This window comes from Nicotiana sylvestris, chromosome 2 (assembly GCF_000393655.2).
Source record: "Nicotiana sylvestris chromosome 2, ASM39365v2, whole genome shotgun sequence".
In the NCBI taxonomy this organism is placed as follows: domain Eukaryota; kingdom Viridiplantae; phylum Streptophyta; class Magnoliopsida; order Solanales; family Solanaceae; genus Nicotiana; species Nicotiana sylvestris.
The window spans coordinates 115,659,784-115,731,872 of NC_091058.1; positions in this window are offsets into that span (position 1 = coordinate 115,659,784).

A 72,089-nucleotide genomic window follows, 5' to 3' on the forward strand; every position below is an offset into this window, starting at 1 on the left:
TGTGGTTTTCTTTATTGAAGGTATTAATTGTTCTGTAGTGTCACTATATTACATTGTTGGTTTAATTTGGTTTATTGGTGCTTCATGGTACACTTTGGTTGGTCTTGCCGTGTAGTATTAACTGTTGAAGTTTCATAACTGTATAGACCTCCCGTTGTTATGATTTGAGGTATAAATGTTGTGAGGGTTTGAGCTAAACTGTGAAATACTTGTCTCTTATTTTGTGATTTATACTGATATGGTGGGATCTGTTGCATGCCACAACAGGAGGAATAAGGGTGAAATGTGATTGTCTGGTAGGATCGGGTTGCGTGCCGCAACAAGGAGTAATAAGGGTGGACAGGTGGGATCGGGTCTCACACCGCAATAGGAGAAATAAGGGTAATATATTGAAGAGTAATAAGGATGGACTGGTGGGATCAGGTTGCACGCTGAAACAAAGAGTAATAAAGGTGAATGTTCATATTGTTATTGATTATATAGTGGGATCGAGATGCCCGCCGCATCATTTGTTGTTTATGTTTTCTTCATCTGCTGAGATTCATTATTGTGGTGTTGAAACTCTCTTAAGGATTGGTTATAGTTGAGTATTGGTAGAACGACTGGGTTCCATATTTATTAAATGCAAGTTATTATCCTATTTCATTCTCTATCTTCTTTTTGGCTTATTATAAACTATTGCAGGTATATATTGTTTATGCCCCCGCTGTAGCCTCGTCACTACTTCGTCAAAATTAGGCTCGACACTTACCAGTACATGGGGTCGCTTGTACTGATAATGCACTATGCACTTTATGTGTAGATTTCGGAACTGGTAGTGGCTAATCGAGAGGTCGGTTGCTGATACTTCATTTAGGAGACCCAAGGTAGTCCTGCAGGCGTTCGTAGGCCCTGACATCCCCTCCTCCATTCTATATCTCTGTTTTATATCTTTCAGACTAGTATTTGTAGTAATTTATAGAATGTTTGTGAGTTATGACACCAGTTTTTGGGTGGTAACAGTTTTAAGTATATGTTAATAGTATAAGGTAATCAGTTAATTATGTACTTCTGCTTTTATTTCCATTGATTTAGTTTTTGTTAAATTTTAATTATAAAAGGTAAAGGAAAAATGTGAATAGAATTCTAACGTTGGCTTGCCTAGCGAGTGCAATGTTAGGCGCCATCACAGTCTCGACAGTGGGAAATTCGGGTTGTGAAAATAGGTGGATCAGATGGACCAGGTGTATAGAAGAAGAAGGAGAAGAAGTAGGATTAGGAGGTGGAGAAGGTGAACTAATAGATGGAGACTGAGTGATGGCATCAGTAGGAGGTGAAAGAATGGCATTAGAAATGAGATTATGGTCAGTTCTAGGAGATGGCAGAAGATCAGAAATGGAAAAAAGGGAGAAGGAGTAGAAGATGAATCAGGGGCAGCAAGGAATTTACCCCTGGGATGTTTGAAGGGATAGGCATTATCTTTAAAGATAACATCCCTGCTAACTATAAATTTGTTAGCTTCAATATCATAGATTATATACCCCTTTTGAGCAGTAGCATAGTCCATAAAGATACTAGGGATAGATTTAGGAGTGAATTTATCATGAAAATCTAGTTTTGTGGCATAGCAAAGAAATCCTAGAGTTTTGATATGAGAAAAGATAGGGGCTTACCATGAAAGATCTCATAAGGTGATTTTCCATGTAGGACAACACTTGGTAGTCTATTAATTATATAGGTGGAAACAAGAATGCAGTCCCCCCAGAACCTCAAAGGTATGTTAGCCTGAAATCTTAAGGCTCTTCCTACCTCTAAGATATATCTGTGTTTCCTCTCTACAACACCATTTTGTTGTGGAGTGTGGGCACAACTACTCTGATGAATGATCCCATTACCTTCGAAAAGAGAAGAACAGAGGGTATTAAAAAAACTCATGACCATTATCTGATCTAAAGGTCTTACAGTGGTTGAGAATTAATTTTTAACAAGGTGTAGGAATTCAGTTAAAACAACATACACATCACTTTTTAACCTCAAAAGAAAAGTTCAAGTCATTCTTGAATAATCATCAACAAGAATAAGAAAGTACTTGAACCCATTGTAAATACAGACTCTATATGGACCCCACACATCCATATGAATAAGTTCAAAGACACAATTAGACTTGGAAGTACTAACAGGAAAATGTAACCTAGTTTGTTTGGCTAGTGGACATACAGGATAATGACAAGTAGAAATACATGAATATTATTTATTTAGAGCAGGAATCTTTTGTAAGACTGAAAGAGGTGCATGACCCAGCCTTTAATTCCATAATGTACTTGAATTTGATTGAACTGAAGTAGATACACAATTAGAAGTGGAAGTAGTAATATGTGTTGAGGGATTTAGGATGTAAAGACCACCATTGAGCTTACCAATCCCCTTCATCATGCCACTGAAGAGGTCCTGAAAGACACAAAAATTAGGATAGAAATGGACTGAGCTATTTAACTCTTTTGAATATCTAGAAACATAGAGTAGATTAAAATAGAATTCAGGGACATAAAGAACATCACAAAGAACTTCTAAATTAGACAAAGTGCATGGTCCAGTATGGGTAACTTTAGTACTATTTCCATTAGGTAAATGCACATAGGGTGATTTAAGTTCAGGTACATGATATACAGATGATAGTAGATGCAAGGCTGGAACAATGTGATAGGAAGCCCCAGTGTCAATAATCCAAGGACTTTAGTTAGTGGTAGAGTTACTTGCGATGCTGACTCAGGCATTAGGAACATTCTCCTTGTTCAGCAGCTTGAGAATCTGTTGGTATTGTTCAATAGTAAAAGGCTGAACAGTTGGAACAACATTCCTATGTGTACCAGGATGAACTTCTTCCCCAACAGTCACATTATATGCCACAGTTGCTAGTTGTTCAAACGTCCCTCTTCTCTTGTTAGTGAACTTGAATCCAGGGGGATATCCAATCAATTTATAGCATTTTCCCTAGTATGACTCTTCATTTTGCAACAGTCATAGTACAACCCAACATTTCTCTTAGGCCTTATGTTGAAGGAACTTGCAGAGGCTAGTGTAGTATGATCAATATCCACAAGAGCACTTCCTAAAATACCACCCTATCTTGCCAAACCACTGTGCTTCCTCTGACTTTCTTCCTGAATAATCATGGAGTAGGCTTGATCGAGTGATGATGTCGGACACATCATGAGAATCTGACTCCTTTGTAGTGCATAAGTATCGTTTAATCCCATTAGAAATTTCATAAGTTTATGTTAGTGTAAAAATTCAACAAATGGTCCAAATTTCTCACAATCATAAGGTTCTGGAATTAGTGACTCAAATTCATCCCACAAGTCATTCAGGTTTGAGAAGTATACTGATACACTAGAAACTCTCTGTACCAATGAGCTAATCTCCATATTCATATGATAGATTTTAGTTGCATTTACCTTATCTAATCTAGTTTTCAACACATTCCAGAACTTTTGTGTGTTTGAGGAGAAGACAATTCCCTTTTTAAGCTCCTTCACCACCGAGCTCATGATCCACAATTGAACAATCGCATTGCACCGGTCCCACTGATATAATAGGAAAACATCATTTTCGTACAAATCTCTGGTGCATGTTCTATCAATAAACTCTAATTTATTCTTTCCAAGGAGTGACATCTTCATAGATCAACTCCATTCCGAATAATTTTCAGTTCTGGTGAGCAATTATGGGACAATTTACAAACTAGGTGTGTCGGAGGGATATACATACAGAGGATCGTTGCAATCGATGTGCTGAATGTTCGCATTTGAGGATCCTGTTGTAGTTTTGACTGTATCGTTTGCCATTACATACGATTTCTAAAGATTTGAGATCAAAAATTAAACTTGAGAGAAGATGAAGAATTGAGAAGGAATTCAACACAAAACTGAGGGAAATCAAAGAAGAGAAGAAGGATATTAGAAGATCGAAACAATCCAAAAGCTCGTCACTCATAATCGTCGAGCATCAAAGCTCTGATACCATGTTAAAACCAACCCTAGATCTGCCATTAGAGAGTTTCGAGCTATACGAGAAGCTCTAGTGAGCAATAGTGAAAAAGGTTCTATGAACACCTAATTTTTTACCACCCCAAATCCTATATTATTGCAGTGTAAATATTTCTTTTAGGTCTAATCTTATATTTAAAACGTTTATCTTACTCTTAATAGGTTTTATTAAAAGAAAAAAAAATACAAAAATACTCATATTCTTAGATTATATATATATATATATGGTTTTTTTTCATCAGAATTTTAATAAGTAATCTATAGTATTTTCTTAGTACAATTTAAACTATAGTGTAAATATTGGATTTTCTTATTTAAACAAAAAAAATTTAAGTCTAAAAATTAAGTTGGTATATATATATATATACTAGTTTCTCTGCATGTGCGTTGCACGTGTATATTATATTAGTTTTTAGTTAATGTTCATACTCAAGGAACATTTAATTTTATTACATATAAATTTAAATACAAATTTGAATATGTCAAAATCTAGCCTTTTAGCGTAACCTTAAGAACTTCCATGAATAAAGCAGAAAAAAATTCTATACAACCAACTTTATCTTCGTTCTTCTAGCCATCATATTTATCAATCCAACTGACGTTGTTGGAAGTGTCATTTTTTGATCAATTATATGTTCTTTATATTCTTCGGTCATAACAATATCAAATTACGTCATGGCATTAATTAAATCTCAAGGTTGTTTGCTCTTTTCTGAAATATTCATACTTCGCTTTCTAATTTTAATGTAGATGTCATGCACAAAAATTTTAGCTTCATCATATACAAACCTATAAGTAATTATTTTTATAAATTAAAAAGTATTAGAGTTTAAACTCATTAGTGAATATGAAATGTTGAATTGCATAATGAATCATATTCATTATATCTACTGGAATAAAATAGGAAATCATGTAAGATAATATTAAAGAAAATGTTCATATATCTCCTGAACTATCAGAATTATTTGATCTTGTTTTACAAACAAAAAAAATCTTAGAGGTTGATATCTACTTTCAATGGTCATGGTTCTTATTTTAAATAACCTTATCGCAGCCAGGAGCTCTCATTTCTCTCCTTATTTAACTAAATGGGATCCAGATAAAGGCACCAAAAACTCGATTAAAAATATTTATTAGATATGAAAATAATAAAATCCATGATTTGGATAAAGAGAAGTATAGAAGAAATTGATACATTTACTAAAAAGATAAATTTTAGTGTTGCTTTATCCCTCTACTTTTCTGAAATGATTCAAGTACCATAATAGAGTTTAATCACTACGTTCATGACGGATTGATGTGGCTAGTAAAAATATATTATCCCAATTTGTAAAAAGCATATTGCTTGTGCAATATTGGGGCTGCAATAAACTAAAATAGTCAGTGGAGACTCAAAGAACAGTTTGAAAATAGGTGTGATTTTATTTTTCTCAAATACATAGAGGATCTTATCAGCAAGAGCAAGGAGTAGATAATAGCAAAGTGATAAGTCATATCAGAATATCTTTCGTCGCACGTCCATAATCTAGAGCTATTTATGTTATGAAAGATTTACTATAAAACTTTTCTATGCTTTATTAGAATTGTCTTGTAATCTAGTTACGTAGGAAAAGGCATGAGATGCATTAGGAGATAGCTAACAATGAAATAGTCAAATATGAATGATCTATCGCCCACGTACTGACACTAAACAATAAATATTTTGCGTAATACTAATTTTTTCAATTATATTTGACTTTTTAGTTTCTGTTTGGATTTATGCTTGAACTGCGTATGAACTAACAATATATGTACTCAACTATAGACATAACAACAATGTTTATGAAATCAAGTAAAACACAAATACTCACATAATTAACGTAATTATGTCTAAGCATATAATGTTCAAGATAAGAAAAAAAAGTATTACCAAAATATGTTGCAAGGTGAAAACTAGAACTCAGAAAATGTATAAAGAATTAGGTGAAAAATCAACAAATGAAATATGGAAGGGGAAAATCAAGAACAACAAACCAATGGAATTGACATTTGAAAACATGAACTTTGCGGCAAAGGACAAAAATTTAAAACATTTTTGATAAGTAATAAGGAATTTTCAAGTTCAACACAACAATGAATGATACTGGTGAAAAAAAATCGGGGATAAAATTCATTTCTTCATAAAAGTACAAGAACTAAACATAAAACTCTTTAACTGAAAGTGCGGAAGAACTAAACATAAAACTCAACTCTTCCCTCTCAAGATCACGATTACTCGGTGTGGAAGTGCGGAAGAAGAAAGAAGTATGGTATACATGCATTTTCAATATTATGACAAGTGGAGGGATCATTCACTTTTCTTTTTAGTCATTTTTCTAGCCACATAAGCAAATCATATCAATTTTCCAGGACACATTCATATTGGAATGGATATCAACCACCTCAGGCAAATCTACGATATGAGGAATTGAACTAAACCCTATACTGATTCTTAGTTTTTCTTGACAAAATCTAAAATAAACTGCCATTATGATTAGATCATATACAGAGTATTAGAGGAAATTAATTACCCGAACACATGACAAAATATTGACAATATCATAATTGTGATGCCTCTTGACACCTACAACCAGAAAAAGATTATGTGAGAACACAGGCACGAAAAAGTGTAGACACTTGTGTTGCTGTAATGATCCGGCTGGCCGTTTTGAATAATACAATCCTTTTTCCCCCATTTACTGCTAAATTCATGCTTTACAGTTGTTATGTGACTTGTGGGGGTAATTGGTTACGGTCTGGTGAGGTTATTGAAATGAATTGAGACACTTAGTCTCCAAGAAGAAAGGTTAAGTTGAATAATTTGACCGGAAGATGAAAAATATGTAAACAACCCCGAAATGAATTTTCCAATAGCTCCGTATGGTGATTTCGGGCTTAGAAATGTGTCCAAATATTTATTTTGAAGTCCGTAGCTAAATTAGGCTTGAAATGGCGAAAATGAGAAATTTAAGTTTGGAAGTTTGACCGGGGAGTTGACTTTTTGTTATCGGGGTCGGAATCCAGTTTTGAAAATTTTTCTAGCTTCGTTATGTCATTTATGACTTGTGTGCAAATTTTGATGTCAATCGGACTTGATTTGATAGGTTCCGACATCGAATATAGAAGTTGAAAGTTCTTATTTTTATTAAGCTTGAATTGGGGTGTTATTCACGATTTTAGCGTTGTTTAATATGATTTGAAGTTTCGACCAAGTGCGTATCATGTTTTAGGACTTGTTGGTATATTTGGTTGGAGTCCCGGGGGATTCGAGTGTGTTTCGGGTATGTTTTGGATCATTTTAGGCTACTTTGGATGTTGATTTTCTGATATCTAGTGTTGTTCTTCGCGTTCGCGTAGAGCATCTCGTGTTCGTGAAGAAGAATATGTCCTCTGGAAGTTTGTTCATCATGTTCGCGAAGAGACTCTCGTGTTCGCGAAGAAGGAAATCTCGGTTGCACAGGTCTGATTGCGGAGGCTCATATCTCACAATCTTTAAGGAATTTGGAGATGATCCAAACATGAAAGTTGTAGCCTTTTGTATCTAGTTTCCAAAAATATAAATTAATTGGCATTTTGATTTGTGTACAAAAAGTTATGATAGTAAGGCTGTCCGGGGAGAATTTGAAAATCTCTGCTGCACAAGGCTGACTTTGGAAGCTTATATCTCGCAATATATAATGAATCGGGATATGAGAAACCTATGAATATATAGCTCTTGGTGTCTAGTTTTCAAAATATTAAACCATTTGTCATTTGAAGTTGTGTGCAAAAGGTTATGAGAATTATATTAAAGGCTGTCTAGAATGAATTTGGAAATCGTTGATGAGGAATTTGCTCATCGCGAACGCGAGGGAAGGGTCGCGAACGCGAAGAACAAACCCCTGGGCAGCAGAATAAAGTCCAAATTCGTTCCATTCTTCCATTTTTGGACCAAGGAAGCTCGGGCGGGGCGATTTTTTGAGGGATTTTCAGAGAAAACAACAGGGTAAGTGTTCTTAACAAAAAATTTTATTAGATTACTCGAATCCATCGTTGTTTTTAACATTTAATTGGTGATTTTAAGTTGGAAAAATTTGAAAACCCACTTGGATAGATTTGAGAATTTGAGGGTCGAAATGTTATCGGAATTTAGTAATTTTGGTATGGTTAGACTCGTGGTTGAATGGGTTGTCGGATTTTGTGAGTTTTGTCGGATTTCGAGACGTGGGCCCCATGGGTGATTTTGAGTTAAATTTCGGATTTTGTTGGAAAATTAGTATTTTCATATGGAATTAATTCCTATAATTAGTATTGACTGAATTGAATTAACTATGGCTAGATTCGGGTCGATTGGAGGCCGATTCAAGGGGCAAAGGCATTTCGGAGTAGGATTTTGCTCGGATTGAGGTGAGTAATGATTGTAAATGTCATCCTGAGAGTATGAAAACCCGAATTGCATATCGTTGTGATATATTGAGGTGACGCATGCGCTAGAAGATGAGTGTGGGGTCGTGCACTATTGGGGTTTGTGACTTAGTCCATCCCGAATGATTTTTTTACCACGTATTTGACTAAAAACTGTTTGCTATCATCATGTTTTGGGCTGAATGCCATATTTGGGCCTCGTGCCAACTATTTGAACCCTTAGGGGACATTTAATGTTTTAACACATTAAATGATATTTTGGGCTGAGCATCATGTTTTACTATTGCCCTAGTGGCTTATGAGATTCTGACTGAGTAAGGCCGAGGGCCTCTGTTATGAGGATACTTTTTGGTCGGGCTGCACGCCGCGGTAGTGATGCACTGATTATGATTATGAGGCCGAGGGCCTGAGATTGTATGCCACGAGGTAGCTTGTTGATATGAGGCCGAGAGCCTATGTGATTATGCCACGAGATAGCTTGATATTGCACTTGGGCTGTAAGGGGCCCCTCCAGGAGTCTACACACCCCCAGTGAGTGCGGGTACCCATTGTGATGTGAGATATAGCCCGAGGGGCTGGTGTTGTTCCATGATATTGTCCGAGGGGCGAATTTGGTTTATATTGTGCCCGAGGGGCGATTCTTTATGTGTTTATCTTTCCTAGTTGCCTGTCATTTACTTGCTTGTTAAAAAGGCATTTCAAAGAGTGACTTTACATATTTTCCCTATTTCATTATTTTTACTGGCTTTTACTACTTCTTTATAGCCTGTGATGTGCCTTTACGTGATTTCTTATTGCTCAGTCTGTATTTATTATTATTACTCACTGAGTTGGAGTACTCACTTTACTTCCTGCACCCCGTGTGCAGATTCAGGCGCTTCAGGTCCTGCTTGCGAGGGTTGAGAGCTTCCAACAGTCTTCGGGGATTCACTAGGTAGCTGGTCGGCATTCGCAGCCCAATGCTTCTCCCTCTATCTTATTTTCTCATGTTTAGTTATTTAATAGTTGTATAGACTCTCTCATACGTGGAGTTTTATGATAGATGCTCATGAATGGTGACACCCCGATGTCAGGCTATGCCTATTCCGCAACTATAGTATTCACCTTATTTAGGGATTTTTATTATGTTAAAGACTTAATCCGTATTATTTTAATTGCTTAAAATGAATTGGGAGTGTGTAGGCTTGTGATGACCCAAAAGGTCATCCCTTGTGTTGCAAGTACATTCAGTGTTTCGAGGCCTAAAAACCTCCCTTTTTACCCAACCTTGATTTATGTGCGTGGTCCGGACCTATATTCGGAAAGCCTTCTATGTGAAAATATGAGAAACAGAAATTTTAGAGTTAAAACTTTGATTATGGTTGACTTTGGTCAACATTCTTAGCACACGGACCCGAATCTGTGTTCCGACGATCCTTGAAGGTCCGCAGTAAAATATGGGACTTGGGCGTATGCCCGGAAATGAAATCCGAGGTCCCAAGCCTTAGAAATCAATTTTTGAAAGAAATTGTTTTACTGAATTATCTAAGGAATAAAGAAAAGAATTAATGTTTGAAACCATTGTTATCGGGCTCGTATTTTGGTTCCGGAGCCCGGTACAAACTTGTTATAGTATTTGAAAGATAACTGTGAAATTTGGTGAAAATCGGATGCCATATGACGTGATTCGGACTTAAATTGCAAAATTTATGTTTAAAGAAGTTTTGAGAAAGTTTTATTGATCTCGAGATTTAATTTGATGTTAATGATGTTATTTTGATGAATTGATTACACGAGTAGGTCCATATGATGTTTTTGAGTTAGTATGACATTTGGTTTGGAACCCCGAGGGTCGAGTGAGTTTAAAGATGTTTTTACACTTAGGAAAAAGTTGCAGATTCAGAGAAGTTGCAGGTCTCTAAAGCCAGGTCTCGCGGTCCGCGGTGGAAGCTTCGCGGCCGAGTGGTCGCAACCACGGTGGGATTTGTGCGGTCCGCGGTGAGCAAGGCCAAACCTTGGCGGCCGCGCTCGATTTCTTGCGGTCCGCGGTCACAGTTTTTTTTATGCGGTCCGCGGAGAGGGTCTGAGAGGAGTATATTTAAACGGACTTTTCAGTTATTTTTCATTTTTCAAAACCCCAAAAATATAAGAGGCAATTTTTCAAACAACCTTTCTTCTCCAAATCAATTGTAAGCCGTTTTTAACAAGTTTCCTTCAATCATTAACATCTTTTAATATTATTTCAACTTAAAATCAAAGATTTTCATGGGGGAAATTGGGTGTTTTGGGTAGAACCTAGATTTTTCAAAAATTGGGGATTTGGACCTGGATTTGAGGTCCGATTTAAAAACAATTCATATATTTGGGTTCGTGGGGGAATGGGTAAACGGGTTTTTGTTCGAACCTTGGTTTTGACCATGTGAGCCCGTTGGCGATTTTTGACTTTTTAGGTAAAACTTTGGAAAACTCATTTTCATGCATTGGGGTAGATTCATTTAGCGTTTATTGATATAATTAAGTAATTTGTGACTAGATACGAGCGAATTAGTGGTGGAATTAAGGGGTAAAGCTATAATTGAACCTTGAGTTGTGTTTGTGGTATCGAGGTAAGTGTTTGGTCTAACCTTAGCTTGAAGGATTACGAGTTGTGTCCTATTTGCTATTTGTTTCTTGTCGAGTACAACGTATAGGTATGGTGACGAATATCTATGTTTTGGTGTCAAGCATGACCGTTAGTCTTATCTTGTGATTTTCATGATCTCGTCGTATTATTCATGCCTTGGTGAAGATTTCTATTTGTTGTGTAAAGTTGTGGAAAGAATTGTGACCTAAGAACATTGAGGAGCGTTGGCTCCAGTTGTATAACGAATTGTGAAAGTATAAGTGATAATCGAAACTCTAGAGCATTGGCTTGAGTTGTGAAGTGAATTGTGAAGTAAAAGTGAGAAAGAGAAGAGATCACTATGTTGCCCCCTTGCCGGGCTATTGTTGAGTTGAGGTTCCCTTGCATTGTGTTCTTAATTGATATTACGGACGCTTAAGTTGATGATTCTTCGTGTTAGGTGTTGTAACAAGTTTAGTTATAGCTGAGATAGTTAGATGTTGAAACTAGTTGAGTTATAGTTGAGATAGTTAGATGTTGGAACAAGTTTGGTTATGGTTGTTTCTCCCTTGCCGAGACGTATATACTTGTACTGTTGAGTTCCCTTGCCGGGATAGTGTAGTCTATTGTTGATCCCTTACCGAGATGGTAAATTATGATTATTGTTGACTGTATATTTGGAACGGGTTGCATGCTGCAACAGATATTATATTGGATCGGGCTGTACGCCGCAACAGATATTATATTGGATCGGGTTGCACGCCGCAACAGTTATATATATATGGATCGGGTTGCACGCCGCAACAATGTTAAATGATAAGGGATCGGGTTGCGCGCCGCAACAGTATTGTCATTGTATTGATTGTAGACATTGAGTGTTCTTTCATACTTTACTAAGTTTCTGATAGAATTGATATGTTTCCCCGAAGCATGTTTCCCCTTCCCTTTTAAACTATTATTACCCGTTTATATTTCCGCTGTATATTATATAACTGCACAGGTTTATCTGGAGTCTAGTCCTAGCCTCGTCACTACCTCGCCGGGGTTAGGCCAGACACTTACCAGCACATGGGGTCGGTTGTGCTGATGCTACACTCTGCACTTATGTGCAGATACAGGAGCAACGCTTAGTCAGCAGCATTAGGGGAGCCAACCTTCAGTCCACCGAGATACCAAGGTAGCCTTGCAGGCATCTGCAGGCCCGACGTCTTCTCTATCTTTTATTATGTTCTGTTATCTCTTGTATCCGAAACAGATAGTGTTTCTTTCTTTCAAACAGTTGTATGTAGTGATCTTAGTTGTCCGTGGATATTGTGACACCAGTTTCTGGGTAGAGGCATGTGTTGACTTTCGAAACATTTTGGTTTTATATTTATTTAAGACTTCCGCTTAAATCTCATATTCTGCTACCATTTAGATGTTCATCACTTGTTAATATAAGCTATAAAAAAGATTAAAACAGAAGAGTTAAAGATTTCTAAGTTCGTGGCTTGCCTAGCTTCTACGAGTAGGCGCCATTAGGACTCCCGAGGGTGGGAATTCTGGGTCGTGACAAATTGGTATCAGAGTTCTAGGTTACATAGGTCTCACAATTCACGGACAAGGTCAGTAGAGTTTGAGGGATCGGTACGGAGACGTCTGTATTTATCCTCCCGAGACTACAGAGTTAGGAAAAACTTCACATTTGTTCTTTCTCGACGTGCGATTTTGTTTCTCAATGCTAATTGAACTTCTACTATATTCTTTCGTAGATACCGAGAACACGCGCTTCCTCATCTACCGCTTAGCAGCCCGAGCCCCCAGCAGTAGCTCCCATGAGGGGCAGAGCACAAGGCATAGGCCGTGCCAGAGGCCGAGGTAGGGGTAGAGCTCAGCCCCGAGCAGCAGCCCCAGTAGCGGAGCCTCAGGTTGACTTTGACGATGAGATTCCGGCCCCGGCAGCTCCGGTGGGCCCAGCTCAGGTCCTAGAGGGGTTTATTGCTACCCTAGTCCTTCAGGATACTTGTAAGCACGTGATTTTTGCCCTATGAAAGAATTACTCCCAAAAATTCAAAATAAAACGATTTCCCTTTGTGTGCAATTTTTGTTATTTTGTGGTATTTTTGTATAATTATTTGTATTTTTATGAGTGCATGTTTATTTGTTTTAATTAATAAAAATATAAAATATATCACATTTTTATTTAGTATTTAATTAAGTTTGTTTTACAAAAAAATGAAAGTCACAAAAATAGGAATATTTTGCATTGTTAGCATTTAATGTCCAATTATGCAATTTTGTTTTAATTGGTGTTTAATTGTGTATGATAATTTTTGTTAGGAGTTTAATTAGTATTTTTGGAGTTAATTTAGTGTGTAGCTCAATTTAGAATTTTAGTTTTATCAAAAATATAAAAAAAATAAAAAAGAAAAAAGAGGGCTACAAAACGTTAATATTTGAATTGAGTCTAATATAGCTATTTTGACTATTTTACCTTATTTCGTCGCAAAAGAAAAATTACAAAAAAATATATATGTAAATTTTAGCTTATGTATTTCTCATAAACTTGAAAAAATACAAAAAGTAGTACCTTATTTTTTATACTTTATATAATTTCGAAAATTATAAAAAATGTAGTTTTATTAATATTTTGTAATCATTTTTAAACTTAAAAAATATAAAAATAGTACTTTATATTTTATCTTTATATAAAAACGAAAATGACAAAAATAGTTTTATTTATGCTTTGTAGCTATTTTAATCTTGAAAAATACTAAAAAAAAAAAGTTTTGTTTTAAAAGTTAGTCTTATTTTTGTAGTTATTTTGCTTGCATAGGATTAATTAAATAACATCGTGTTTTTATTCTCGGGTCTGGACAAAGAATAATATTTGGGTTTAAACTACCTATTTTTAGGCCTAATTTTCGGACCTGGCCCATAATAATCCGAGCCCTCCACACACGGGGAACCCATCGCGCATGGGGACACATGTCTTAGATCCCTACACACGTGGAGTCCATGTCCTTTGAACAAGGACAAAACACATGGGATTGGAAATTTTAAAAGGTTGAAAAGTTTGAAAAAAGGGGGGGACAACACGTGAAAGAGGGGAAGGAATTTCAAAAAGCAAAATTTTTGGAAAAAGAAAAAAACAGAACGTGAAAGAAAGAAACGGGCAGGGGGATTGGATAAAAAACAAAAAGGAACGTGAGAAAAGAGAGGGGTTTGGAAGAATTTTCAAAGCAAAAGGTTTTTAAAAAGGGAAAGGGGGACAAAAACGTGAAAAAGGATTGGAGAGGAAAAAGAAGAAAAAAAAAGGCACTGTTCATCTTCTTCTTCATTTTTGAAGAAGAAGAAAACTGAAGAAAACCTCTCCATAACCAGCCCGAACTCCCACAGTCGAACCACCATTGCTGCTTCACCATCCTCACGTCAAACGACCCCGCCACACAACACCCACCAGCCCGTCGCCTGCTTCACGTCGACCAAAACCCACTGCCGGTCGTCGCCTCACCACCAAAACCCCGCTGCCCAGGTGCTCCTCACGTCGACCATGGCAGCAGCGAACCCAGCTACTGCCGCTGCTGCTCCTCGATGCCTCACGACCACCCTCGTCCCTCCATGCTAATCCACCACAGTCCGTTCGACCTCCAATAGTTCAAATCCGAGTTTCGACTTGGGTTCGTTCAAGTGTCAGATTTTTTTTTAAGATTATTTAGTTCATTTGATCTACTTTTCTGTTATGGTTTTTGGTTCTAAGTGATGTTTGTAATTTTGTTTTGTTCATTTTATTTTTTGGATTATTGATTCTTTGTTTAAAGTGTTATTTTGTAATCTTGTTTTGTTCATTAGTTCTCCTTCTTCTTCAAGACCTTTTTATTTGGTCAAGATTTTTCTTCTGTTTGTTTGAGTGTGCGTTATAAGCTACATTCGATTTGAACAACTTCATCGAATAGTTAGTTTATGACTATTTTATTTGGATGAATACAACATGAATCACTTCGTTGGTCTGTTTTGATGCTTGAATCATTTGTGTGAATTTGACTTAAGGATTGGTTGTAGCTGTGTAGTGATTTGGTGTAGTTGTAAATCAGAGAGGTTTAAATACATATTGCTAAGAGTGAGGGCAACACAATAATAATAGGGGATTTTCAGGTGTATTTTTGGGTGTTAAAAGATTTAAAATAATTAGTGTTAGTAGTCTGCCAGTTAATATTCAGTGTATAATTAATGAATTATTTAATGAAAAAGGAATTAGTAGTGCAGAATACACCCTGTCTGGTATCTTTAAGGGTGGAAAATCAGAAAATAAGCATGGGATTAATGATAAAAGTGTATAGATGCACATGGGAGGGAATATACAGGCTGAAGGTGGAAAATTTTGAATAAATAATGTTTAGTTCTAGCCCATAAATAGGAGGGTTTGGGACTGGAAAAAAAAAGTGTGGAAAATTTAGAGAAGAAATTTTTTTCAGAACTTCAAAGTGAGAAATAGGCTAATTTTTCAGAATTAAAAGTCAGTCTTTGAGAGCTAAAAATTGAAAGTGAGGTCCTTTTCTTTACTACTGAAATCAGAACTTTGTTACTGCTTCTGTGGATTGCGTTTAGTGATACTGAATTTTCAGTCAGGCTTTCCGGGGTTTTTCAGTTTGGTTCTGACCATTGTTACACTGGTTATTGCTGGTTTTTGTTGCTGTTATTTGCTGTGGGATTCTGTTGATGTGCTACCGCTGTACATTGTTGCTCCTGACCTCTTTTCTCTATTTGTAATTCGAATTCCAGGTACACATTTGTACACTCTCGGCTTGAAGCGAAATGAAATATTAATCAGGCTTTGTTCCTGTTGAATCCCTCCTGTTTAGATTTGTGTTTGAATATAATTTTCCTTTATTTGTATAAAAATGTAGTCGATTAATTAATGAGTAATGGGGTTGCATATGTATAACTTCTTCATCTAATAATGTTAGTTTAAATTAATCAAATACTAGTTAATTTGTGTTGATATTATGGTGTGTCAATCTCATGATTTAGTATTATTGAATAATAGAATATAGAATGAAAGCAGTTTTTCTTTGTACAAACTCGATCGCAATTTTCCATTCACATTAGCCGTAAACTAATAACTAATAAGTTATGTTTTTCAGCATGTAATTAATTGAGAAATTTTCTTTTATTTTTAGAGACAAACTTAATAGAAGAAATGTAGTTACTGTAGGTTTATCCTTAAAAAATAAGAATTAGATGAGCCTCGCCAAATAAAAATACAAAATTGTGGGGCCCTCAGTAAATATTTGCTTTAAAATTGCTTAGACTTCGGGATGGACCGTTTAGCAAAATTCCACGGCCCTACCCAAAGTAGATGATACGCTAGTCGCTTTAGGCGCGCCTTTAATAATTTAATTTTCTTAAACTCGGGTGCACATTGATGTGACCCAAATCCAAATCTCAACGGAGTCAAAGTGTGTCGACGACCACGGGTACATTGATTGTAACGCGGTTCGAGATACATTTTCACAACGTTGCAATTTCTTGTAAAAAATAATAATAATAATTATGAAAGTGGTAAAAAGATAAAAGTTGCACATAAGTTCATATTTGTATAAAATCAGATAATCAAGCTGAATATAACAGTTGAGCGACCGTGCTAGAACCACGGAATTCGGGAATGCCTAACACTTTCTCCCGGGTTAACAGAATTCCTTATCCGGATTTCTGGTACGCAGACTGTAATATGGAGTCATTCTTTTCCTCGATTCGGGATTAAAATTGGTGACTTGGGACACCCTAAATCTCCCAAGTTGCGACTCTGAAATAAATAAATAAATCCCGTTTCGATTGTGCTTTAATTGGATAAAACTCTTTCACCCCTCGCGGGGGCGGAAAAAGGAGGTGTGACAATACTCTTGTTCGATTAGTAGGCCTCATGGAGAGTGTCACCCGAGCGGGCTTGCTTCTTATAGCACCGGCCGTCTCTCAGGATGGAGGAGGGGCCCAAACTCCTGCTACTCGCACTCCAGAGCAGGTAGCTCCTCAAATTCAGAGTCCAGTGGTTCAGCCAATTGGAGCAGTTTAGCCGGGTGTGGTAGCTCAGACCGGTGATGGAGTGACTATGTCTGCCGATGCTTTGTGGAGGCTGGATAGGTTCACCAAGCTCTTCACTTCTACTTTCAGCGGTGCATCTACTGAGGATCCCCAGGATTATCTAGACAGCTGCCACGAGGTTCTCAGGAACATGGGTATTGTTGAGAACAATGGGGTTTATTTTGCTACATTTCGCTTGTCTGGATCCACCAAGACTTGGTGGAGGGATTATTATTTAGCTAGACCTGCTGGATCGCCAGCCTTAACTTGGGAGCAGTTCACACAACTATTTTTGGAGAAGTTGCTCCCCATTACTCAGCGAGACACTTATTGGAGGCAGTTTGATCGCCTCCAGCAGGCTTCCATGACGGTTACCTAGCATAAGACCAGGTTCATCGACATAGCTCGCCATGCTCTTGTCATACTTCCTACCGAGAGAGAGAGGGTGAGGAGGTTTATTGATGGTCTTATTCAGCCGATTCGCCTTCAGATGGATAGGGAGGCTGGGAGTGAGATCACTTTTCAGGCGGCAGCCAATGTGGCCCATAGAGTGGAGATGGTCATGTCGTAGGGGGGTGGTCATGGGTCGGATAAGAGGCCCCGTCATTCAGGTAGATTTAGTGGCGCCTCGTCTGGAGGCAGAGATTCATATGGTAGAGGCCATCCTCCTAAGCCTTTTCAATCAGCTCTTCAGGTCTCTCACGGCACTTCAGGTAGCTGTGGTCCGCAGATGCAGTATTCCGACCAGCAGTTCTATAGTGTACCACCAATTCATATCAGTGCACCGCCGCTCCAAAGTTTTCGGGGTGGTCATTCGGGTCACTAGGGTCAGTCTCAGTTTCCTTAGCCTCAACACTCAGGTAGATGTTTTGAGTGTGGTGAGTATGGTCATATCAGGAGGACTTGTCCGAGGTTGGTAGGTACTCAGTCGCAGCAGCAGGGTTCCCGTGCTATGGTCCAGGCACTAGGTGTTCCATAGACCGCCCAGCCAGCTAGAGGTGGGAGTAGAGGTGCTAGAGGTGGAGGTAGAGGATTTAGAGGTAGAGCTCAGGCCACTAGAAGTGGAGGCCAGCCAGCTGCAGTCCGTCCCAGAGATGGAGCCCAGGGTAGTGGGGCCCAGTCCCAATGTTATGCTTTTCTAGCCAGGCCCGAGGCTGAGGCTTCAGATGCGGTTATCAAAGGTACTATTCTGGTTTTTAATAGAGATGCTTTAGTGTTATTTGATCCAGGGTCCACCTACTCTTATGTGTTATCTTATTTTGCACCGTATCTGGTTATGCCTAGTGATTCATTGAGTGTTCTCGTTTATGTGTCTACACCGGTAGTTGATTCTATTGTAGTTGATCGAGTCCATCATTCTTGTATTATGGTGATTAGGGGTCTTGAGACTCGTGTAGATTTGTTGTTTTTAGATATGGTCGATTTCGATGTTATATTGGGGATGGACTGGTTATCATCTTACCACGCTATCTTGGACTGTCATGCCAAGACTATGACCTTAGCTTTACCGAGTATGCCTCGTTTAAAGTAGAGAGGGACTCCTGGTCATTCTACCCATAGTGTTATATCTTATGTGAAGGCTCGGTGCATGGTCAAGAAGGGGTGTTTGGCTTATTTGCCATATGTTCGTGATTCTAGTGTTGAGGTTCCTTCTATTGATTCTGTGCCCGTTGTTCGTGAGTTTCCTGAGGTATTCCCTTCAGACTTGCAGGGTATGCCACCCGACAGGGATATTGATTTTTGCATTGATTTGGCTCCGGACACTCAACCCATTTCTATCCCACCGTATCGTATGGCCCCGAATGAGTTGAAAGAGTTAAAGGAGCAGTTGCAAGACTTGCTTGAGAAGAGTTTCATTAGGCCGAGTATTTTACCTTAGGGTGCACCGGTGTTGTTTGTTAAGAAGAAGGACGGATCAATGAGAATGTGTATTGATTACTGGCAGTTGAACAAGGCTACAATCAAGAATAAGTATCCATTGCCGAGGATTGATGATTTGTTTGATCATCTTCAGGGTGCCATAGTATTTTCGAAGATTGACTTGAGATCTGGCTACCATCAGTTGAGGATTAGGGCATCTGATGTCCCTAAGACAGCTTTCCGCACTCGGTATGGGCATTATGAGTTCTTGGTTATGTCATTTGGGTTGACAAATGCCCCAACAGCTTTTATGGATTTGATGAATCGAGTGTTCAGGCCTTATTTGGATTCGTTCGTGATTGTCTTCATTGATGATATTTTAATATATTCCCGCAGTCGGGAGGAGCGCGAGCAGCATCTTAGAGTGGTTTTTCAGACCTTGAGGGATAGTCAGTTATATGCTAAATTCTCGAAGTGTGAGTTCTGGTTGAGTTCAGTTGCATTCTTGGGTCATGTTGCGTCAGCATGTGATATTCAGGTTGATCCGGAGAAGATTGAGGCAGTTAAGAACTGGCCTAGACCAGCATCAGCTATAGATATTCAGAGTTTCTTAGGATTGGTAGCTACTATCATCGGTTCATGGAGGGGTTTTCATCTATCGCAGCCCCGATGACCAGGTTGACCCAGAAGGGTGCCCAGTTCAGATGGTTAAAAGAGTGTGAGGCGAGCTTTCAGAAGCTCAAGACCGCTCTGACTACGGCACCGGTGTTGGTTTTGCCCACAGGTTCAGGGCCCTATACAGTTTTGTGATGCTTCCCGCATTGGTCTTGGTGTAGTGTTGATGTAGGATGGCAAGGTCATTGCCTATGCTTCATGGCAGTTGAAGATTTATGAGAAGAACTATCCAGTTCATGATTTAGAGTTGGCAGCCATAGTTCACGCATTGAAGATTTGGAGGCATTATCTGTATAGCGTGGCATGTGAGGTGTTCACGGATCACAAAAGTCTTTAGTATTTGTTCAAGCAAAAGGAGCTGAATTTGAGGCAGAGGAGGTGGTTAGAGTTGTTGAAGGATTATGATATCACTATATTATATCACCCGGGAAAGGCCAATGTGGTGGCCGATGCCTTGAGTAGGAAGTCAGCCAGTATTGGCAATCTTGCTTATATTCCGGTCAGTGAGAGACCGCTTGCTTTGGATGTTCAGGCTTTGGTCAATCGGTTTGTGAGGTGTGATATTTCTGAGCCTAATCGTGTATTGGCCTGCCCGTTCTCTCGTTCTTTTTTATTGGAGCGTATCCGTGATCGGCAGTATAATGATCCCCATTTGTGTGTCCTTAGAGACACGGTGCAGCGGGGAGGTGCCAAGCAGGTTACCTTAGATGATGATGGAGTTTTGAGATTGCAGGGTCGAGTTTGTGTGCCTAATGTAGATGGGCTCCAAGAGTTGATTTTAGAGGAGGCCCATAGCTCCCGGTACTCTATTCATCCGGGTGCCACGAAGATGTATCAGGATTTGCAGCAACATATTGGTGGCGAAGAATGAAGAAGGATATCGTTGCATATGTAGCTCGATGTTTGAATTGTCAGCAGGTTAAGTACAGGCATCAAAGGCCTGGTAGTTTATTTTAGAGAATTGAGCTTCCCGAGTGGAAGTAGGAGCGGATCACTATGGATTTCGTTGTTGGACTCCCGCAGACTCGGAGGAAGTTCAACATAGTATGGGTCATTGTTGATAGGATGACCAAGTCAGCGCATTTCGTTCCTGTGGCAGTCTCATATTCATCCGAGAGGTTAGCTGAGATCTATATCCGGGAGATTGTTCGTCTTTATGGTGTGCCTGTATCTATCATTTCGGACCAAGGTACGCATTTTACCTCGCATTTCTGGAGAGCAGATCAGCGAGAGTTGGGCACCCAGGTTGAGTTGAGTATAGCATTTCATCCTCAAACGGACGGGCAGTCCGAGCGGACAATTCAGATTTTGGAGGATATGCTCCGAGCTTGTGTCACTGACTTTGGAGGCTCGTGGGATCAGTTTTTGCCTTTAGCAAAGTTTGCCTATAATAACAGTTACCAATCGAGTATCCAGATGGCTCCTTATGAGGCTTTATATGGTAAGCGATGTCGATCTCCGGTTTGATGGTTTGAGCCGGGAGAGGCTCGATTGTTGGGTACGGATCTGGTTCAGGAGGCTTTGGATAAGGTCAGGATTATTCAGGATAGGCTTCATACAGTTCAGTCCAGGCAAAAGAGTTATGCAGACCGCAAGGTTCGAGATGTGGATTTTATGGTCGGTGAGCGGGTATTGCTCCGAGTGTTACCTATGAAGGGTGTGATGAAATTTGGGAAGAAGGGCAAGCTTAGCCCTAGATTCATTGGCCCGTTTGAGATTCTTGATCGAGTGGGAGAGGTGGCTTATAGACTTGCATTTGCCGCCGAGCTTATTAGCCATGCATCCAGTGTTTCATGTGTCCATGCTCCGGAAATATCACGGCGATCCATACCACGTGTTAGATATCAGCACTGTCCAATTGGACAAGGACTTGTCTTATGAGGAGGAGCCTGTAGCTATTCTAGACCAGTAGGTTCGTCAGTTGAGGTCGAAGATTTTTCCTTCTGTTCGTGTTCAGTGGAGAGGTCAGCCTCCTAAGGCATCGACCTAGGAGTCCGAGTCCGATATGCCGAGCCGTTATCCCCATTTTTTTCCCGACTCAGGTACTTCCTTCTTATGTCTGTTCGAGGATGAACGATTGTTTTAGAGGTGGAGAATGTGATGACCCAAAAGGTCATCACTTGTGTTGCAAGTGCATTCACTGTTCTGAGGCCTAAAAACCTCCCTTTTTACCCCACCTAGATTTACGTGCGTGGTCCGGACCTATATTCGGAAAGCCTTCTATGTGAAAATATGAGAAATAGAAATTTTAGAGTTAAAACTTTGATTATGGTTGACTTTGGTCAACATTCTTTGCACACGGAACCAGATCCGTGTTCCGACGATCCCGGGAAGTCCGCAGTAAAAAATGGGACTAGGGTGTATGCCCGGAAATGAATTCCGAGGTTCCAAGCCTTAGATATCAATTTTTAAAAGAAATTGTTTTACTGAACTATCTAAGGAATAAAGAAAAGAATTAATGTTTGAAACAATTGTTATCGGGCCTATATTTTGGTTTCGGAGCCCGGTACAAACTTGTTATAGTATTTGAAAGATAACTATGATATTTGGTGAAAACAGATGTCATATGACGTGATTCGGACTTAAATTGCAAAATTTATGTTTAAAGAAGTTTTGAGAAAGTTTCATTGATCTCGAGATTTAATTTGATGTTCATGATGTTATTTTGATGAATTGATTACACGAGTAGGTCCATATGATGTTTTTGAGTTAGCATGGCATTTGGTTTGGAGCCCCGAGGGCTCGGGTGAGTTTCGGGATGTTTTTACACTTACGAAAAAGTTGCAGATTCAGAGAAGTTGCAGGTCTCTAAAGCCAGGTCTCACGGTCCGCGGTGGAAGCTCCGCGGCCGCGGTGGGGACTCCGCGACCGCGGTAGGATTTGTGCGGTCCGCGGTGAGCAAGGCCAAGCCTTCGCGGCCGTACTCGATTTCTTGCAGTCCGCGGTCGCAGTTTTTTTTATGCGGTCCGCGGAGAGGGTCTGAGAGGAGTATATTTAAACGGATTTTTCAGTTATTTTACATTTTTCAAAACCTCAAAAATATAAGAGACGATTTTCAAACAACCTTTCTTCTCCAAATCAATTGTAAGTCGTTTTTAGCTAGTTTCCTTCAATCATTAACATCTTTTAACATGATTTCAACTTAAAATCAAATATTTTCATGGGGGAAATTGGGTGTTTTGGGTAGAACCTAGATTTTTCAAAAATTGGGGATTTGGACCTCGATTTGAGGTCTGATTTAAAAACAAATCATATATTTGGGTTCGTGGGGGAATGGGTAATCGGGTTTTAGTTCAAACCTCGGGTTTTAACCATGTGGGCCCGAGGTGATTTTTGACTTTTTGGGTAAAACTTTGGAAAACTCATTTTCATGCATTGGGATATATTCATTTAGCATTTTTTGATGTAATTAAGTAATTTATGACTAGATATGAGCAAATTGGCGGTGGAATCAAGGGGTAAAGCTATAATTGAACCTTGAGTTGTGTTTGTGGCATCGAGGTAAGTGTTTGGTCTAACCTTAGCTTGAGGGATAAGGAGTTGTGTCCTATTTGCTATTTGTTTCTTGTCGAGTACGACGTATAGGCATGGTGACGAGTATTTATGCGTTGGTGTCAAGCATGACCGTGAATCTTATCTTGTGATTTTCATGATCTCGTCATATTATTCATGCTTTGGTGAAGATTTCTATTTGTTGTGTAAAGTTGTGGAAAGAATTGTGACCTATGAACATTGAGGAGCGTTGGCTCCAGTTGTATAACGAATTGTGAAAGTATAAGTGATAATCGAAACTCTAGAACATTGGCTAGAGTTTTGAAGTGAATTGTGAAGTAAAAGTGAGAAAGAGAAGAGATCATTATGTTGCCCCCTTGCCGGGCTATTGTTAAGTTGAGGTTCCCTTGTATTGTGTTCTTAATTGATATTACGGACGCTTAGGTTGATGATTCTTCGTGTTAGGTGTTGTAACAAGTTTAGTTATAGCTGAGGTAGTTAGATGTTGAAACTAGTTGAGTTATAGTTGAGATAGTTAGATGTTAGAACAAGTTTGGTTATGGTTGTTTCTCCCTTACCGGGACGTATATACTTGTATTGTTGAGTTCACTTGCCGGGATAGTGTAGTCTATTGTTTATCCCTTGTTGGGACGGTAAATTATGATTATTGTTGACTGTATATTTGGAACGGGTTGCACGCCGCAACAGATATTATATTGGATCGGGTTGCACGCCGCAACATTTATATATGTGGATCAGGTTGCACGCCGCACAATGTTAAATGATAAGGGATCGGGTTGTGTGCCGCAACAGTATTGTCATTGTATTGATTGTAGACATCGAGTGTTCTTTCATACTTTATTAAGTTTCTAATAGAATTGATATGTTTCCCTGAAGCATGTTTCCCCCTCCCTTTTAAGCTGTTATTACCTGTTTATATTTCCGCTATATATTATATAACTGCACAGGTTTATCTGGCGTCTGGTCCTAGCCTCGTCACTACCTCACCGGGGTTAGGACAGACACTTACCAGCACATGGGGTCGATTGTGTTGATGCTACACTCTGTACTTATATGCAGATACAGGAGCAATGCTTGGTCAGCAGCATTAGGGGAGCCAACCTTCAGTCCACCGAGATACCAAGGTAGCCTTGCAGGCGTCCGCAGGCCCGGCATCTCTAATATCTTTTATTATGTTCTGTTATCTCTTGTATCAAAAACAGACATTGTTTTTTTCTTTCAAACAGTTGTGTGTAGTGATCTTAGTAGTTCGTGGATATTGTGACACCAGTTTCTAGGTAGAGGCATGTGTCGACTTTCGAAACATTTTGGTTTTATATTTATTTAAGACTTCCTCTTAAATCTCATATTCCGCTGCCATTTAGATATTCATCACTTGTTAAAATAAGCTGTAAAAGGGATTAAAACAGAAGAGTTAAAGATTTCTAAGTTCATGGTCTACCTAGCTTCTACGAGTAGGCGCCATCATGACTCCCAAGGGTGGGAATTCCGGGTCGTGACACGGCTGGCTTTGTCTTCACAAGAGGCGCCATCACAATCGGGTCTGGATTTAGGGTCGTGACAAGTTGGTATTAGAGCGTAGGTTACATAGGTCTCACGTGTCATGAGCAGGTTTAGTAGAGTCTCACGGATCGGTACGGAGACGTCTGTACTTATCCTTGGGAGGCTGCAAAACCTTTAGGAAAAACTTCACATTCTTGAATTCTTATCGTGCGCCCTTGATTTAGCTTGAGATGTAACCCTTTGAATTCCTTCTACGCATTCGTATGTGCGCATGAGCGCTCAGTATCAGATGTGCATCGATGGCTTGTGATTCCCTGATCAAGGGGCGAGATGTGATCTCGGTGTGTTGATGTTGGGCCAGTCTGGAGGACTCGAGGCTTGATGTTTTTGCTTATAGCTTGAGCACCGAGGTGTTAATTATGTGAGCACGTATTTTTGAACTTATATGTTTGGTAGCGTCCATATTAGTAGAATAACAGCTGGATAGCTATGTGATAAGTATGTTATGGCTGCGAGATGTATTCATATGATTTGGAAGCGACGAGAAGGGGCTGCGAGAGGATAGAAGAACTATTAGGTGCTTGATTTTCATCTTGATTTGAGGTATAGCCCCGAGTTATAGGTGTGTGAAGAATCTTTCTGTGTTTTCTAGTTAGGGGAGTGAAGTGGATTTCACGTTGTGATATGAGTTCAGACTCAGGAAGATCAGGTGACTGCGTAATGTCTATGACGGTGGAAGGGTATAAAGAGATATTAGTTGGGGTGAAGCAAGTGGATTATCTCCTGCGAAGTGTTCTGAAGTTTGTGTGATCTTTTGTGTTATTTATTGGAAAATCTCTATTACTAGTGAAATATATGTATTGCAATTTGAATATGGGTCGCCTAAGAGAGCGGCCTTGACTGTTACAAGGGTGAATGCGAGATTTGTAGAAGATTTGAAGTACTAGATGGTCTGTGTTGCACGAGCTTATGATGGATTGAGTTAATCTCACTATGGTATTATGGCAGTAATAGAGTATATGCATATGAGTTATTGTGTGTTTTGATCTATGGCTTAGAGCCAAGTGGGGGAGTCTGTCATTGATTAGTTAATTACACGGTCATGTGCTATGTTGGTTCTAGTTTGAGGCATACTGGTGAATCAGTTATGGCTTAAGAATGTTGAGATCGAGGATGGCTCGAGTAAAGGAAATTTCAATAAAGGTTATGTTATGCTTTATGGGTGTATGAGGATCATGGAATGACTTGGGTTGTTATTGGTAAAGGATATACGGTGCATAGAATAGGAAGTTGCTTGGTTGCATTAAGGTGAGGTTACATTCGACGGTGTCGGAATGCTAATAGACCACAGGTTGTCCGGTCCGTTTGATCGGTCTAATTGCGGTTTGAGTAGAGTGGGTGACTCTCGAGAATGGTTCTAATGGGTTCAAAATTTTATATGTAATAATTGGAGATTTTCAAGTTGTATATTTGGCTAGAAACTGAGGTTTGCAGTGGAGGGTGTCAAGGCTCATGGTATTTCTATATCATTATGGGATTCTATATATATCAGTATCAGGAAGGTGAAGGTAATGCCTTTGGGTTCGCAGGGAATTACTTCCGGGTAGGTATTTTGAATGTGGTGTGTTTGGGAATATTTAAGAGAGTATTCAGTAGCTTATGAGCCTTAGACTGTGTGGTTTTATGCTTGGGTCTCGTGTGGTGAGTCTGGGTTAAGGAATTTTGGTGTTATAGCAAGAAGAAGTATCAAGTTGAAGGTAAATCAGAAGGAATTAGGATAGATGGGATAGCTGGGTAGTAGGCCAGATTGGCATAGTACGAATATGATTAGTTCTTTGGATGTTTATGAGGTAATGAGTTTTTGCAGGTGTCTCGTTGCAATGTTCTTGGGTTTTAGTGGCCTGCGTAGCTTGGTTGAGTTAGAAGGATTCAGTCCTGACGGTTTAGTTTTGTGCAAATGGGATTTGGAGAGTCCTTGATGGTTTCTACCACGATTAGAGATGTATATTTTTCTACGAGCGTGAGGAGCATGTGATGTATAGTGATTTTCTTCTAGATGGGATCAATGGATAGTTCTTGGCTAGTTGAGTACGTAGTTTCTTGTGGTTAGAAATAGATACGAAGTTCTCATGGTTATCCTAGGATGGTATGGTATATGTGGTATGTTGTGTAGGACTGAGATTTGCATGTGTAAGGTCTTGGTTCAGTTCTGAAAGGAAGATTATAAGATCCTTAGGCAACGGGCAGCTTCAGATAAGTAGGAAAATGAGCTTCAGATGATTAGGGAAATGATATTACTAATTGGTATGACTTGATGGGGGTATACGTTTCAGAAAAAGGGCAAGTGTTTGAGTTGATGGTACTTTATTAGTATTGCGGCACTCTCTTGTTGGATTGACTGTTGATATTCAAGTTTGCTTGGTGGCACAGAAGGATTTTAAGAGTACCTCTCGTAGAATGATTGGATATTAGAGGTGTGTTGTATATTCGAACGGTGGGATGAGGATCAGGTATGGTGATTCGTGTGCTATATGGAGTTGGAGACTGGGAGTTCTCATATACAGGTTATGTTGTGGTTGTGGGTCGCGTATATCTGCACTGTATAGTGACTATCGGGGTTTGGAGACCCGCGTGGATCTTTTGCTGCTTGGTATGTTAGATTTTGATGTAATATTGGGTATAGATGGGTTGTCTTTGTGTTGTGTTGTTCTGGGTTATTGCGCTAAGACAGTGGCGTTGGCTATGCCGGGGAGGCCACTGATGGAGTGGCGAGGTTCAACGGATGTTCTCAGTAGGGTGGTTCCATTTTTGAAGACCCAACAGATGGCCGGGAAGGGTTGTCTTTCTTGCTTGGCCTTCGTGGCGGATGTCAGTACAAAGACTCCTACCATCGATTCAGTTCTAGTGATGATGGACTTTTCCGGATATGTTTCCTGCTGCCGGGCATGTCGCCGGACAGGGTTGTTGAGTTCGGTATTGATTTGGCGCCGGGCACCGTATTTATGGCACCGGTGGAGTTAAAGGGGTTGAAAGGGCGGCTTCAGGGACTCCTTGATAAGGGGTTCATTGGTAGACCTATATGGTGTGTTTTCGACATCGAGTCGTCCTGGTTGACTTCGAGTTGCTTTGGGTGAGGGATGTGTTGATTCGGTTGCTATTAAGCTACTAGAGTTCAGAGTTGATCTATGAGTTACTTTTCTGTGTCGCGAGGCGTTATGATTCGTTGGTTATAGGCACACATGGCGCGGTTCGATTGGGATTTCATAGTGGAAGTCGAACAAGAAGAGTACTGGGTATTGCTCGATGGATGGTGTATCGGTTGTGTCCTTTCGGGTTTGTGTAATGTTATGTCAATTGCTCTCGGTGGTTATGATAATTGCTTTGGTTTTAGACATCATATTGCGCATGGTTGTCGATTTTGAGCATAGTGACTTGAGGTGTTTCATACGGACCAGTGTTTGGATGAGGTCGCGCATTGGAGCGAAGCTATGTGGAGGAATGATATTTTGGGTTAGATTCATGTGTTCTGGTTTCACGGTGTGTGATGGGTTCTTAGCATCGTGTTGTGGTAGTACTAGTTAGTTTGCAGTATAGCTCTCTCATTTGAGTTATTTTCCATGATTTGAGGACATGTAGACTATTGCTTATTGGTGCACGGGTTGCACGGGTTGTGGCTTGAGATTGTATCGATGTGTCATGTCACTTGAGTAGCCGTATTGGATGAGATTAGGTCATTGGGATCTTGAATGAATACTACCGGATTCTATTTCAGCATGTTGGAAGGATAATATAGGGATTCGACTTAGAAATTTACTACGGTCCTTGCAGAAGGATAGGGAACTCCGTGACTGGTTGATCTGAAGAATGGTTATGACTTTCTGCGTGTTTCCTTCATGATTGGCAGTATATGAAAGTGTTGGAATGAGGCTTTGTTTGGAAGGAGGTTTATTACCGGTATTGGGTTGTTTGAGCAGTTGTTGTGATCAGAAGTTATCGCTACGAGTGGCTGAGTTATGTGGTATATCATGTGATTATATCTTGGGTTACAAATATGGGTTGACACAGCTTGTTCAGACTTATTCAGAATATAGATGTGAGGTTCTGATCTTATAGATGATTTCAGAAGTGGAAACTTGGTTCTAAGGTTAATGGGCTAGGCTGGATTATGAAATTTCAGTTAAGTTATGCTATCGGATCTATTTGAGATAGGGTGACGTGGGATCACCCACGGGTATGTGCATGGTAAGGTTATACATCGATTTGATGGTTTTCAGAACAACTTTGGGCACGCTCGAGGACAAACGTAAGTTTAAGAGGGGGAGAATGTAACGACCCAATCGGTCATTTTGAATAATACAATCCTGTTTCCCCTATTTACTGCCAAAATTCATGCTTTACAGTTGTTATGTAACTTGTTGGGGTAATTTGTTAGGGTCCGGTGAGGTTTTTGAAATGAATTGAGACACTTAGTCTCCAAGAAGAAAGCTTAAGTTGAATAATTTGATCGGAAGGTGAAAAATATGTAAACGACCCCAAAATGGATTTTTGATGAATCCAATAGCTCTGTATGGTGATTTCGGGCTTAGGAGTGTGTCTGAATAATTATTTCGAGGTCCGTAGTTAAATTAGGCTTGAAATGGCGAAAATGAGAAATTTAAGTTTGGAGTTTGACCGGGGAGTTGACTTTTTGATATCGAGGTCGGAATTCAGTTCTGAAAATTTTCCTAGCTCTGTTATGTCATTTATAACTTGTGTGCAAATTTTGATGTCAATCGGACTTTATTTGATAGGTTTCAACATCGAATATAGAAGTTGGAAGTTTTTATTTTCATTAAGCTTGAATTGGGGTGTGATTCACGGTTTTAGCATTGTTTGATGTGATTTGAAGGTTCGAACAAGTCCGTATCATGTTTTAGGACTTGTTGGTATATTTGGTTGGGGTCCCGGGGGATTCGAGTGTGTTTCGGGTGTGTTTCAGATCATTTAGGGCTACTTTGGATGCTGATTTTCTGATATCTGGTGTTGTTCTTCGCGTTCGCGGAGAAGAATATTCGAGTGTGGAAGGTTGTTCTTCGCGTTCACGAAGAGACTCTCGCATTCGCGAAGAAGGAAATCTCGGTTGCACAGGTCTGATTTTGGAGGCTCATATCTCACAATCTATAAGGAATTTGGAGATGATCCAAACATGAAAGTTATAGCTCTTTGTGTCTAGTTTCCAGAAATGTAAATTAATTGGCATTTTGATTTGTGTACAAAAAGTTATGGTAGTAAGTCTGTCCGAGGAGAGTTTGAAAATCTCTGCTGCACAGGGCTGATTTTGGAAGCTTATATCTCGCAATATATAATGAATCAAGAAATGAGCAATCTATAAAATTATAGCTCTTGGTGTCTAGTTTTTAGAACATCAAATCATTTGTCATTTGGAGTTGTGTGCAAAAGGTTAAGACAATTATACTAAAGGCTGTCTGGAATGGGTTTGGAAATCGCTGATGAGGAATTTGCTCATCGCGAACGCGAGGGAAGGGTCGCGAACGCGAAGAACAAACCCCTGAGCAGCATAATAAAGTCCAAATTCGTTTCATTCTTCTATTTTTGGGCCAAGGAAGCTCGGGTGGGGCGATTTTTCGAGGGATTTTCAGAGAAAACAACAGGGTAAGTGTTCTTAACACAATTTTTGATTAGATTACTCGAATCCATTGTTGTTTTTAACATTTAATTAGTGATTTTAAGTTGGAAAAGTTTGAAAACCCTCTTGGATAGATTTGAGGATTTGAGGGTCTAAACGTTATCGGAATATAATAATTTTGGTATGGTTAGACTCGTGGTTGAATGGGTTGTCGGATTTTGTGAGTTTCGTCAAATTTCGAGACGTGGGCCCCACGGGCGATTTTGAGTTAAATTTCAGATTTTGTTGGAAAATTAGTATTTTCATATGGAATTAATTCCTATAATTAGTATTGACTAAATTGAATTAATTGTGGCTAGATTCGGGTCGATTGGAGACCGATTCAAGGGGCAAAGGCATTTCGGAGTAAGATTTTGCTCGGATTGAGGTGAGTAATGATTGTAAATGTCGTCCTGAGGGTATGAAATCCCGGATTGCATATTGTTGTGCTATATTGAGGTGACGCACATGCTAGAAGACGAGCGTGGAGTCATGCACTGTTGGGGATTGTGACTTAGTCCATCCCGAATGATTGTTTTACCGCGTATTTGACTGAAAATTGTTTCCTATCATCATGTTTTGGGCTGAATGTCATATTTGGGCCTCGTGCCAACTATTTGAATCCTTAGGGGACTTTTCCTGATATTTCCTCACTGTTTTGACTTTATACTTGAACTCAGTTATGTTATATTCTACTATTTTTTTATAACTCAGGCATGTTTACTCTTTTTTAACACATTAAATGATATTTTGGGCTGAGCATCATGTTTTACTGTTGCCCGAGTGGCTTATGAGATTCTGACTGAGTAAGGACGGGGGCCTGTGTTGTGAGAATACTTTTGGGTCGGGCTGCACGCCGCAGCAGTGATACACTGATTATAATTATGAGGCAGAGGGCCTAAAATTGTACGCCACGAGGTGGATTGTTGATATGAGGCCGAGAACCTATGTGATTATGCCACGAGATGGCTTGATATTGTGCTTGGGCCGTAAGGGGCCCCTCCAGGAGTATGCACACCCCCAATGAGCGCGGGTACCCATTGTGATGTGAGATATAGCCCGAGGGGCTGGTGTTGTTCTATGATATTGCCCGAGGGGCGGATTTTGTTGACATTGTGCCTGAGGGGCGGTTCTTTATGTGTTTATCTTTCCTAGTTGCCTGTCATTTACTTGCTTAACTGTTAAAAAGGCATTTCAAAGAAGTTTAAACTGAACTAGAGTGACTTTACATATTTTCCCTGTTTCATTATTTTTACTGGCCGTTACTGCTTCTTTATAGCCTGTGATGTGCCTTTACGTGATTTCTTATTGCTCAGTCCGTATTTATTATTATTACTCACTGAATTGGAGTACTCACTTTACTCCCTGCACCCTGTGTGCAGATTCAGGTGCTTCAGGTCCTGCTTGCGAGGGTTGAGAGCTTCCAGCAGACTTCGGGGATTCACTAGGTAGTTGCTCGGTGTTCGCAGCCCAGTGCTTCTCCCTCTATCTTATTTTCTCCTGTTTAGTTATGTAATAGTTGTGTAGACTCTCTCAGACATGTAGTTTTATGATAGATGCTCATGATGGGTGACACCCCGATGTCGGGCTATGTCTATTCCGCAACTGTAGTATTCACCTTATTTTGGGATTTTTATTATGTTAAAGACTTAATCTTTATTATTTTAATTGCTTAAAATGAATTGGAAGTGTGTCTGCTGGCCTTGTCTTCACGAGAGGTGCCATCACGTCCGGGTTTAGGGTCGTGATAGTTGCCATGCATGGCTGAAAAGATAATATGAGGGTTGAATGAAAAGAATACATTGATAAATACTCAAAGCACAACTTTAATAACCATGTCAATTTTTTCAATTATAAAAGTGTTGGTTAATTTAGAACTGTTTGCAGGCATTACGTTTCTCTCAAAGGTTGTGACTGTTAATGAGAGATATAACGGCTGGCTAATTGGGAGACGTTTATACTAATCCTAACAACTGCACGGCCGTTCAAGTAAAACTCTTACAAGCAAATCCATATGATATATAATATTTGCACAAGAAAAATACAAAGTTAAGGTATGACAAACAAATTGATTTTTGGACCTTCACTCAAATAACAATAATTCAAAAACTTTGAGCCAGAGTCACTGTAGAAGTTGTTTGTAGAAGAGCGGATGCGTATTAAAACAGGGACAAAATGATATGCTTTTCCCTGCCACGAGAAAGTATTTTTTTCCCTCACAATTAATGGTTGTGAGCTGTGACTATTCATGGAGCATGAAGCGTTGGTTGTGCTCTTGTACGTGTTTAGATTTTTTTTTATTTTTTATTTTTTGATAAGTACGGTTTTAATTATTTAGAAGGGTAATTTGACTTTTCATTTTAGGGGTAAAAGCAGCAACATTTGAACATTAGTAACTAATACTTATACTATAAAAGGTTGCACCTCTTCAAATGAATTTAGTTATTTTATTTAATATTTTTTTAAGTAGAATATTTAAATTAATTAGAAGGACAATTATATAATTCAACTTTTCAATTAAGGCCTTCTTACTTTTAATATAATGTAGATATATATATATTGTTCTCAATAATAAAACGGATTTAGATAAATAAAACGGATTTAGATAATATCAAATCTTACACAATAATAAAACGGATTTAGATAATATTAAATCTTACAATCTTCTTAATCTTCTTAGGTGATGTAAATGACACGATAGATGATATGATAATATGAGGGATAATAGATATAGTTGTTTTCTGTATTTATCTGAGCAGACTCTGTTATTTTCTTCGAGGTAGATAAAATGTACGGCTAGATCTACTATAGAATAGAATCCTGATTCTATGTCTAATATGAATTCTTCTAGATTTTGGGTAAGGCTTCTAGCAAAGCTCTCTGGATGGGTGTAGTTGTTACGATTATTGGACATTAATAGTAAAAAAAAAATTGCGGTTAAAAACTTATGTTTGTGAAAATCCTACTCGGTACTCTCCCTCTCTTATTCTATAGACTTGTACAGCTAACATATTATCCAAATTATGAACTAATATTACCCCGTTACTACTCTTTTTTTTTTCTAATCTTCCACTTTGTTCATCTCTTCTTCCCAATCTTTAAAAGATTTTAACTCTTTTCTTAACTTTTATTTCTTTAACCTCACCCCGGTCATGGTTAAATACTTATTCCCTTCTTTAATTATTTTCGGGTTTTTCTTAACCAGTTTCTCCTAGGAATTTACAGGTTAATCCATCATATTTGTCAAGAAATTGGGAAGCTAACCATTTACTAAGAGTGTTAAAAAAATTAATCTAACATATGAACAAACATAAACCTATGTAGAACGACATAAATAAAGTAAAATAAAAACTGGGGTAATATTTATCAGAAACATAATTTAAATAAAAGATGAGTAACTTACATGCTTATAGGAGAGAGATTTCCCTTTCGGGAAACCCGGAAAATTCTACTGGACTTTTAGAAATAACAGACGATCACACATATGTTGAATTTGACAAAATGTTTGTCCCACATCGGTGGGAAAACAAAAGTTGGGGGGATTTTCCCCCTATAAAAGAAGGCTTAATGTTTAGGATTTAAACACACCTCTCATTTGCCTTCTCATCTGTTTAAGGCATTTGTATCTTCTCTCTTTAGTATTATTTCACTTGTATTTTTGGAGTGGAATAAAATATTGGTTGTGTCCGAGGAGTAGGCAAAATTAGCCGAACCTCGTAAATTCTGGTGTTCCCTTTATTGTTGCTTTGTTGTCTTATTTATTATTTGGTGGCTGTCATAAATTTTGGTATAGTAGTTGTGACTTATTCACACTCTATACATTTGGCTTCCGCAACAATTGGTATCAGAGCCAAGGTACTGTCTAAGTATGCTCTGTGGTTGCAGCATAGTCTGATCTTCCACATCAGAAAAGATTTATCTTGGTAACTGTGTCAAGGTTCTGTCTGAGTATGCTCTGTAGTTGCAGCTTAGTCTGATCTTCTACATCAGAAAGGAAATAATCTTGATTTGTGTCGTCAGCTATTAAATAATATTTGTGTCAAATATGGGAGATAATAAACAAGAAGAATCTACATCAAGTGTCAACAATACGTCATCATTGGCATCTTCGCTTATGACAAGAATTGTGTCAAATGCGAAATTTGCGGTAGAAATTTTTGACGGGTCCGGACATTTTGGGATGTGGCAAGGCGAGGTTCTAGATGTCCTTTTTCAACAAGGGCTAGATCTTGCTATTGAAGAAAAGAGACCAGATGCTATTGGAGAAGAAGATTGGAGAATTATCAATCGTGTTGCTTGCGGTACCATTCGATCCTACCTTGCTAGAGAGCAGAAATATCCATACACAAAGGAAACTTCTGCAAGTAGATTATGGAAAGCACTGGAGGATAAATTTTTGAAGAAAAACAGTCAAAATAAATTGTACATGAAGAAGAGACTGTTTCACTTCACCTATGTTCCTGGTACCACGATGAATGAACATATCACCAGTTTCAATAAGTTGGTCACAGATTTGCAAAATATGGATACAACTTATGATGATGGTGACTTGGCCTTGATGTTGTTGGCGTCACTTCCTGATGAGTACGAGCACCTTGAAACTACTCTACTCCATGGAAATGACGAAGTTTCTCTCAGAGAAGTTTGTTCGGCTTTGTACAGCTATGAACAAAGAAAGCGAGAAAAACAGAAGGGCGGAGAAGGAGAAGCACTATTTGTGAGGGGTCGTCCTCAAAATCAAACGAGGACAAAGAAGGGAAGATCCAAGTCAAGATCCAGACCCAGCAAAGATGAATGTGCTTTTTGTCGAGAAAAAGGGCACTGGAAGAAAGACTGTCCGAAGTTGAAGAATAAGGCCAAACATAACAATGGAAAGGCCATTATGGATTCAAATGTAGCTGATTGTGATGATTCAGACTTCTCATTAGTTACAACAGAGTCATCAACATCATCAGACATATGGTTGATGGACTCGGCTTGTAGCTATCATATGTGTCCCAACAGGGACTGGTTTGTGGAATTTCAAGAAGGAGAATATGGAGTCATCCACACAGCGGATAACAGCCCTCTTACCTCATATGGCATTGGTTCAATACGATTAAGGAACCATGATGGAATGATCAGAACATTAACAGATGTTCGATATGTACCGGATTTGAAGAAGAATCTCATCTCTGTGGGAGCCCTAGAATCAAAAGGGTTCAAAATCATTGCAGAAAATGGAGTGATGAGAGTATGCTCCGGTGCACTAGTGGTAATGAAGGCTAATCGGAAGAATAATAATATGTACCGCTATCGTGGCAGTACAGTTATTGGGACAGCGACAGTGACATCCAGTGACGACAAAGAGGCAGAAGCAACCAAGCTATGGCACATGCGCTTGGGACATGCTGGAGGAAAATCCTTGAAAACTCTATCAGATCAAGGATTGTTAAAAGGAGTAAAGGCTTGCAACTTGGAGTTTTGTGAGCATTGTGTCAAAGGGAAACAGACAAGGGTTAAATTTGGTACAGCGATCCATAATACTAAAGGCATTTTGGATTATGTACACTCTGATGTTTGGGGTCCTTCCAAAACACCTTCATTGGGTGGGAAGCACTATTTTGTAACCTTTGTTGATGATTTTTCCCGAAGAGTATGGGTGTATACAATGAAGAGCAAAGATGAAGTGTTGGGAATTTTTCTCAAATGGAAGACGATGGTGGAGAATCAGACAGGCAGGAGGATCAAGTGTATTCGCACAGACAATGGAGGTGAATACAAAAATGATCATTTCAATAAGGTATGTGAAAATGATGGCATCGTCCGACACTTCACTGTTAGACATACACCACAACAAAATGGAGTGGCAGAACGTATGAACCGGACCTTGCTGGAGAAGGTACGGTGTATGTTGTCCAATGCTGGCTTGGGCAAAGAATTTTGGGCTGAGGCAATTACATATGCATGTCACCTCATTAATCGTCTACCATCTGCTGCTATTGATGGCAAGACACCATTTGAAAAATGGTATGGAAAACCTGCTGTAGATTATAACTCTTTGCACGTGTTTGGCTCAACTGCATATTATCATGTGACGGAGTCAAAATTGGATCCAAGGGCAAAGAAGGCTATTTTTATGGGAATTACTTCTGGAGTCAAAGGATATCGCTTATGGTGTCCTATGACAAAGAAAGTAATATTCAGCAGAGATGTTACCTTTGATGAATCTGCTATGGTAAATAAGGTAACAGAAGACACCAAACAAAATAAAGGTGCTTCTAAGCAGGTGGAGTTTGAGGGAAAATTTATTTTTCCTACACAAGAAGCAGAGGAGGAAACAAATGAAGATTACCCTCTGGAAGGAGAGCCAGTAGAGGAGATTCCAACTCAGGAACCTCAACAACAACTTGAATCAATAGCAACCAGCAGGCCAAAAAGAACAATAACGAAACCTGTTCGTCTCATAGAGACGGTTGCTTGTGCAACCTCAATTGTAGCTGATGATGTTCCTACTACTTATAAAGACGTTGTCCAAAGTTCAGAAGAAGATAAGTGGAGGATTGCCATGAATGATGAAATACAGTCCCTTCATCAGAATCATACATGGAGATTGGCCAATCTCCCGAAGGGAAAGAAAGCAATTGGGTGCAAATGGGTATTTGCAAAGAAGGAAGGATTTCCTAACCAAGTAGATGTTCGCTACAAAGCAAGATTGGTGGCCAAAGGATATGCTCAAAAGGAGGGAATTGATTACAATGAAGTGTTTTCTCCAGTTGTAAAACATTCCTCCATTAGAATTATGTTGGCTTTGGTAGCACAATTGGATTTGGAACTAGTTCAGATGGATGTAAAAACTGCATTTTTACATGGAAACTTGGAGGAGGAAATCTACATGACTCAGCCAGAAGGATTCAAAGTTGCTGGAAAAGAAAATATGGTGTGCAAACTTGAAAAATCGTTGTACGGATTGAAACAATCTTCTAGACAATGGTACAAGCGATTTGACGAGTTTATGTTGCGGCAAGGGTACAAGAGAAGCAAATACGATCATTGTGTGTATTTGCACAAGCTTAAAGATGGTTCCTTTGTATATCTTCTCCTATATGTTGATGATATGTTGATAGCTTCCAAGAATTTGGAAGAAATTGATAAGTTGAAGATTCAACTGAAGAAGGAGTTCGAGATGAAGGATTTGGGTGAGGCAAAGAAAATTCTTGGCATGGAGATAATTAGAGATAGACGTTCAAAGAAACTCTGTTTATCTCAAAAGGAATATTTGAAGAGAGTACTTCAACGTTTTGGCATAGATGACAAGACTAAGCCAGTTAGTACTCCACTTGCTTCCCATTTTAAGCTAAGTACTACTATGTCGCCAATGGATGAAGTTGAACGAAAGTATATGTCAAAGGTACCATACGCAAATGCTGTTGGTAGCTTGATGTATGCAATGGTTTGCACAAGGCCTGACATTTCACAAGCTGTTGGAGTTATTAGCAGATATATGCACAATCCAGGGAAGGAGCATTGGCAAGCTGTGAAGTGGATTCTACGGTATATTCATAATACTGTAGATGTCGGGTTAGTTTTTGAGCAGGAAGACAATCAGTCTGTAGTTGGATATTGTGACTCAGATTTTGCGGGTGATCTGGACAAACGAAGATCAACTACTGGTTATGTGTTTACTTTTGCAAAGGCACCAGTTAGTTGGAAGTCTACTTTGCAGTCAACAGTTGCTTTGTCTACAACAGAGGCAGAGTACATGGCTATTACAGAGGCTGTGAAAGAGGCAATTTGGCTTCAAGGATTGCTAAAGGAGCTTGGTGTTGAACAAAAAGGTATCACAATTTTTTGTGATAGTCAAAGTGCTATTCAATTAGCGAAGAACCAAGTTTATCATGCAAGGACGAAACACATTGATGTTCGGTATCATTTTGTACGAGAAATCATAGAAGAAGGTGAAGTCACAGTGAAGAAAATTCATACTACGGAGAATCCTACTGATATGCTGACAAAGGTGGTGACTGCGATCAAGTTTCAACATTGTTTGGATTTGATCAACATTGTTGAACACTGAAGATTGAAGATGAAGACACAACCAAATTTGTTATTGAGAGAAAATTGAAGATGTGGAATTTTGCCAAGGTGGAGATTTGTTGAATTTGACAAAATGTTTGTCCCACATTGGTGGGAAAACAAAAGTTGGGGGGATTTTCCCATATAAAAGAAGGCTTAATGTTTAGGATTTAAACACATCTCTCATTTGCCTTCTCATCTGTTTAAGGCATTTGTATCTTCTCTCTTTAGTATTATTTCACTTGTATTTTTGGAGTGGAATAAAATATTGGTTGTGTCCGAGGAGTAGGCAAAATTAGCCGAACCTCGTAAATTCTGGTGTTCCCTTTATTGTTGCTTTGTTGTCTTATTTATTATTTGGTGGCTGTCATAAATTTTGGTATAGTAGTAGTGACTTATTCACACTCTATACATTTGGCTTCCGCAACAACATATAAGGCTTTATTTATTTTACAAGCTTAGAGGAGTAGGAACTACTACAATATTCATAGTGATATATCTTACAAAGTATTGTTTGGTGGAGGAGGGTTAGTGATGAAACGTTGGTTTGATATGGTTTGATGGGTTTGATGGGTTTTTCTTCAGTTCTTGTTACTCCCTTTCTTCTTCTTTTATCTCCTTTTATAGCTGAGATTTGAGTCGGATTTGAAACTTGGATTTCAAATTTGTTAGGAATCTATCTTGTCAAGCCTTGCAGGGTGCTACTTTGGGCCCCATATTCACGTGGTTTGTGTCGGAGATTCCTTGTTTATGCGCCTTTTCTTTCTACTCGAACTTTTGGTTTGTCTTTTAGCGTCATTGTCTGGTCACATCTTTCTACTTTATGTCACTTTTTACTTCTGTCTTTTAGCACAACTAACATCTGACTTTCCTTCTTGTTTTTCACGTTTGCATTATTGGTCTTCCTTTGGTCTTCCTGTTATTATTGCTTTTGCCTTTATGTATCTAAATTATGTATGGCTTCTGAGTCGAAACTCATTCCAGAGTCATAGTCATTCGGGTCTTGGGCATCTTGATAATTTAGATAGTCATCATTTTCTCCAGAACTTTGCTCTCTTCCTGATCTTGGACTTGGACTTGGACTGGGACTTGGATTTTTAACTATATGCTTGTCTTATTCTTCTTTTTCTTGGAAAAATTTTTCTAATGTCTGTTTGATTATCGTTTCTATTTTCTCATTTTTTTTCTTTTTGATATTATTCCTTTTTTCTTTAACATTTCTCCCTGTGTTAAGGTCTTTGGTAGTCTTCTCTTTGATGGACCTCCATCTTCACTTTTTGGTAAAGTGACAGCCATCAACGGATTTGATAAGTCTTTACCGGTTACCGTTTGAACCGGACTAGATGTATCATCATCCGATACAGTGGATCTTACTGCATTCATTGGGGAATGCACACCCTTCTCATCCATTTTTGTTTGAGATGGAGAACTCTTTGGACTGTTCATTTCTGTGTCTTGTTGAGGAATAGTCTGCGTCTGCGATATTTGTGATTGTGTTAATTCAAATCTTAACGCTTTTACCCTGTGCTCCAGTATTTTTGCTTGTTCTATGAGTTTTGTCTTTTCTTGTGTCAAGATGTCATTCTTCTGATTTAATCTTCTGAAAGCTTCTGTCATCGACGAGCAGTGATCACAAAATATTATTTTGCCTTCGTCTTTTCGGATATTGTATTGAGGTGTTTTTTCTGGGTTTTGTCTGAGCGCTGGGGTAATATAGTAGTTTGGTCCTAACACTCCTCTTGCATAATCTAATGCTTCAGTAAAATCATTAAATCCTTTAAAAAGAGGTTTTTCTATGTCTTTAATGGAATCTAATACTTCTAACCATGTCTGAAAAATACCCTTTATTTTTTCATGTATAACTACGTAATATTTAAATCTTTTGTCTTGATTTTTGTCTGTAAAATATTGACCTAAATCATTAAGTGTCGCTATAAAGTATTTAGTATCTTTCTTATTATATGCTATCCATAAATTATCAATTAAGCACCTTTGGGATCTGTCTATGACACATTCTGGTAGAACTCTGAAAGACATATTTGATGGCGGAAAGAATATTAAACTATGCTTTCCAAAATTCATTCTTTCTAGATTGGTCTGTTCTGTAAGAGGATGTGGCTTAAAATGGAGATTACCTAATACTGTCTGTAAATATCTGTCTGGGGGTGAGTCTTGAATGCCCTTCCCTTTATCTTCAGTCGTGGGGACTGTTGGTCTCATGCTGTACATATAAAAATATTTTCTGTTAATTAACCGTAATTTTAAGTCTGCTTAGCTGATCTGCTAAATTATTATCTTTTCCTTTAATATGTTCAAAAATTAGATTATATATTGATATAGTATCTATAAAATTTAACCATCTCCTTTTGCTACTATTTTTTGCATTTATTTTTTGATGAAACTTAACTATAGCTTCACAATCAGTTCTAATTGTTACCTCTTTTTTGTTTAATATATATAATTTAAAACTATTTAGTCCGTAAATTACAGCTAATATCTCTGCATCTATACTACTCATATTTCCTTTTTCTTTATATTTTCCACTTTGATAGGCACATATTTTCTCTGTATTTTTATCACTATATTTATTTGGTTTTGCTTTTAAAACTGCTCCTCATCCTTCAAAACTACCGTCTGTTTCTATAATTAAGTAATTTGTTTCTAATGGCATGTTTAAGTCAGGAATATTTCTTATTTTTTCTTTCACTTTTTGTACTAGTTTAATGTCTTCTGTGTTGAAATGTTTTTGTCCTGTAGAGCTTGTCTTAGCGTATAATGGTCCCACTATTTTTCCTAAGTCTTTTATAAAATTCCACGCATAATTTACTATTCCTAAAAAATTTGTAATTCTTTGGTGTTATCTAATTTATCTGGCATTTCTAGAGCCTTTTTAGCTATATGGGGTTGTAATTTTATTTTTCAATCTCCTAAAATTACTCCTAGAAAATTTATATAATTTTTGCATAGTTCCATTTTCTTTTTACTAATTATTATTCCATTGTCTACGAATAACCTAAATACTGTCTGTAGATGTCCTAAATGTTCTTTAATATCTTTACTAAATACTAATATATCATCTACATATACTAAGACAAATCTCTTATATTCTCCAAATATATTATCCATTTTTCGTTGAAAAATTGGTGGAGCTGTCTTTAATCCAAATGGCATTACTAACCATTCGAAATGTCCTTCTGGACAAGTAAATGTTGTCCATTCAATACTTTCTTCATGCATTTTTACTTGCCAGTATCCTGATTTACAGTCAAATTTACTAAATATCTTTTTTCCTTGTATTCTATTTATTAATTCTGTTTTATCCGGTAACTTATATCCATCTGTTCTAGTGTTATCATTAAGTCTTTTGTAATTTATTACCATTCTTGCTTTTCCCCTTACTATTTCGCTATGATTTCTGACCATAAAAGCTGCTGACCTGTGTTTAGATGTAGATCTTCTTATTACACCCAAATTCATAAGTTCTTTAATCTGAATTTTAAAGTCTTCTAAATCTTGATTTGTAGCTTCTATTGATGCTGTTTTGATTATATATTCTGGATTAATTATATCTAATTTACACATTACTTTATTATTTTCATGTTTTAAAGGTTTTTCTCCTATTATTTCTATTTCATCTAATATTTTTATTATACTATCTAAATCTTTTTCGATTTTTATTTTTCCTATTTTTTGTAGTCCTGTTTTAAAATTGTATAATTCTGTCTCTATATCTATTAAAGTATAATCTTTTTCTAATATATCTCTATCTTCATCTTCTTCTAGCAATAAGATTTTAGATTCTTTTTGAACTTTACAGCATGTATTTTTATCTTTGCAATCTTTACAACATTCTTCTTGGTTTTCTAAGTTGTTATGTCTTGCATTTAGTCTTGTTCTTATCCTAGTTGCAGTTTCTATTGTTTGTACTGGTGTTTGTGTAAGATTTTTAAAGAATATTATTCCATCTCTACTGATTAGACAACTACCATTATTATGTAATATAAAACTTAATCCTAATACAAAGTCTACATTTATATTCAAATCTCTTACCCAAATTTTATCTACTTTATAGCTAGGTTTATAAAAATCTAAGCATGTATTTATAAAACTAATCTGTGATTTATCTATATAATGCTTATATATATTATGGGTTCCATCCATTTGCATGCCTGCGACTGGTTTATTTAAGGTTTTTATTAGATTTGGGGGAACTATCTTTTTATTTATTATGCACCTTGTGCATCCAGAATCTACTAGAGCTAGGGTTTCTATTTCATAATCTTCTATTTTGATTCTTGCTAAAAATTTTATTGTACTCAATCTTTTATCTTCATTACATATTAGTGTATCATAATTTTCTATACTCATTAGTTCTTCTTCTATTGTTGTTATGTTTTCTTTTATATCCTCTAATTTTTCTTTCCCTTTTTCCATTTTCTGTATTCTTTTTTCTAATTCATTTATTCTAGCTTCTAATGTCATTATTCTTAAGTTTATTATAGGATCATTTGTCTCTTGATATTTTTCTTCCTTATTTATTTTAATTTCAAAATCCTTTTCTATGCATGCTATACATCCTTCTAGATAACATAGTTTACATTTAGCTCTTTTATTTCTACTAGGGCACCATTTACATATAAAACACTGGTTACTATCTAACCCTTTATTTCTTTCGAAATTATGGGTACATTCTTCTGATATATTTACAAAATTATTTTCTTCTAAATTTAATCTTTCTAGTCCTATTTCATTTATTAAATCTTCTTCTTCTGATTCTGAGGTGTCAGTTTGGGTTTTTTCTTCTATTTCTACACTTACTATTGAGTATATGCTTTCATTGTCTGACATATATTCGTCTACATTTATTAGAGTTTCTTGGAAATCTTCTATTAGCTGCGAATTCCTTGTTTTATTATTAATTCTCTTTGGATATGTATTTGCCAAGTGTTCTACACTACCACAAGTGAAACATTCTAGTTTATTTTTGTAATTTCTATCTGTTCTATATTTTCTAACGTGTCTATCTTTATCTAAATATGGCTTTCTAGCTGATGATTTTCTAAGATAATAATTTTTTCTATTATATCCTTTATTGTAGTGTGGTTTATATTTTCTATATCTTTTTCTCTTGTATTCATTTTTATTATAACTCTGTGTTGTGTATACAGTTGATCTACAAAAACTCATATTGTTCTGTTTTAGTTGCTTTTGTATTTGTAGATTAGTACATTTTTCTTGTAGTACTTCCATTATATGTTGTATTTTATGTCCTATAGACCATTTTGCATGAGAATTTTGTATTACTCCTTCCCTTTTGTACCATCGTTCTTCTATTTCTCTTCCTAAAACTCCTGGTAGTTTGTTAAATAATTTTTTACCTAAGTCCTGATCAAAAGCGTTTCCACTAATAGTACACTAATAAAAATAATCATTTAAAAACTTTTTTATATGAAACCAACTAGTTATACTTAATTGTTCTAATTTTATTAATGCATTTTTATGTAACACTACTAATTCACTGTTTGGATCTTCGCCTGTAATTAAACTATGTATTTTATTTGTAAAATTGTAAGGATTTGCTCCCATTGCTATCAACATTTGGAAATCTTGCGGGAATTCTGACTTATAGGCTTCCCATAAACCCTTGGTTGATTCTTCTAAGAAAGTTTCCATATATTTATACATTGTTTCTGCATCTGTATCATTATAAGTTTTTATAAAGTCTGCTACTACGATTCCTTTCCATAAGTCTATTACTGAGTTCCACATTTATGGATCATGAGCTGCTATATTTAGTATTTTACCTTTACTTCCTCCTTTCTGTAGTCTTATACGTTCTTCTATAGGCATTCTTTTTCCTGATGGTTTTACATTTTCTATTTCTGTTTCTTGATCTATTCGGTAAACTCTTTTCGAGGTACATTTCCTGTGCTAGTATCTATTGTACTTTGATAAGTTGTTCTTTGGATAAACCAAGGAAATATATCCCTATGAATATTGTAGTAGTTCTTACTCCTCTAAGCTTGTAAAATAAATAAAGCCTTATATGTGTGATCGTCTGTTATTTCTAAAAGTCCAGTAGAATTTTTCGGGTTTTCCGAAAGGGAAATCTCTCTCCTATAAGCATGTAAGTTACTCATCTTTTATTTAAATTATGTTTCTGATAAATATTACCCCAGTTTTTATTTTACTTTATTTATGTCGTTCTACATAGGTTTATGTTTGTTCATATGTTAGATTAATTTTTTTAACACTCTTAGTAAATGGTTAGCTTCCCAATTTCTTGACAAATATGATGGATTAACCTGTAAATTCCTAGGAGAAACTGGATAAGAAAAACCCGAAAATAATTAAAGAAGGGAATAAGTATTTAACCATGGTCGGGGTAAGGTTAAAGAAATAAAAAAATATTTTCCTTTCTATATCCCCAATTATCTGTTCTTAATTCACATTTCCTAAAATGTTTTTCTACTTTATTTAAGGTTAACCTGCTAAGTTTACATCCTTTACATTGGAAAGTCTGATTTTTATTTTCTTTAACTAGCCTTCTTGCCTTTTCTAGTGCTATATCTACCTCAAATTCGTCTTGTATTATTTCTATGTTCATGAATTCAGTATCGGTATCGTCTGTCGTATTTTCAGTTATGTCATCTATTTCCTTTTGGGTAGAATAATTGTAATCAGTAAATCTGATTGAGGTTTCTCCTTTTGAGTTTGTATACATTAAATGAGATTCTGGTTTAAATATTTTTGGTTTTGCGAAATCTTCTAAATTCCATTCTAATCCAGCATATTCTTCTGGATTTATCTTAATAGGTTTTATTAGTTTTATTCCTTTGTTCCCCATTACCTTGACTACATCGTCTACCTTAATTTTGAATCTTGTATTACTACTTGTTGTCATTTTTCCTATAAAACCTACACATATTAATAAATTATTTTCATTGTTCATTTCTTCATATCCTTTAGTCTGTATCCCTATTTTAATAATTTTTCCAAATTCTGCTAAATTTATCATGAAGTTTGGGCTGATATAAAATATTTCTCTGTTATCGGTCATGTCTACTTCCGTTAAACCTAGTATGGAATTCTTTTGATCTGACCATCTGTCATCATATACTACTATTAATACTTTAGTTCCTAAATTTTTTCTAGTTAATCCTTTTAATCTGATTACTATTAATCCCATATGCATTAAATTCTTTTTATAATTTTTTATTTGTCTTACTGAATCTGGATTAATTAAATTTAATATTGTTATTTTACTTCCTATGGCTGATAATTGTTCTTCTCTATAATGTCTATATAATTGAGAACTATTTGAAAAATATCCTGTATTATATATTGTTTTTGGATTAAGTAGCCTTAATTGATTTTGCTGAAAAATCTGTATGTCTTTGTCTATATCTATTATTTCATCCAGTTTCTGATTTTCTTCTTGTCTTTTTCTAGTTAAGATTCTTGCTAACATATTATTACCTATTCTATTATCTGAAAAACTTATTTGTGATCTTTCTCCGTCTGTTGTTCTTGACCTACTTGGAAGAAAGTCCATTTTTGTGGTTTTCTTATTTTAATTCTATCCTTTTGCGGTGTTATCTCAACTCTTTTTAATTGTTCTATTAAATCGTCTACCTTTGGGATTTCTGTCTTTATCTCTTTTTCTTTAATAATTTTATCTAGCTTTTTATTGACTTCTAAAAGTAGTATTATTAAAGTATTATTTTGTTTAATTATTGTTTGATCAGCTTTTCCTTGAGGAGTATAACTAGTTAGCCCCTCTGGATTAAGTTGAATTCTTTCTGTGAGTTTTAATGCTTCTTCATATACCGGATCTAATTCTAGTTTTATATCACTCATGAAAGAGCGATTTCTTTTATCGCGTCTATATTTTCATTTAGGGTACTTATCTCATTTTTTAGTACTTCTACTTGATCTGTTATTTTTTCTACTAATCTGGTTGTTTGTATTTCTAATTCTTTAGGCTTTTCTATAATAGTGTTAATTAATTTTTCTATTTCGTTTTTCGTAGGTATCTTTTCTAGATTAAACTTATTATTCAAGAGTTGTATTTTTCTATCTATTTCTAGTTCTTGTGATTTTATGAAGTCTATATTTTGTTCTAATTTTTCTAGAGTTCTTTTTTGTTTGTTTTGTACTACTTCTATTAGTTCTAGTGTTCTTAATAAATTTTTATTATTTTCTTGTGTTTTTTCTCCAAAATTTATTATTAAATCTATTAAAGTGTTGTATTGCTTATCCTCGTTATGTAATATATGTTCTCCACTGCTAAAATTGCACTTTATTATCGTATTATCTTTTAATATTCTATACTTCTTTTCCGGATATATTTTTAAATCTAAATATTCTAGGTTCTTTAAATTAGCTATTTTGATTAACCTAATAGTATCCAAATTTTTCTGTTCTTAAAAAGTTTTATTCTTTGATTTTCTCTATATATTTCTCCTTTTATATGTTGTATTTCCCACTCTAAAGTTGATATGGTTTTGAGCTAATACTACGTTTTACTATAAAACTTGGTTCTCTATTGATTTTTAAGTTTGATTCTTCTATTTGTTTAGCTAATTCTAAGGTTGATATTAATAAGATTGTTGTCTGTCGTAGTATTTTCTTTAATTCTTCTTTTCTCAGTATTTCTCTTCTTAAAAGCCAATAATTACAGGCTATCTCTTTAGTTATAGGATGTTGTCTTAACATATGTTTTATCATAATGGAATATATTTTATCTTATTTCTATTTGTTCAGATATAATCCTTTTCTTTTTGTATTTCACTATTAGTTATTTCTATTTCATGAAAAAGGAAATTCTGAAAATCTTCAGTATTTAAGATATCTAATTCTGGTCCTAATATTCTTATATATTTTATATAATTTCTAATGGTATTGCGGCTAATATATATTAGATGGTGAAATATATAGCTATACATAAGCAAAAAATATTAAATCTCTATAATATATATCTAGATGACATAACTGAAAATACGACAGACGATACCGATACTGAATTCATGAACATAGAAATAATACAAGCCGAATTTGAGGTAGATATAGCACTAGAAAAGGCAAGAAGGCTAGTTAAAGAAAATAAAAATCAGACTTTCCAATGTAAAGGATGTAAACTTAGCAGGTTAACCTTAAATAAAATAGAAAAACATTTTAGGAAATGTGAATTAAGAACAGATAATTGGGGATATAGAAAGGAAAATATTTTACAGAAAAATTAGATAAATTTTTTGATGAAATACAAGATAGTTATGAAGAAACAGAAACAGAATCCCTAATAAGCCTAAAAGAATTGATGGAATCAACTAGTTCTAGCCCAAGCCCCTTCCAAAGAACAACTTATCAAAGTACAATAGATACTAGCACAGGAAATGTACCTCGAAAAAGAGTTTACCGAATAGATTAAGAAACAGAAATAGAAAATGTAAAATCATCAGGAAAAAGAATGCCTATAGAAGAACCTATAAGACTACAGGAAGGAGGAAGTAAAGGTAAAATACTAAATATAGCAGCTCATGACTCACAAATGTGGAACTCAGTAATAGACTTATGGAAAGAAATCGTAGTAGCAGACTTTATAAAAACTTATAATGATACAGATGCAGAAACAATGTATAAATATATGGAAGCTTTCTTAGGAGAATCAACCAAGGGTTTATGGGAAGCCTATAAGTCAGAATTCCCGCAAGATTTCCAAATGTTGATAGCAATGGGAGTTGGATTTTTAACTATATGCTTGTCTTGTTCTTCTTTTTCTTGGAAAATATTTTCTAATGTCTGTTTGATTATCGTTTCTATTTTCTCATTTTTTTTCTTTTTGATATTATTCCTTTTTTCTTTAACATTTCTCCGGCCTTATAAGTGTGATCGTCTGTTATTTCTAAAAGTCCAGTAGAATTTTCCGGGTTTCTCGAAAGGAAAATCTCTCTCCTATAAGCATGTAAGTTACTTATCTTTTATTTAAATTATGTTTCTGATAAATATTACCCTAGTTTTTATTTTACTTTATTTATGTCGTTCTACATAGGTTTATGTTTGTTCATATGTTAGATTAATTTTTTTTATGTTAGATTATTTTTTTTAACACTCTTAGTAAATGGTTAGCTTCCCAATTTCTTGACAAATATGATGGATTAACCTGTAAATTCCTAGGAGAAACTGGTTAAGAAAAACCCGAAAATAATTAAAGAAGGGAATAAGTATTTAACCATGGACGCCGTGAGGTTAAAGAAATAAAAGTTAAGAAAAGAGTTAAAATCTTTTAAAGATTGGGAAGAAGAGATGAACAGAGTGGAAGATTAGAAAAAAAAAAGAGTAGTAACGGGGTAATATCAATTCATAATTTGGATAATATGTTATGAAACAATATATATCTATTTGACATCTAGTCAATATACATCAGTTATGAATTCAGTATCGGCTAGTGTTCTTAATAAATTTTTATTATTTTCTTGTGTTTTTTCTCCAAAATTTATTATTAAATCTATTAAAGTGTTGTATATATATATATATATATTTATATATATATTAAAGCAAGAAAGTTACCATATATAATTGCATTGTGGTTAAACCAAGTGGCAAGCTAATAAATGCAAATAGTATATGGTAACTTATTCTATATTTGACTATGTTATAAAACTGAATTCGAATTAAAGAATAATTTTGAATTTATAGATAAAGTTTTTAAATCTATATATATATATATATATATATATATATATATATATATATATATATATATATATATATTAAAGCAAGAAAGTTACCATATATAATTGCATTGTGGTTAAGCCAAGTGGCAAGATAATAAATGCAAATAGTATATGGTAAATTTATTAAAACTATGTTATAAAACTGAATTTGAATTAAAGAACAATTTTGAATTTATAGATAAAGTTTTTAAATTTGAATTAAAATAAAAAAAATTATCTTTTTTTGGTCAAGTTATCATACTTAATTTGGTTAATGATCATATGCACTCATGCTAGGAACTTTTATTATCTTTTTTGATTATTTAAATACTAATGCGCCTATGGTAACAAAAAACAATTATTCCATATAATTATAAAACTCTTTCACATTTAAAACCCTATAATTAAGTTCTTTAATACAATATAGCTAGATTTGAATATATCGAATTTCTTTTAAAATAAATGTAACATATAGGGTACACGTCTATGGTTATCCAGATAACAAAAAAGAGTTTAAAAATCGAATAAAAATTTACTTACGTATATAATGAAGTAAACCTACATGCTGGAGAAAGAAACATCACAAAAATCAATCAATATTCAAAAAATATACTTTTTTTCCTTTTTGAAAAACGTTTGTTTGAAAAGCCAATTGGTATAAATGGACATCAAACAAATAACAAAATTTTGCCTATACATTTGCTATCATTAATTTTAATTTAGCACCTACTAGAAATTGATGGGTATAAGCTGAAACATCTTCATTTAGCTGCAGTCAAGCCATCATTGCAAGGGTTTAATATTTTTTGTTGAAGAATATCAGTTTGAATCACTAGATTATGTGAAAAATTATTTTTCTCGAATTCAACAAGAGGGACATTAGTTTCTAATTGATAGTTTCTATAGCAATTTTCAAGTTTAACAAAAAGTATATTTTAAAAAAAACTAGTATGACATGAATTTTTTTAAAAAAATGTAAACAAATTATTTCAAAATGGAATTTTTTTTAATATAATGTAATTTTAAAAATAAATGGATAAGATATTTTTGAATTTTGTAGAGTTTTTAAATTATTATAAGAAGTCATATCATGGATAAAATCAATAAACCGAAATCTTATGGAATATTTACATAAATATCTGGCCAGATTTATTGTTTACTTTTTACAGCTAATATCAATAGATGATATACTGGCAATACACGATTATACACATATTATATATGGATTATATATAAATTACACAATCTTCAAATTTTTAATTTAAGTGGTAAGGCGAGCACTTATTTAGGTTCATTAGATAAAGCCAAAAGAAAAATATGGAAAAATTTCAATTGAAGGCTAAAAATATAAATAAAGTTCTTATGTAGAGAATTTCTATTTAAACTCATCATTTTATAGAGAAATAAATTAATCTTTTGTAAAAAAAAAAGACATAAAAATAAGATGAAAGAAAATAAATATAGAAAAAATATATGAAAAATCTAAAAATCAGAAATAAGAGATGATAACGAATTTCTTCTTCTGCTTCATCTATGTTAAGTATAAAAATTTTGGAAATTGATATCATCGATTTTAAATATTTTTTTCCACTCAAATACATAGATTATAAGACAAGGATATCTTATAATATTTTTTTTAATTTACATTGTGTGCCATTTTTAAAAATTACTATTACTAACAAACTGATATGATATCTGAATTTGAATATAAATGCAATTTGAATAGTTTGCATTGAGGTTAAGCCAAGTATGGTGTCGAGAAAAAACTACTTGGCAATTTCAAGACAATATATGAAATGTTATATAATAACAGTCAACTAATTTAACATTTAATGATTCAAAGAACAAAAAATTGTACATATATATAGGTGGAGGCATATGTAGAGTGTTGACAACAGTTTCAATTGAACCCATAACTTTTCATGCTGAGCAAAAATTTATATGTAAAAAATTATAAAAATTATAAAAATACTAGATATGAACTCATAACTCTAAAAATATAATGAGTTCAATGCTAAAACATTACAAATTGAATCCATAAAGTATAAATCCTAGATCCACCTCTATATATAGGGTATTCCAAATTCAAAATATATGGCTAGTGATATCGATAAACTTAAAATGACGTCATATTGAAATAAAATTTCACCGGCTAAAGAATCATTTAAATTCTTAGATAGCCGACTAAAGTGAATTTCAAAGTAAGAATAATATCTTCACTTGCATCATTATAAATATAGTAATTATTGAAATATATATATATATATAAAGTTTTAGAAATTGAAACGTCAAAATAGAAATATTTTTTGATAGATAACAACATACTAAATAAGAGTTCAAGTCGTAGTAAAAGAGTCATGTCGTAACCAAAGAATCGTTCATATTGTGTCAACCTTTGTTGTCGCGACCCAAATCCCGGTCGTGATGGCGCCCAGCACACTACTAGGCAAGCCCGACCATTATTCAATACTTAACCCAATTTATCAAAAATAGTGGAAAGAAATATCAATTAAGAAAGATTAAAGTACTGAAGATTTTAACAAAATACACAATATAATCTCACTAGGACCCGGTGTCACGAATCTGAGCCTCTAGAATACAGAATATCATCCTAATACACGGTATATCCAAAGTCCGATAATGCGGAAATAAAGAGATAGGATAGGAGGGAGAAGATCAATGGCTGCGAACGCCGTGCAGCTACCTCGATACTCCCAGAGGCTGGATCTGCTGATCAACTGGATCTACTGAGCCTGAGACTGCCCTGGATCTGCACACAAGGTGCAGGGAGTAAAGTGAGTACTCCGACCCAGTGAGTAATAAAAGTAACTACAGTCCGAAGATAAGAAAATCCAGTAAATACACAAAGTAAGCTACAATCCGAATATACAGCAACATATGGAACTGAGCAGCTAAACACCAGTATAAATACAAATACATGAATGCAATGCAATGCATATGATGGTACATTCCAGTACCCACTGCGGCGTGCAGCCCGAGCCATCCATATTTATTTATCGTCGACGGCGCTCACTAGGGGTGTGTACAGACTCCGGAGGGGCTCCTACAGCCCAAGCGCAATATCTTGGTCAGTTATTGTTACCTGACCGGTCAGCCATTGTTACCTGACCAATTTATATCATACAGTGCCATTGTTACCACTGTTCAAGTATATCATCCAGTGTCATTGTTACCACTATTTCAAGTATATCACATAGTGTCATTGTTACCACTGTTTCAAGTATATCGCACAGTGTCAATGTTACCACTGTTTCAAGTATATCACACAGTGTCATTGTTACCACTGTTTCAAGTATATCACACAGTCTCATTGTTACCACTGTTTCAAGTCACTTTATAATCAGTCTAGAAAATAATATAATAAGCCCCTTGGGCATTTACAAAACAGAAGTTCCCAGCCCGGAATACATTTAAAAATATCATTTAAGTTTTCAACACTTAGAATTATGGCTGAGTTTGCAAAACAGCATTTAAAACCTTGGACTGAAATTAAATGATATGCAAATCATGCTAAGCAGTAATATCAATCCTCGAAGGATTTTACAAATCGGCACAAGGCCCCAAACATGGCATCAAGCCCAGTAATATCAATGAAGTATGTGTATCAATCACCAGTATAGTATAAACATCACACGGGATGGACCAAGTCACAATCCCCAATAGTATCCGACCCCGCACTCGCCATGGAGTGCGTGTCACACCTCAATATAGCGTTATGATATGAAAGGCCGGGGTTTCAAACCCTCAGAACAGCATTTGCATCTATTACTCACCTCAAGACGGCCAAAAGTCTACTCCGCGATGCCCTTTCCTTTCGAATCGACCTCCTCGCGCGTTGAATCTTGCCAAAACCATAAGTAACATATTACAATAGGCTAAGGGAATATAACCCAATTGAAAAGACTCGAAAAATATCGAAAATCACGAAATTTGCAAAACCCGAGCCCCGGGCCCACTTCTCGAAAAATTATGAAAGTCACATCACCGGATTCCTCGTCTTGCCACGAGTCCGTACATATAAAATTTACCAAAATCGGAGTTCATTTGACCCCTCAAATCACCAAATCTTATTTTCAAATCCCTAAGCCTAAATCCTCAATTTTTCTATAATTTTCATGCTCAAATCCATACATAATTGATGTACTTAACTCAAAATAGGTGGGGATAACTTACCTTCACATTGATGATGAAAATCCCCTCTTGAAGCTCCCCAAAAATCGTCCATACTTTGAAGAAATGAAGAAAAGTGAGCTAAATCCGTGTATAAAAGAATCTGTCTGTACTTCGTCGAGTTGTACCTTGCACTTGTGCTATACAAGTTGTACATCCTATTAAAATTGTTCTTTGTCGGACACCTTCTGTTTAAACACCCATAACGTCTTGTATAAATATCCAAATGACAAACGGTTTGACGATTTAGAAACTAGACTCAAAGATCTTTAATTTGATAGGTTGTACACCATATAACTCTTTATATATCCCGAGATATGAGCTTCTAAACTGCATCGTAAATTCTGTCGAAATTGTTCCAGCAGCCCTTTTCGATCCATCGTAACTTTCTGCGATTATAATCAAATCGTGAATGGTTTAACTTTCCGAAAACTAGAATGTATGAGCTACAACTTTTGTGTTTTGCACTTTTTCTGATTTCTTATAGATTACAAGATATGAGCTTTCAAACGTGACTACTCGCACCTAAAATTTTCTGGGCACAGCAGAATTTTCTGCAATTTTCTGCAATTTTTCCTAAGTCCGAAACACTCCCGAGTCCTTGGGGCTCCAAACCAAATATGAACACTGACTCTAAAACATCACATGAACTTGCTCGAGCGATCAAATCGCCAAAATAACATCAAAATCAATGATTTGAGCCTTAAATCCAAGAATTCTTTCAAATTTCATAAACTTTCAAATTTTTCAATTTAAGGCCGAAACCCGTCAAACAACGTCCGTTTGTAACCAAACTTTACAGGAAGCGCTTAACCAACATATATGACCTGTACCAGGCGTCGGAACAAAAATACGAGCCCGGTACCATTACTTTCTGATCAAATTTCATTTTCATTTTCCTTAAACATTTTCAGAAAATAATTTCACGAAAAAATTCATTTCTCGGGCCTGGAACCTCAGAATTCGATTCTGGAAACACGTTCAACTCCCATATTTTTCTATGGACCTTCCGAGACCGAAAAATCACGGGTCCGGGTCCGTTTACCAAAAATGTTGACCAAAGTCAACTTTAACAATATTAAATATCAAAATTTTTCAAATTTTTCCCATAATTCATATATTTCAACACAAAGATATTCCGGACACACTCCTAAGTCCCAAATAACCTAACGAAGCTATCCAAACCATAAAATTTGCATTTCGAATCCGATATCAAAATTTCCACTTCCGGCCAAATTTTCTCAAAAACCTTCAATTTTCCATCTTTAGCCGAACGGCTCCAAAATGACCTACGGACCTCCGAATTCACTTCCGATCGCGCTCCCAAATCCAGAATCACCATACGGAGCTACTCCCAGTCTCGGAATCCCAAACGGACATCAATAACGCTGAAATGCATTTTAAACCAAACTGATGCAATTTCTTCTAAAATGCTATCTTCCACAATATGCGCCAAAACGCTCCCGGGTTATCCAAAACCCGATCCGGGCATACGCCCAAGTCCGAAATCATCATACGAACCTGCTGGAACCTTCGGATCCCAATTCCGAGGTCGTTTACTCAAAATTCCAATCCTAGTTCATTTCTTCAATTTTAAGCTTTCAAAATGAGAATTTCCATTTAGATTTGACTCCAAACTTCCTGAATTTTAATTCTGACCATACACACAAGTCAATATACCTGAGATGAAGCCGCTCATGGCCTCAAACTGCTGAATGACGCGCTGGAGCTCAAAACGACCGGTCGGGTCGTTACAATCTCCCCCACTTAAACATACGTTCGTCCTCGAACGTGCTGAGAACTACACTGAAGTAGTCTGAAATCACTTGTTTAACACATCATGCACCTTCCCATGCTACCACTACTCCGTTGAGCACATTAGCTCGATAATTCTGTAGATATACTTATTTATTCAAGCAAATAAGCCATTAGGCCCAATTCCAACATCCTGAATTTCCCTGCCAAGCCTGTTTCCATCATACGACCACCATATCAATCTCCACACGCTGTACCCAAACATGACTGCATAACTTTGCTGAATTCACACTTTGCATCACTTTACTCATAGAACCACAATAACATTCTTTAAACATAATAGTCGAAATTCCACGAATCTGATGCTCCCATTGCATCTCATGATCTACACAGGTCTTGCTCTAGTTTTTTTTTTCAACACCGACACGACTGAAGAGATGTGCCGAAATTCACAACCAACTGCTGAATCAACAATTCATTGGATATACACTCCTGACAAGTTCCATTACCTTGTCCCAAACCAAAGAATGATCTTTGCTCTATAATATACTTCATATAATCAGTTTGCACTGACCCCAAATCTAGTAACCTCGTCTCACCCAGTACGAACTGCTCAGGCAATAAGCCACCTCAGACATAATCAAAAATCCCACAAGACGCCACAATGTGCCAGTATGCTATCAATTCGAACGCGATACAAAAGGAAGGCGAACTCTAGAAGGAACTACTCAACTCGCACACTAACATAGACTTCCTCAGAAAATAGGGAAACAGAACACACAAAAGCAAATATGGGCACTAAACTGAACATCACACTGTTGCGGCGTACAATCCGATCCAAACAACATACCCATGGCGGTGTGCCACCCGATCCACATATAGAACTCACATAAGGAGATATACGTCGAGCTGAATAGCTCATCACATCAAAATACCGATTATCGGTCATAAACACACTAAGGTGCATAATATCATTCCCAAGGAAACATATAGCGCTATAGGCTACAAACTCAAGCACAACTGAGGTGTGATACATGATTTAAGTCTCATCCTGCTCATATAACATCACCGCTGAGCGGAACCTCAAAACATAAGGAATTTACCAAGCCGTCTCACAACTCATACGGTGCAATATATCTTTACATGAATTAACTGACCACGAAATAAGACTGCGACTATCCTTCCATAAAGAGCGCATTGCTGAAATAAACACAACTGGCCTGACGTAAGGCTCACTTCCACATTTAAATCTATCCACCGACCTCAAGTCGATCCTGATCGTGCCAAGCTAGGCCAATAATCTTTCACAGGTCCATAACCCAATAAACAGAGTGCCCTCCAGGCATAAATTCTCAAATGGATGATATTACCAAAATCCTCATACTTGGTTTAAATTTCTAATTAATCAAGTGACTACATGTCACACTTATACAATATTCCTGTGGGACAAGCTCCCACCATCTTCCGAAATAATTAACGGGTCTGCACATCCAAACCACCGGCTGCACTAACGCTGAAAAGCGATCAAGAATCCCTAACCAGGATGCAAAGCCTTTCTCACAGAACACCGACCTCAGGTGATACTGACGTCAATGCCCATCTTACTCAAAACACTGAAACTCATATACTGCTTATCCGAGATCGTGACATCACAGTCATTGACCAAACTGCAACCTTGGTCCTTACTTCAAATTCCATACCACTCATTGCACCTCACGTGCCAATATATGATAGACGCGATTTCCATCACAACTCTGGAACCGCCGATAGGCTAGTACTTCATCACATAAGACTTTCCATTTAACTCACTTCAGGAGAACTATAGCAGCATACAGGCGAATCCTCATAATCGTCGAATATGCCAATCTCTAAGTAGTTGTCCAAGCCACCATAACACTTTCTGGGATCCGCCTACTCATAATAGGCCCTAACAAAAGAATGCTTCAGAATAACATCAATCACTGCGGCCGACAAGCCTCACATGCATAACTCGATCACGCTGAACGAACCGATCACTGACACCAGTATACCAACTCAACTATGGCTAATCAATCTACTTCCTTCCAATTTATCCTTGATTGCCTTAGAAATAATAATATCTCCCTTTAACACCTAACTTATTTCAACCAAACTCACCCCGAGTGACCTTAAATCACGAGACCATGCTGTCTCAAATACCATGACCATTTCATGTCTCTCAAATGCTACACCGCAAGTCAAAACATCATAGAACATTCTGTGCCTTTCTTCATAAGCTGCTTCAAAAGCTTGACTCTTAACCGTACTTATAGACTCAAAATCATTAGGCACCACACTTTACCTCTTGAATTAACTAGGACCGCTATTGAGAGCCACCCAGCTCTGACTTGGCCCCGAATGCAACCAACTCTACTGAATTTTATAACATATGAATACCCTCTCGATAAAGCACCTAGAGGGATCACTTCCCTCGAAGCCTGCACCTATACGAGGCATAAATCATGAATCTTCCCTCAAGTCTGAACATGAGCCAATAAGGCTAACCATAGCATGCATCCAACAATTCATTTACTCAAATTACCACTCATGGTCCTTTTCCGTAGCTGCAATAACCCACCAATACGCCAATAACCAGAATTCACGCAGGTAATAAACCGTGCAATCAGCTAATCAACAGCAAGCTCCCCAACTTGGCTCGAAGCCATAGATCACAACACATATACTCTATTGTTGTCGTAATATCATGGTGAGATTAAACTCACTCCATCATAAGCTCGTGGAAACACGAATCATCTGGAATTTTAACTCTTCTGCAATTCTTGCATTTACTCACACAACAGTTAAGCCCACTCTCTAGGTGACCAATTTTTTATTTTTTTTAAGTCCTAAATTTTTCAAAAATTTCGGCAGAGCCTCCTTTGTAATTGGTCCTATCCACCTGCCAGAGAATTACCAAAACCATCCTAACAACACATCCACAACTTGACAAAGCATCACAATGCATATCAATTAAATAAATCTAAATTGATACATGGACATGCGTTGCACCTATTTGAATCATAACACATAGAAAATACCCTTCAACCCTCTATTATTGGGCTATTCAACCATGTAGGAACATATTCTTCCTTTAATATTTTCGACCTTCAAGATGGTCTCCTTAACTCAATGATTTCGTCATAATACATTTACGGAAGCGATCTCAGCTCCCGGACTTATCTAACTAGGAGACACAAAAAATATTCTTCACGCGCCCATAACTCGGGCTACTCAACGAATCACAATAAGAAACGAATCACTTAACAGTTCATCTACTATCCAGTAGGCTTCTTCGCCACTACCAAGTCATACAAATACACCTCGCAACACTAACATACTCATCACGTGGATATCCAACCGCCATTCCGGCTAACAAGGACAATAATGAACATATGAGTTCAAAACACTTGCTCACAAAATCAGCACCTCGGTGCTCAAGCCATTGGCAAAGATTTGGCCTCAAGTCCTCCAGACTGGTCTAACTTCAAGCTCACAGAGATTACACCTCGCCCCTCGATCGGGGAATCAAAAGTCATCGAGACACATCTAATACTGAGCGCTCGTTGGTGCATACGATCACGCGGAAGGAATTTTAAAAGTTTCTTTTCAAGCTAAATCAAGGACGCATGATAAGAATTCAAGAATATGAAGTTTTCCTAAAGGTTCGGCAGCCTCTCGAGGATAAGTACAGACGTCTCCGTACTGATCCGCGAGACTCTACTAAACTGGCTCATGACTCGCGAGACCAAGTAACCTAGGCTCTGATACCAACTCTGTCGCGACCCAAATCCCAGTCGTGATGGCGCCCAGCACACTACTAGGCAAGCCCGACCATTATTCAACACTTAACCCAATTTATCAAAAATAGCGGAAAGAAATATCAATTAAGCAAGATTAAAATACTGAAGATTTTAACAAAATACATAATATAATCTCACTAGGACCCGGTGTCACGAATCTGAGCCTCTAGAATACAGAATATCATCCTAATACACGGTATATCCAAAGTCCGATAAACAATTTGTGTTTTGACATAAATACGAGTTATTATTTCACTTTTTGGCTATTTTTAGGTTCCAATGACACCAGTGATAATGGTGCAAAAATAAAATTATCACTACGAGATTTGAGAAAATATTAGTATTTTTTCATGTATTGTTTCGTAATTGATATCTAACGATTATCTAGAAGGTTTAAATTTTAAGGTTATTTACATATCATTCAAATAACTCGGATATTTAATATGGTTAATGTCAAATATCAAAATGTAGCCATACTGGAAAAAATACAATTACTGGCTAAACAATTTTTTAAATTTTTAGGCAGCCGATTAAAATGAGTTTTGAATTAAGGATAATATTTTCACTTACATTATTATAAAATAAACTATTGTTTAAAAATAATATTTTAGAAACTGAAATTTTAAAATAGAAATAATTTTTGAAAGATATCAACACACAAAATAAGAGTTCATGTAGTAGTAAAGAGTCAAGTCGTATCAAAAGAGTCCTTCATAGTCTCAACCTTTGATTGTTTTGTCATAAATATGAGTTATTATTTTGCTTCCCGATTAATTTTAGGATCCAATGACACCGGTGAGAGTGATATCAAAAAAGAAAAATAGAATTATATCTAAAAATTTTGAGAAATGATTAATTTTTTCATGTAGTGTTTCTTAATTAATATCCAATGACTATCTATATTTAATAGAGAAAGTTTAAATTTTAAGATTATTTACATATAATCTAAATAATTCAGATATATTATATAATTAGTGTCCACGCATTCATAAGGGAGATAATACTAGTAAGAAGAGTAAAACTGAAAGTATACAAAAAATACTTTCTAACTCCCCCCACCTTTCACGTCTTGCACTCACATTGCACACACTCGCATGTCCCTCACCCACACTCCCTAACTTTCACGTCTCTCACCCCACACACAAAACATGCACATGAACTCATTAGCATCTATATAAGTAAAGGCACAATCTGCTAAAAAAGAAAAAAGAGAAAGAATCGTGCAAAGAAGAAAGAAAGAGAGGTGAGGAAAGCAATCTGGAGAGAAAAATCCATAATTGTTTTTATTACTACGCTCGTTATATATTAAATTACTAGGTTATATAATGGCTCATTATCTTCATACATAATTGTTTCAAATTAATCCTACAAATATTAGACAACTTTAGATGCGATTAAAATATTATTTCGGCCATAATTATGTTTATTTGACATGGTTATAACCATACGTAGAAAGTTAAGGGTGCATTTGTGTAACTAAAAAAAAAATTATAAAGAACTAGATGAACGATGAATTAATTCAAGACTCGCTCCAATAGATAAAAGGAATAATAATAGTAATAAAAAGATAGATAAACAGAACACTCCGAATGAGCTAGTATGCCTTAGGCGCGTGTTAACCAGTAAGTTATCATGATTATGTATACGTTCGCGTGACATAGTTATGATTTCCCAAATTAAAGGCAAAGAATGCGTTTGCGCAACTTTGACAAAACAATCTTAAAAATAATAAAGTGTTATTAATTGTGTATACGTACGCGTGACATGATTCCTGACACACTAAGAAAAACGAATACACGTACGCTTGATTCCATAATTACAAATAATCAAGCAATTAAAAGCGGTTTAAGGCAAAAGTGCATAAATTTCTCTAGAACATAAAATATCTAGAATTAGTTAAGCCAGGCATAATTATTAAAGCGGCCGTGCTAGAATCACAGAACTCGGGAGTGTCTCACACCTTCTCCCGGGTTAACAGAATTCTTTACTCGGTCTTCTGTATTTCGCAGACTTAGTCAGAATCAATTTCCTTGAATTGGGATTTTAAAATAGTGACTTGGTTCACCGTAAATATTTATTCCAAGTGGTGACTCTTAAATACAAACGAATTAATCCCTTTTCAAATAATGTCACTGTGACGACCCGGCCAGTCGTCTCATGAGTTACCGCTCCGTTTTTCTCCATTTCTGCTTCTTTATACTTTGTTTATCCGTGTTATGTGGTATCGGGTTGGTCGGATCGAATCCGGAATGGTTTTGGTAAGGTTTGAGACACTTAGTCTCTAAAAGTAGCTTTAGAGTTAGAAAAGTCAATTGAGAGTTGACTTATTGGTAAACGACCTCGGAATGCGGATTTTATGACTCCGATAGCTCGTTAGGTGATTTGGGACTTAGGAGTGTGTCCGGAATATTTTTGTGATGTCCGGTGTAGAATTAGGCTTGAATTGGCGAAGTTAGTTTTTGGCGATTTTCGGTCGAGAGTGGAAAATAGGATATCGGGGTTGGAATGGAATTTCGACAGTTGGAACAGGTTCATAATGTCATTTTGGATATGTCTGCAAAATTTCAGGTCAATTGGAGTTGTTTTGGATAGTTTCGGTGTCGTTGGTAGAATTTAGGAATTTCAAAGTTCATAGGATTGAATTTGATGTGATTTTGGTGTTTTGATATTGTTTTTGGTATTTCGAAGACTCGACTAAGTTCGAATGATGTTAGGGGACGTGTTGGTATATTTGTTGAGATTTCTGAGGGCCTCGGGTGGATCTCGAAAGGTTAACGGATCAATTTAGACTAGAAAAAAAGCTACTGCATTTTTTCACAGCTGCATGAACAGTAACTCGGGTGAACAGTAAATGCGTGAGCAGTATTTAAATAAACCCTCCGCGACCATTAAACCATTTTACACTATTTTTTAACGGGGAAAGAGCTTTGAGGCGATTTTGAAGAGAGGAAATCATTGTTCTTCATTGAGGTAAGGATTTTGGACCCTAAAACTCGATTATTTGTGATTAAGGAACAAAACATCAGTGCTTAATTCATGAAAATCAGTAAAAAAGGGTGGAGTTAGGGCTTGAGATTATGAGACCTTCTAGGAATGATTTGAGGGGTAAAACAAACTTCGATTTTCGAGTTCTTTATATGTATGGACTCGTGAGATGATGAAGAACAGTTTGGCATAAAGTTTGTCAAGTTCCGGAATGCGAGTCCGGGGGTCGGGTTTTGACTGATTTCGGGTTTTGTGCTTAAAATCGATATTTTTCAATTAGAATTCATTTGTTTAGCATAATTTGATGATAAAAATCTGAACTTGGCAGATTTGGAGCACTCGGAAGTTGGTTCGAGAGGCAACCGTGTTGCAGAATAGCTTTTCGGGCTAGTTCGAGGTGAGTAATGATTTTAAATATTGTTCTAAGGGTATGAAACCCCGGATTATACAATGTTCGACTGTGTTGAGGTGACACATACGCTAGATGACGAGCGTGGGGTCGTTCACCATTAGGGATTGTGACTAAGTCCATCTCGAATGACTATTTTTCTGTATATTTGGTAGCTAATTGTTTGATATTATTATACTTTGGGCTAAATTCCATATTTGGGCTTCGTGCCAACTGTTTGAACCCTTAGGGGATCGTTAATGATATTTTCCTCACTGTTTAATTTCATACTTGTGCTCAGTCATACCAGATCTTTCAATGTTTTCAAAACTCAGCTATGTTGATCTGTTTTAGAAACCTTAAATGATGTTTTAAAGATATTTTGAGCTGAGCTGCATATTTTACTATTGCCCGAAGGGCTTATGATATTCCGACTGAGTAAGGACGAGGGCCTGTATTGTGAGGATACTTTTGGGTCGGGCTGCACGCCGCAACAGTGATACACTAATTATGATAATGAGGCCGAGGGCCTGAGATTGTACGCCACGAGGTGGCTTGATATTGATATGAGGCCGAGAGCCTGTTTATGATGCTACGAGATGGCTTGATATTGCACTTGGGCCATAAGGGGCCCCTCCAGGAGTCTACACACCCCCAGTGAGCGCGGGGTATTGTGACATGAGATATAGCCCGAGGGGCTGGTATTGTTCTATGATATTGCCCTAAGGGCTGATTTGATGTTATTGTGCACGAGGGGCAGTTCTTATGTGTTTACCATTCCTAGTTGTTTTTCTTATCTATTGTTGACTGCTTAAAAAGGTATTTTTATGGGATTTCATCGTTAAATTATGTTACTGATTTTGTTATGCCTCTGATAGCTAAATGTTGTGTTTAACGTGATTTTGTATCATTCAGTCTTCATTTATTCTTATTACTCACTGAGTTGGAAGTACTCACTTTACTCCCTGCACCTCTATGCGCATATTCGGGCGCTACAAGTCCTGCTATTGAGGGTTGATAGTCCCAGCAGATCTTCGGAGGTTTACTAGGTAGCTGCTTGGCGATTCGCAGCCCAGTGCAACCTCCCTCTATCTTATTTCTTTTCTGATTCAGTTATTTAGTAGTGGAGTAGACTTTCAGACTGATAGTATTGTTTTAGATGCTCATGACTGGTGACACCCCGATGTCGGGTTGTGTAGGCTTTTATTTCCGCAAATTATACTATTAAATGCTTATTTTGGGATTTTATTTCTGATTAAAGACTTAGTAGTTATTATTTTAATTGCTTAAAGTAAATTGGAAGTGAGTCGGCTGACCTTGTCTTCACGAGAGGCATCATCACGACCGGGTTGGGTTTAGGGTAGTGACAGTCACTTAAATTGGAAAAACTCCTTTCTTTCCTATCCTCTCCTTAGGAAAAAAAAGGAGGTGTGACAAGTTCTAGAGAGAAAAAGGAAATTTTCATTAAATGGAATGTTAGAAAAAATGTATAAAGAGGAGTATATCTAGACTAATATATCACACTAATTAACAGCTGCCAGCTAACTAATACACACGTGCTAACTAACCAGGTGGATTATCCAGAAGAGTACACCTTAAATAACTAACTGTACAACAACATCAACTGCTTATATCTACAGTTAGATATAATAATAATATTAAGACAAGAATAAAAAAAGTTCAGTTTCTAACCTTCTTAACGGACGATTATGTAAGCAATCTTGTTAAACTTAATGATCATGGTTATTTGCAAATCCCAAAAGAAGTTTAAAACTTCATTCCCATAATCTTAATTCCTGGTCAATCAAGAGAAATTAGTCTTTTCATTTGTCTTCAATCCCCTTTCTCTTAGGCTCCAACCTATTTTCTTTTATCACACTCAAAGCATAGAGTTACTTTCCTCTTTATTTTTTATATTTAAATGACAAGGCAAAGACTGCTGAAACTTTTGAGCTTTCAAGTTAAACAGCACAAATGTCATTTAACTGAAAATTAAAAACGATTGTTATCCATTAAGAACGGTTGTGAGTTACTTGACTTTCGAAATTTTAATAAAAGGGAATTATAGCTATTAAAAGTTAGTGACATTTAAACGGCTATTTATTCATTAATGAAGGGGAAATGGGAAAAATGAGATAAAATATAAATAGGAATTCCTAGAAATTTTATGGATGCCACATCATGTTGCTTAACATCACAATTATATGAATAATTGCCTTTTCATTTATTTTCAGATTTAAATTAATCGAATTTAGTGTGAAAACTCATGTTACTTAAAAGAGTGCAATAATAAAGAGTGATATATGTAGATTATATCTTTTGCATAAAAACGTATAGTATTTGCTTGAGGGTAAAAAGGTCATTCAGGTTTTAAATCTTACACTTTGGTCTTCACACTTATAATATATATATATATATATATATATATATATATATATATATATATATATATATATATATAAATTATGTCTCAATACACTCTCACATGTGAATTTGATTCTTTCTCATGGATCGAATACATGAAATTTGACTCACAACCTTTTGCTTATTCTAATATCATGTTTGACTTGTATAACAATCTTATTTAAAAGCTTAAATTATTTTAACCAGCACACTTTTAAAGTGAATAGAACTAGAAATCCATGTAATCATATGGAGAGTAATAATTTACTCGTTGCGTAAAGATTGTTATATTATTATAGACATCAAAATTTTATCCGATCAAATCCATATGAAATTTGGATAAGTCCTAAATTTAAGATCATAGAAGTAGAGTCTGTTAGGGTTTCTTGGAGGCTACTCTAATTGAAACCCTAACTTGGAGGCTACTCTACGAAAAACCCTAGCTACACCCATAAAATGGGGGCACATATTCCCTTTGAAAGCATTTCGAAATTCCATAAAAATTCATGGAATATTCATAAAAAGATCAAAATATGGCCGCATACTTCTTGACAATCCAAATAGTTCAAGAAACTGGAGATCAACTACATCCCAGGAGGTCTACATCATCCTATATTCGAGAAATGCGCTGCTTCAGCCCTCGAATCACGGAGAACGGTCAAGAGAGAAGAATCAAGGGAAAAACAGAATTGTACTTGCATCATTTTATCAATAAAATCATGTTTCTTTATATTTATATTGTGGTTGCAATTTATTTTTGTATCATAATTGGTTTATTGCAAACAAATTGGCATGCCCAGTGAGACCAAATCTCCCATTCATCTCTTCTCTCACGGTGAAAAGAATGTGGTGTCTTCTTTGCTGGTACTTCAAGCCTCGTCTACGACGATCTTGTAAATCTACGCCCCGACAAGCCTTGAAGTAGGGGGCATTTGTAGACATCAAAATTTTATCCAATCAAATCCATATGAGATTTGTATAAGTCCTAAATTTAAGATGCTAGAAATAGAGTCTGTTAGGATTTCTTGAAGGATACTCTACTTGAAACCCTAGCTTGGAGGCTACTCTACGAAAAACCCTAGCTACACCTATAAAAGGGGGCACATATTCCCTTTGAAAGCATCTTGAAATTCCATAAAAATTCATGAAATATTCACAAAAAGATCAAAATATAGTCTGATACTTCTTGACAATCCAACTAGTTCAAGAAACTGGAGATCAAATACATCCCAGGAGGTATACATCATCCTATATTCGAGAAATATGTTGCTTCAGCCCTCGAATCACGAAGAACGATCTAGAGAGAAGAATCAAGGGAAGAAACAGAATTGTACATGCATCATTTTATCAATAAAATCATGTTTTATCATATTTATATTGTGGTTGTAATTTATTTTTGTATCACAAATAATTTATTACAAACAAATTTGGCACGATTCTGTAGATAATAAATGTACCCAGAATTTATAGACAATAAATTTGCGTCAAGAAAATAAAATTAAGACCGAAAAATATTGCAACAATCGTAGTATTTTATTTCAAACAATATGAATGTACAATCTCTATGGTTCCTCTGATCTTCTTTTCAATAGTGAATAAATTCAAGGGCCTTTGAGCTTGATCTTGAATCTATATTTTTTGGCACGAACGATGATCTTGAATTCGACTAGCACGAACTTTGATTTGAACTCGTACATTTTGAATCTTGATTTGTTCTTCGTTCTTGAGCTTGAACTTGATTTCTTGAACTTGATTGCTTGAAGCTTGGAACTTCTAGAGAAATTTGCGGCGTTTGATTCATGAGCTCTTTCTTACTTCTTGTTATAACTTCTAGTGACTTTTTTCTAGGTTATGAAGACCCCTATTTATAGTTGTGGGAGGGAAGAGTTACGATAAGAACAAACTCTTTTCGACCAATCAAATTGAAGTGTGACAAGGTCGTATTTGATTGGCCAGAACATGTCACTTGCACACATGGCGCGTTTTCATTGGCTTTTTAATTTGGCTTGTCATGCTTTGTCATTTTGACACATGGCACGATCCTATTGGCTCTTTCGTTTGACTTGGCATGCCACATCATTTGACATGTGGCACCAAACTAGGCCTTTATATAGGAGCCTCTTCGTCAGTATAAAGAAAGGACAAATCCTACGTGGCAGCTATATAGGAGCCTCTTCGTCAATTAAATGTAGCAAAAGTGAATATGTGAGTATGACAAAGTTAAAAGCAAGACAATTGCATGTGCAGACTTTCTTTAAATCATTCCCAGCACATTTTAAATCCATATAAAGGATTTATATGTGTTCTATGTGTATGTTATTGTCCCGAGATACTTCAAGCCTAGTCTCGGATATTTGATGACCTCATTGTAACGACCTGGTCGGACGTTTTAAGAATTTACGCCTTGATTCCCTATTAACTACTTCCCTCGTATCTATTTATGTTATTGTAAATTGCCGGGATAGTTCATCTTGAGTTTTGGAGTGTTTTGGGACACTTAGTCCCTACATGAGAGCTTAAGTCAAAGACTTTGAACCGTAGTCGGATCAGTGTAAAGACGGCTTTGGAATGGAACTCCGTCGATTCCGTTGGTTGATTTCGGGCTTAGGGGGTGTCCGGATTGTGTTTTGGAGGTTCGTAGCTCATTTAGGCTTGAAATGGCGAAAGTTAAATTTATGGAGTTTCGGGCTGATAGTGGAAATTTTGATATCGAGGTTAGAATCCTCTTTCGGAAGTTGGAATAGGTCCGTAGTGTTGAATATGATTTGTACGCAAAATTTGGGGTCAATCGGACGTGATTTGGTTGGTTTTGACATCGGATGTAGAACTTTGGAAATTCAAGCTCATTAGTTTTGGATTGGAGGGTGATTCATGGTTTTAGCATTGTGTGATGTGATTTGAGGGCTCGACTAGGTTTGAATAATGTTATGGGATGTGTTGGTATGTTTGGTTGAGGTACCGAGAGCCTCGGGTGAGTTTCAAGTAGTTATCGGATAGGTATAGCTGTTGAAAATAGTTGTTGGTGCTGCTGGTGTTCAAATGTTGGTCTCTGAAGTTGGGAGTGCGGACCGCGGCGGAATCTTGCGGTAAGCGGAGGAAGTTCACGAGAGCGGCATAAATCTCGGGGTCAGCGGGAAGACTGGCGCGGACAGCAGAAGAATGGACGCGACCCCCAAGAGGTGGAGGCTTTCGCGACCATGGTGGGAATTCCGCGGCCCACGGAGAGAGGGGTGCGGTGGCGTTGGTTTTTGGTGGTCAACAGAGAGAAGGGTGGGAATTCTGCGTTTTCTATTTTCTTGCCTTAGATTTTATTTTATTAGCTAAATTAGTTACTTGTAGCTATATTTACGTTATGTAATTGATTTGATTAGATTTGGGCCACTCGGAGTTGGATACTCGTGGCAAGAGCGTGACATCGGATTGATTTTGAGCTAGTTCGAGATAAGTGGCTTGTCTAATCTTTGGGGAAAATTCCCTTAGGATTTTGGTACTATTGTTATATGATGTGTACGTGAGGTGACGAGTGCGTACATGTACTAATTATTGAAAACCCCCATTTCTATTAAGTAAATATCTATGTTTTTTTATTTAAGAAAATGCTAGTATGTGAAGCCTCCTGTTTAGCTTAGGAAAGCATACTTATGTGACTTAACTGTCTTATCTACTTTAACTACTTTACTTGGATTCTGTGTAGCATGTTTAGAGTAGGAATTACCTGCTTTTTATATGAACTTGAATAGAACTGTAGATTTTCTTGTTGAGACTGTTGTGTATTTACTGTTTGACTATGGAACGGTATTCCGGGAGATCCCCCATGCATGTTTATATTTGGGACTATGGGACGGTATCCTGATAGATCCCCCTGTACTGGAAATTTACTTTGGGGCTACGGAACGGTATTCCGGGAGATCCCCCTGCACATTTACGATTTGGACTATGGGACGGTATCCCGGGAGATCCTCTGTACATTTACGTTTGGGACTACAGGATGTTATCCTGGGAGATCCCCTGTTTCTATCTCTGTGTACTGAGTTATTTCTTTTTGTGATTTCATTCTTCATGGACTATATTTTGAATTAAAAATATGTTAGTTCAAATACATTTATTGGGCTAACATAATTGGATTAATTATATAATCCCAATATACATGGATTAAATAAATAAGTCCAAATCTATTGGGTTAGCCCATTTAATTGAGCTACGAATGATGGGCCCACTTCATTAGGCCCAATATGCCATCTTTCTAGAAGCCAAGTTTGGTGCCACATGTCAAATGATGTGGTATGCCAAGTCAAACGAAAGAGCCAATAGGATCGTTTCATGTGTTAAAATGACAAGGCATGCCAAGCCAAATTAAAAGGTCAATGAAAACGCAACACGTGTGCAAGTGACATGTTCTGGCCAATCAAATACGGCATTGTCACACTTTAATTTGATTGGTCGGAAAGAGTTTGTTCTTATCATAACTCTTTCCTCCCACAACTATAAATAGGGGTATTCATAACTAGAAAAGAGACCAGAAGTTATAACAAGAAGTAAGAGAGAGCTCGTGGATCAAACGCCGCAAATTTCTCTACAAGTTTCAAGTTCAAGAAATCAAGTTCATGCTCAAGAACAAGATCATTGTTCATGGCAACAACTACATATTCAAGATCAAGCTCAAGGCTCTTGAATTTATTTACTATTGGAAAGAAGAATCAGAGGATTCATAGAGATTGTACACTCATATTATTTGAAATCAAATACTACAATTGTTGCAATATTTTTCGGTCTTGATTTTATTTTCTCGACCCAAATTTATTGTCTACAAATTTTGGCACGTCCAGTGGGATCAGTTCTGTCCTTCATCTCTTCCTCCTGCAAATCAAAAACTTCAAGTTGCAAGATTATCTATTGTGATGGTTGGGTACTTCAAGCCTCGTCTTCAAGTTTCAGCAAGACTACACCTTGACAAACCTTGAAGTAGGGGGGAGGGCATTTGTAGACACTGAAATTTTAACAGATCAAAAGAAATCCTTAATTCAAGACAACTCTTGAAATATTAGGAGTCTATTAGGGTTACTTAATAGCTACTCCACCCAAACCGTAATTCATGCCTATAAATAAGGCTACATTTGTCCTTCAAAGAGGATCTCAACAATTCCATAAACTCTCAGAATATGCACAAAGAGATCAAATGTGATATCTCCGAAATTTCATGAAATTCTTGGAATATTCATTAAGATATCAAAGATATGTCAAATATATCTTGCTAAAAGTCCTACGTTCGAGAAATACGCCGTTAAAGCCCTCGAATCACGTAGAATAAATCAAAAGGAAGAATCAAGGGATAAACAGAGTTGTAACCTACAATGTTTATCAATAAAATACTTTTTTCTTTATAGTTGTTTGTGATTGCAGTTTTATTTTTCTCTGCATAAATTTGTTGCAAACAACCATCACAACAGTCTAATCGACTGTAACATATTATGAAAAATCTTTACGTTGTTAACAAATTAAACCCAAGGCCTGATAGTTTAATAGTTAAGAGTCTCTTGATTGATCGAATAAATCTGCATGAAATTTCCATTTGAGTGAATACAGATAATGGACTAGAGCAAGAGGCTTCCTCAAACCTTTTTCCATTAATTTTAATTCGTCTTTCAATATTTCGGAATTGCCATCTTACAATGATTATAGAGGTCAGATTAACTACTCTAAGGGCCTCTAGGCATTACAAATATTTGGGCAAGGGCGGCTCAACAGTATTTGTAGCCTAAAGCCAATATCAATAAGAAGCCTAAAACTTATGATGCAGAATTATTAAAAAAAATTATAATTGATTTCTCTGACAATCCTTTTTGGATTGTAGTATAGGTTTAATTCTTTTCTTTAAGTTTTGAATTATCAGATTCATATTTTTTAGTTGACAAATTTAAATTCTAACAAATAATTTAAAATATAATATATAACTATGAAGTATAAATAAAGAACTAACAAATATGAGATAAAAATAGCACTTAAAATTAGAGTATGATTCAAGAAAATTGATGGCTTGATTCCATAATATGTTTTTGTTGCTTCAATAACTCTTTGCAATGCTTGGAACATGAGGGGAAAACAGAAAAGTGCGCAAATATTTTTTAGTACTCTTAAGCTATGGTTTTTTTAGAGATAATACTATAACTTATCATACTTGAACTCGAAAAAAAAGAAGCAATAAAGTGTGTTTGACCAAAACGTTTTGGGTCCTTTTTGTTAAACAATTTAATAAATAGATAGAGTGAATCCTAGTTAAATGTAATAAATCATAGATCTATAGTTCAACAACTTGGATGGTACGAGATCGTGTTCAAGTCAACGAATGCCAAGTTAATGCTCAATGACTATTAATAAATATGAGAATGACAACATGCAATAAATGTGAAAAATGGCATTAAATGTAATAAGAAGGAATTTTTCACCCAAATGTTGGATGAGATGGATGATTCCTTCTTCTGGCTATAGCGTGTGATAGCAGACAATTGGAAATGAACAAAGTGTTCTTAGATCTTGTGAATAAAAGAGGAATGTTTTGTAATGGAATCAAACAGAGGAGACAAGACAAGCTTTTTGAATATTCTTGATAGTCAACTCTTTACAATATGTTCTTTCATAAAAGTCCCGGAGAGCCTTTTTGTTCCCCCTCTCTTTTTATTTATAAGGGATATTCCTAGAAAATCCTAAAAAGTACAATTGAGGGAATATTCAATGGAATATTCCTATTCATAATCCTAGGAATATTCTAATTGTTGTTGTTGTTTGTTCTCTACTCGACCTTGGCACTGGTCTCTCTCTCTAGGTGACTCCTCGCCACTGGACTGTGCTTGGTTTCGACCTCGGCCTCCGCTTGTACGTTTGCATTCACTAAACTCGACCTAATTTTGACCCATATAGTTAGTCCCTCCTCTTATTGAGGTCGCCCTCTTGGGAGTCCTCGATGAGCGGATTTTATCTGCATCTAATCACAAAACATTCCGCTGTGGTGAATCGAGCTGAATTGGTCGATGTCGAGTTGATGATGGATCAGCTCAAAGGTTGTGGTTGGCGTGGTTAACATAGGATGATGTCATGACTACGTGCGTCATCATTATGCAACTTCCTGATACAATGCATTGTTTCCAGTGCCGTTGTTGCTTCAATTTTGGTATCAATGGCAGTTTCTTGCATCGATTTGGGTGCTATAATACCTTATAAATAGAGGAAGGGAGATTCAAAAATGAAACTTTTGGCACTTCATATTCCATTTGCACATTGCTTGTTCTTCTGCTTTTTCTCTAAGTCTTATCTCGGATTTCCTTCTGTTTTTCAGCTCTAACTTCCAGTTTCTTTTCTCGTTGATCCTCTCCTTCCGGCTCTACTGTATACACATTGCTGCAAAAATGACAAACTCCCATCACACTTCCGATATAGTTTCCGATGCCATCCCTTTGTCGGTAGCCATGCCTTCCGGTAGC